At 41.1% G+C, this 69,843-nt stretch overlaps 1 pseudogene; it reads left to right on the top strand.

The window, feature by feature from the left end:
• Positions 1 to 30,044: 30,044 nt before the first annotated feature.
• On the top strand, positions 30,045 to 63,158 carry LOC139704116 (homeobox protein TGIF2-like; annotated as a pseudogene).
• Positions 63,159 to 69,843: the final 6,685 nt, after the last annotated feature.

Below are 69,843 nucleotides of genomic sequence, written 5' to 3'. Positions count from 1 at the left end.
AAAAGAGATTATAATAAGCTCAAGGGCAAGAAGTGAAATGTAAAGGCACGCTTGTTTTCCTTCTGTCTGTTTAAACACACAGTTTAAACACAAGGGATAAAGATAATAGCAATCTGATCAAAAAGCAAAAGCAGATTTCAGACTGAACATCAGAGAATGTCTCTCAAAATCACACAGCAACTGGCCCATAGAGAAAAACTTTCAGAAATTAGAAAAGACTGGAGCAGGCAGCCTTCAGCACCAGAGCAAACCTCTACAGAGCCACAAAGCCCCTGGCAAATGTCAGAATACTGGGGCATTCCAAGTGTTTGTGGGGAATGTATGCAGGTAGCACTGCAGGCCACTATTGTTGGAAAGTAAATGCTGGGTTCACCCTAAAGAACAATCTGCAATGCTCAGTCAAACTCAGGTTACACTCTTTTGAAGGAACAATTGTATTTATGTGCACCTGCCCTAGAGAAATTCTTCCACAGGTTTATAGGGACAATTATGTGTAGTGATGAGGGATACAGCAATATGAATGTCCACTGCAGGACAGTGGAGATGTAGGGTGTGCTAAGGCACATCAGAGGCTACCATGTCAGAGTTTGAAGAAGCAGATGAAATGTACATGGAAGAATCTTAGTAACTTGCGAATGGGGTCTTTGAGTGCAGGTTAGTGTTGAGCGCTTGTCTGGCATGCATAAGGCCCTGGGGTCCATCCCCCAATGCCTCTCTCAGACAAACAAATAAATAAATAAAATGAAACAACAATAACAAGAAAAAAAAAAAAAAAAAAAAAAACAGGAAAGGTTAAAATTTCTTCTAAATAAAATTAGGTATGTCCCCTGAAACTTTTTACATCAATTGAAAATATAATCACCTGAAGAATGAATCACTCCTCTACCTATACTTTGTCCATGGTGATCTGTGAAAATGATTCAGTATTGTCTTGATACACAAAACTCCACAAAATCTCACAAATCAAGAGGTTCAAATATTTGTGCTCACTTTTAAAACACAGAGAAACTGTCAAGGCCATCAAGGATATGCATATTCAAAGGGCCACCAAGTATCTAAAGGATGTCACTTTAGAGAAGCAATGTGGCTGGGCATAGTGATTCCTGCTTGTAATCCCAGAAGCTCCAGAGACTGAGACAGGAGGATCCCCAAATCTAGGTCACCCTCAGTAATTTGTGAGGCCTTATTCAACATTATGAGACCCTGTCTCGAAATAGAAAATTAAAAAGGACCTGGGGATGGACTCAGTAGTAAGTACTCCTGGATTCAGTCATCAATAATCAACCACTGTTAAAATGTGGGAGTTGATAGGTGTGTCTAGGCCAAACTGTGGGACCCGCATGGATTCATAGACCAAACAAAGTGCTGAATTTTGGCAGACATGCTTAAATATGACAAACATAAAGCTGAACTTGAGGGTTTAGATGTGGATTTTCTGTTCATTGAATGTTTCCAGGATGAACAAAGCACTCAAGATACACTGCCACACTTACAGAGCTCATGGCCAGAGTAACCCATACATGAACTCCCCCTGCCACATTCAGATATGAGCCTTAATTAATAAGAACTTTTTTTTTTTCCTAAACAAAAAGAAGAAAATGCACTCATGTATGCTTTGTGCTTGCCCTTGTAATGCCAGATTCCTGGGACCCCAATAGACCTCCAGGAGCCAAATCCGATGCATTCACACAAGAGTCTTTATTGCAAGATCGAGCCTGGATTCACAACCATTTCCTATGCAGTGGTCTCAGGGAGTGAGTCTTGGTCCTTTGTTCAGTGAGATTTTTTAGGTTTTGGGGGGATACTCTATGCATCACAACATCACACAGCAAATCATTCCCTACCTCAGGAAAACCAAACAACAACTCTTAACATTAATTAGCACATTCATTGGCAAAAACAAGTTGGGTAGGGGTGATTGGTTAGTACAAGAGGGGGATTCCTTTGAACTTATTGGTTTAAGCCACGAGGGGTGTACTTGCTAAACTACATGGTTTCCCAACATGTTATCAACCACCATAAACTACTGGGGGTTCAACTGGCATCCCAGGTATTCTCCCTGTCTCATGCTGATTGGTGCTTGCTAGGGGGTTGCTATGGGTCTTCACCTAGCCTAACTGAGTCAGGGACACCTAGCACCTGCCACAGATCTCTCCTGTTGTTTGCAAATAACTCAGCAGGGTGGGTTATGTGCCCAAAGGCTGTGTGGGTTTTACCAAGGACAAGGGTCACGCCCCCTTCCATAGGACAGGCCTTGAGGTAGAAGCTGCTGTTTATTTTCAAAAATGGAGTCACATCAGTTTCTCACCCTTGCTGAGCCTGGCTTGAGCTCAAGATCCTCCTGCTTCAGTCTCCCAAGCCACTGGGATTACAAAGGTGCACCACCAAGCCTGGCTATGGCTAACTTGTCTATGTTTATCTGAAATGGGGAAAGAATTTTTACAGTGAATTGAGACTATCAAGAACTAGAGCCTCTCTTCTATCCCATCCCATCCACCCACCCTTTCCTTAATTCATTCAAAACCAAGGAATTTCAATAATGCCTTCAGCATTGGTCCATTTGCATCTTAATCTTATCAGGGTCTTCAGTCAATTTGTGATACAAAGGAAGGTCCCTCCCACTTGATTGGTGAGGCTTCTGAGGTCAGTTACTAGAAGCCCCACTACTGCAATGGTGCAGTCCATACCAGACTAATTCATTTGCTTCTTTTCCTAGACCAGGTACACACCTTCACCTGGTAGGGAAACTGAAATTATGGCAGTCTGTCAACCTCAGGATCGCTGACTCCCAGGAGGGCATGTCCAGAGACCAACATGCCACCAGGCCTGAACCCAGGCCAGGGCACTGGATAATTTTCCTGCACTGAGCCACCACTCCTGCCAGTGTCCCCAGAGCTGCAGAGATGTCAATTTTCCAGTAAGCCAACTGCTTCACTGGGCTTACACAGAGCAGGGAGCTAGCTGTCTTTGGGGAACTAACAGAATGTGTTGTTACACAGGAGCAGGGAGTTGAGATGGACCAGCACCGAGTTCAAGACCATCCAGCAGCCAATGGCTGAAACCTCTCAGGAGCTCTAGTCACCTCAAGAAGAGGCAAGCACTATGGTCAGGGGGGCCCAATGGGCCCTGAACATCCCAGGAAGTGCCAGTGGCTGGGCAATTGGACAGACACACACTCAGGCTGTCTCCTAGAGCCCAGGTCACCCCCTAAGCTGCTGAAAACCCAAGCTTACATCACAGAGGAAACTAGAAGGAAAAAAACAAAAAAGAGCCTTGAGGATGCCTTGCAGTACAATGCCCTTCAGCCAATGCCCTACAAGGAGCCAGAAGGACTCCAGTGGGGACCCTCATACTGTCCCTGTAGACTCATGAGCTGGGACTGTGCCCTGAATGCCTAGGAGCCTTGAAGTCTTGGCTGTGGTGATCAGTCTTTATTTTGTTCCTTCACTCTTGAATGATTTACAGGTTCTTGAATAAGAAAAACTCTTTGTGTAATTAATTTGATAAGGAACTCTTCTTTTAGATGGACAGAGAATTCTCATAGTTTCTAATCTGATTGAATTTTTCATGATGATTAAAGGCATTTCTTTATTCACTGCTTGTCTATTGATTCTGAGGAGGTGAGTCAGAGTGGAAAGATGTATAGGTGGGTCTGGGGTAAGAAGAAGATAATTACCCAGGTCAGAGCTGTGGGCTGAGCCAGGGGCATCTCTGGAGATGTCAGGTTAGTGTGCTAACAGAATGTGTATTTGGGTGGCCACTTGCTGCTGTTTCTTCAAAACTGAATGTGACCTTCAGAGGAGGGGAGAGAATCAGCATTAAACAGTATCCTTTAAATGGTCTACAGTTACTTTCTTATTAAATAGGAAAGCACACCAAAATGAAATCTCTAGTTTGGGCCTTCTGAGTTGACAACCATGGGATCCAGGACATCAGCTCTAGGTCAGACATGTTCAGGTACTTACAAAATCCTGCACAAGTGGGCTGTGTCCAGCATAAGAGACTTCACAGATTGTAATTGAAGATCCCCCAAAAGTGAAGGCTTGTGGGTGGGGTCACATGGCAAATGTCAGTTTGCTCAGGTTGTTTTAGCAAACTATCATCAGCAGGGTGCCATGTTGTTTACTAGTAATCCAAGCTACACAGAAGGCTCAGACTGGACCATTGCTTGAGCTCAGGACTTTGAAGTCACCCTGGACAACAGAGCAATGTCCTGTCTCAAAAAAATAGAAAGATAAATTACTATACACTGGGCTGAGCTTCAAGGGATGTAAATACCTTCATTAACATGGTCATGGACTTTTAAACTTTTCTGTTCTTTGAAATCCAGTAGGTTTTAAATTGAAGGCATTTGGATTTAGAGGGGCTTAGGTGCTAGGTCCCACTGAATCAGACCGATTTGTCTTGTTTTTCTCATCAGTTTAATTGCATGTCAATGGTCCATGGCATGGAATTGGAGTAGAGGGTCAAAGAGGAGTTGGAGTGTTTTTGTGGTTCAGATATACAGACAGGATTCCAATGGGATCATCTTTTCTTCTAAAAACCTAAAGTCTAAATCAGCTTTTATTACTCAGCAATAAAAGAGAATAAAATCATGGCATTTGCAGGCATATGGATGGAATTAGAGAAGATAATGCTAAGTGAAGTTAGCCAATCCCAAAAAAACAAATGCCATATGTTTTCCTTGATATAGGAAGGCTGATTTATAGTGGGATAGGAGGAATAGAAGAACTCTACATAGGGCACAGGGGTTGGAGGGAAAGGGAGAGGGCATGGGGTTAGAAATTATGGTGGAACGTGATGATCATTATTATCCAAATTACACGTATGAAGTCATGAATTGGTGTGAATACACATTGTATACAAGCAGAGATATGAAAATTTGTGCTCTATGTATGTAATTTGTTTAATTTTGTTTAAAATTGAAAGAAAAAATTAGTTCTCATGGATAATATAACATCTGATATATAATATCAACATATTATGGTAAAACCATAGTGAGAGATTATAATTTTTAAATTTAATGTATTGATTGAGTTTTCAGTTCAGGAAAGTGTGCCAAGGGCCAAGGGTCAGGGTGGGTCTCTGCAAGGGGCAGAGGGCCACAGCTTATGTTTCATTTCGCCAGCCTCAGGAAGGCTCAGCCTTTGACAAGTAGCACAGGGAGAGGCTAAGAGCTTTGGTCCAAGCTGGTGAAAGCACCAGGAAGAGAGTTAGTTATCTCCTGATTTAACATCCACTTAACTTTACTATGACATCTTTACTTGCCTTAACTACTCTTTGTATTATTATTATTAATAATAATATCTTTATTTTTATTTATTTATTTTTATATGGTGCTGAGGCTCGAACCCAGGGCTTCATGCATGAGAGGTAAGTAATCTACCACTGAGCCTCAACCCCAGCCTATTCTTTGTATTATTTAAAAGTTTGTCATTTAATACTCTTTAATAACTTTTGCATCTATTCATCATTTAATAAAGTTCTTATGTAATTATCTTTGATATCATTTGTACCCATTGTGCAAACTCAAATCTCACTATATTCTTGTAGTTTTTGTGACTCTTATTAAATATCTAACTAAAAAAATTCATTACTTAAATTGCATTTCACTAGAATAATTTCCAGAAAGAAAGAAAAGAGAGTGAAAGTGAAAGATGTGAGACTAGAGAATTGGTGTTACCAAATATTTTTCTGATTAAAGGTCCTACAGAAAATCTACAAAATTGTGTAACATCATTATCTTTGTTTAGACATTTAAAATCTACATGATTCCAGTTCAACAGGGAGCCTTGTTTTCACTACTATTAAAACGTACATACATGTTAAATCATACTGCTCACTACCTCTTGGAATTATAAGGACATTTAATATGTCCTAGAAGCTCCATACAATTTATTGCCCTTCGGATTCTAAGGGTTACCTTAGTTCTATCCAAGTGGATGATTTTTATCTTGTACTATGAAAGAACACTATATTTTCCTTAATAGAGTTTCTTGTTTCTGCAAATGAATCTGTGGAATAAATTCATAAAAGTGAAATTCCTGTATCAAAATAGTATACTTAAAGTTGTTAAAACACGTGGATATGTTGCATGTTCCAGGAGCCTACCGAATTCATTCAAACAACAGTATTGAGAAAGGTCCTTCTGCCAACAATTTTTAAAATTCTTTTCTTAGTGATACACAATATCTTTATTTTGTTTATTTGTTTTTAGGTGGTGCTGAGGATCGAAGCCCATGCTTCACAGGTGCCAGGCAAGTGCTCTGACCCTGAGCCACAACCCCAGCCCTTCGACCTTTTAATAACATGGATTATAATGAAAATTCTTTCTTCTTTTTATATAGCAGGAATCAAATCCAGGGACTCACGCATGCTAGGCAAGTGCTCCACCACTGACCTTCATCCCTGGACCTTGTAATAAAAGTTTTGAATACTTTTTAATATGCCATTTAAATATGTACTTCTTTTAATTTGTGTCTAATATTAGTGAAGCCATGATTATGTTTCCTAGTACAGAAGTGTTTAGTATTGTGTATTTATCCGTGGGAATTTGAAAAGAGTTCCATTATTTTAATGACTTTTCTAATTGATTTTTGGTGAATGATATTGATAATATCTGTCAATAATTCGTACTTTCAAAAGTTTACAACATCCCGTCTTATGTACTTTGTTTCCTCTTTGCCTTTTTTACATACAATTGTTTTGCCCCTACTCTCACCCAATATGTTCTCTTGATGAATCTTCAATTATGATTCTAATCTTTGACCTCATAACATCTCTTTATGGCTCCACTTAGCACCATAACAGTCAAGAACTCTGGATACCAGTGTAATCTGAACTCTCCTTTCCAGATTCCAGATTCACACTGCCCCCAAGCATCATTACTTTTCTGCTTCAGAAGAAACACTCATGTAGTTTTAAGGCAAGAACATGTCAGCAGTCAGAATTAGATAAACTTTGGTAAGGAAAGGACATCACTGAGTATAGCTCTGGAGTGCCAGAAGAAAAGATTCAGGAAGAAGAAACTACCTAGAGGTCCAGGAAAAAGTAAGTGTCTGGAGCTGCATTGGCAATAGAAGTCACAGTAGTCATCCTGGAGCTTGTGATATATCAAAGTTGTGTGCAGTATCTGAAAAACAAACAGAGGGAGGGAGAGAGAGGGAGAGGGGGAGGGAGTGGGAGAGGGGGAGAGAGAGAGAGAGAGAGAGAGAGAGAGAGAGAAGAAAGAGAGGGAGAGAGGGATGGGGAAAGAAAGAGAAGTAGGGAGGAAGGAAGGAAAAGAAAATGAAAGAGAAGGAGGTAGAAAGGAAGCCATTTGGTCTGAAACAAGAATGCCAAACTAAGACTGCATGCAAAAAACTGCGGGTGAAATTTTAACCCAGGAGACCAATACCAAGAACAAATACAACCTTAAATGTCATTCCAAGGGATTAACCTTTTATACTTGGACTTAAAAACCTAGAGAACTATCATCTTATGTGTTGATTCAGAACCAAACTGCTTCATTCTCTCATGCACTATGAGGTGTAAAGTTTCTGATGCAATTTGAAGTCATCCCTCACTTTCCTTCTGAGGAAAGTGCTATAGAAGCTATAAATACACAACTTATTGAATCCACTTTCTTCCCAGAATTATATACTAGAAGACCTTGGGTCTTCAAAACAGATCTTTCTCCCAAGATAGATCTATAATAGTGATAAATTTCATTAAGCTTTAACTCTTGGTGTGTTCTCGAACACCCAAACACTCACACACATGACCACAAAAAGAAATGAAACCAACACCACATTCAACTTTATTCCTACTAACATATTGCACCTTTTTTTCTATTTTACAATCTTTGAAAAGTGAGTATAAATTGTTTAATAAAACATGTAGGTAATTACATGGTTTCTTTGTTTTCAGGATATATTCAAAATGTTTGTTTTATACTGGTCATTATATTTACATGAGGACAAAATTTAAAAATATATAATAATAATAATAATAATAATAATAATAATAATAATAATAATAATAATAATCCCTCTCATATTTCACCTTAGAAGTTTGTGGGTTTTCCTTTTTTTAAGTGCTCTTCCATCCAAAATGCTCTCATAAATATCCTTTGTTCTCTTTTGTATGTGTTTACTTCATTAACATGAATACAGGGAGACAAACCAGGATTTTTATCAATCCTTTCTGGGAAAAGGAGTAGAGTTGGGCTCCTGAGTAGACCTTGTGGGTAGGGCCTGAGAGTGGTGGTGCTTGAGGGGTAGGCAGAGAACAGGAAGAGTGGACCTTGAAACTGAAGACCAAAGAGCTGCTACACAGATCAATTCAGAAAGGAAGTTTTTCAAGTGAAAGGCTTCAATCTGAACCAGACCCTACTTCCACCCTAAACCCACTTCCACTGTTGCTCAAAATTTGAGGCTGACTTTAGGACCAACAATTGCACTTGCCTCTTTAGACACATGCACATGAGCTAAGTTCTGGACTAGTTTCCTGACCCACCAGAGGGAGAAGAGACCTTCTCTCACGGGTCAGAATCAGCGATGGATCTGTCCCTACCACGTGTCATTCTTCAGTCTAAAGTGGTAGAGGCTGCACAACTGGTAGATGCCAGAAACGCCACTCTGAAGGTGCAGGCCCCAAGTTCCAGTGTTTTCCCAGGCCAGGTTCACAGGGCTGCCATCTGCTGCATGTCTCTGAGGCTCAGAGCTGTTAAGTAAGTGCGACTTCTGATCCTGCTTGTCACCACCGCCTGCATGAACAGAATCCAGGACACTGGACAGACAGGGCTGTCCGATTCACAGTGCCCTCTCCCCAGTTCTACCCTGCATGGCCGCTCAGAGTGCCACCTGCTCCTTTGGCTCCCAGCCTACACTGGCTTCCTGCTCCCCTGACAGGGCTGCTTGCTCATGCTCCCGCCAGTCAAGAAAGGAGCTTTCCTGGTTCAGTCCTCTGGAGGACCCTCACTGGCGCTCTCCAACCTACTCATCCACAGGGATATTCCTTTCGCATCCACAAAGAAATTCTCAAACGCACACAACTGTAAACAAACATCATACATTTCGGAACATTCTCTTGGGAACGTGGCCAAAAAAAAAAAAATCAAATCAATGTTTAACGCAATGATTTGAAGTTGATTTTCTGGATTCTTTTCATGAGATGAATTAAAATGCGGGAGGCCCTTCCTGGAAGCTAAAGGCAGAGACACTGAAGGCGCAGGCGCAGGTGCAGGTACGGGCCCTCTTCTCTGCCCCTCTGCCTACTCCTGCTCCTGTGCGCCTGCATGCACACCCCTGACGCTGGGTGATGGTGCCCTCGCTCTGACTGGCAGGGTCGCATCCGTACGTACATGACCCTAGCCCCGCTTTTACCTTCATCAGTCCTTTCCTCCATAAGAGAAAAATCATATCTTATGGCTGTGTTGGCTTAAAGGCAATGTTAAAAATTTTACACCATATGAAACATTTTCTTTGAACTTGGAGTTTTTGTCCCCCCCCCTTTATTTTTACCCCTCTCCTCTTTGTGGCTTTTGAATGAAATTATATCTACTTGCATGTGGCTTCAAAAGTAATATGAGGCCCCATCCATCTGGTGGATGAGTCGGTTCTGGTTGGTCGCCTATTCATTCCAGGCTGAAGCAAGGTGAATTCTAAAGCCTCTCAAATGGGCTCTCCTCCGCATAGCTTAGACCCAGTTTCTGCCATGAGGGCGATGAGGCAAGGATTCCATAACTGCCAAGCAGTTCAGTGTGTACTCTCTTTTTTTGCTTTAAACCCTGAACTTTTGGCTCCTGACTTAAGCTCTTACTCTGAGTCCCTAGGACTCCCCAGTGCAGGCCTGCATCTTGAGCCTCCAGCATAAGGAGGAACACTTGTGGCAGGAGTTCACATTTGGTGGACCCTTTTATTGGGCAGGCCACAGAAAAAGGCAGGAAGCAAAGTGAAAAAGAAACTTGTCACATACTGTCTGAACAAACACAGAAGTGTTACTGGAACATCCTATCTCCCGCTGAGGTCTCTGGGGAAAATGGTGAAGATCTCAGAGACCAAAGGTGGGTGACTGAGGCAGGCGGGCTTGTGGCCTGGTCCCCAAAGTGCCTGAGTATCTATCTTGGGGGAGCTGGAGGGTGAACTAGTACTTCTCACATTCTGAGAAACTTCTGAGGAGCTGTTTATTTTCAAAATATTCATGCATATAAAACAAGTGGAACTCTGAGATACATTCCATTGTTTCACTACCTTTCCATCACTTAACAAGTTGTAACCATATCTTGAGATTTTGTTCACCAATTTCATATGTCCTGATTTGGATTCATAATATTTTATTTCTAATGCCTTATTGCCAGCTATTGCCCAATTTAAATGTTTGGATAGTGATCATTTTCAGCTTGTAGGTGTGTGGTGTATGTGTGTGTGTGTGTGTGTGTGTGTGTGTGTGTGTGTGAGAGAGAGAGAGAGAGAGAGAGAGAGAGAGAGAGAGAGAGAGAGAGAGAGAGAGAATGTACCGGCAGAAAAACACGAAAGATGTACACTGGCCAAAAAGTTAACATTTGGGTTTGAAGTATAGATATATTCTAAATTTAGGTTCATTCCTTACATTTCCCTTTAAAATACTACCCCCACTGCCATCCTACTTACGTTGTGAAAGTGTAGTTTGCCCTCCTAAGTGAGGATAAATCATTAAAACAAACTAGAATATATTCTAAAACATTTCTTTGTTTGTAATTTTTAAATAGATTTTATGCATATTGTTCAGTGTCTTTCAAACTGTAAAATTTTGTCTGAGGAAAGGCCTACTTAGTGATAGAAAAAGTAAAACAACTACAGTTTTTCCTCAATGTTCATCAATGTAGCCTCTGTCATGTGAGTTGTTCCTTGGTAAGTTTCCTTCCCTTCCCTTTGCCAAGTATTCTAAATTCTAAAGAAAGGTTGCACCCAACTTCCCACTATGTTCACTGCTACGTAGCCTTTCTTTAGATTGACGAAACCTAAATCATTTGGTGACCTTCAGATTACATCAGAATGTGGAATGCACCTCCTAAGTCTTCACTTCTGTGCATCAGTTAACACAAAGCATGAAAATTGCTGTGAGATTTAACTTGCAGAAAAATAATCATTGTGGCTAAAGAAATATAGAACTATTCCCAGGAGATTCATGTTGGTTGGAACGTTCTGAGGAGGAAAAACGGTGAAGCAGACAGATGCCCTGGATGAAGATCATCCCCATCACACCTTCTTCCTGCCCATTGCTTGCTACACCTCATTTCCCTCCCTTTACAACCCCATTCATGCACCTGAGTTCCCTGAGGTGGTCTTTCTGGGAATGATGTTCACACCCCACCTTCTCAGGGTGCCAACACTTAAGTAAACCTGATTGTTTCTGAACTGTTGATTTCCAAGTATTTGCTTACCAGGGGTGAGTACATGGACTTGGATGTGGTAACACACTCACCTTTTAACAGTTTGAGTTCACTGGGGACCTGTATCTGTATCCTTTTCATGCCATACATTCACTTGCGAAGGGCCCATCCAGTCCCTTGTCCTGAAATACCAAGCAGGATAGTAAATCTATCCCCCCCATGAATCTATTCCCCCAACTCAAGCTCTAATACTCCAATAGTGGATTCCTTTTTCTGTTCTGAACACATGCACTGGATGCACTCAGACAACTCAACACTAAGCCTACCCTCCTTGTGGATTCCCTGTGTTGAATAATGATACCCAGAAATGTTAACAGAAACTCAGAAATCTAGGATGAATGTTCCCTCCCTCCCTCTCTCATTCTTTTTTATTGGCATCCTTTTTCCTATTCTCCCTTTGAACTTCCCTACCGCCTTCACCATAATCCTAACTCTAATTCTATCCAGAGACTGAACCCTTCATGCCATATTACTTATCACTAGTTAAAAAAAAAAAAACTGAGATATTCCAAATTTCAAGACCAGGGCATGGAGAGAGAGAGAAAGAGAGAGATAGAGTGATAGAGAAAAGAGAGAGAGAGAGAGAGAGAGAGAGAGAGAGAGAGAGAGAGAGAGATTTTCAATGAGTTCAGTGCTTAGTGTCACAGTAACAGATATGACCCACATTCCTGAATATATTTTGAAATTTTCACTTATAACCCCATGTGGCAGTTTACCAGAGCTACCACATCTAGCTTTCTAGCTTATGTGTGAACTTTCTGGACTATGAACACTGACCAATCCAGAAACAACAAGTGAACTGTCCCACTAGTCCCCAAATTTCCCCATTTTGCATTGTAATGCCTCTCTTATCTATAGCCAATGTAAGCTAAATGTAAACTGATTTATGCTTTCCTTCCTCACATTTTCATGTTAAGAATACTTTTGGCTCTTAGGCCTGGTATACATATTTCCAGTCACACTCTACCCTTGCTGCTGGTAGTTGTGGAACTTACCTTAGGACCTGCCCCTTTTCTGGCTAGCATCTGGTATGGCCCAATGTGGACAGTGATTTCAGGGAACCTTCAGTTTAAAGGGGTTTTGTTTAATATCACCCTCTATGTACGCATTCCCCTTTCTAGGGGGAATGATGTCTGTATTCACTGTCCTCAGTACATGTTCCTCAGGCAAGTGCACTAAGACTCACATCAAAGTTTGGTGAAAGAAGAAATTCTCACTAGGTTCCTAGTGGTTCACATTAATGTCATAACATTCACAATCTCAAGTTGCCTTGTGTAATCTGAACTCAACTAGGCCCAGGTTCATGCTGTTCTCATGCACTGCTGCTTTCCTTTCACAGGAGAGACACACAGTTATAACCCAGAGCTGGGTGAGCTCCTGGAATCAGTAGCTGAATACAGCCCTAGATTATTAGAAACTACTATACCCAAAATAAATGTAGCACCAGGAAGCAGACACTATGTGGAAGGATCAGGAAGAAATCTTCCATAAGTGTATTGGGAGTGCTACTCAGGGAGCTCCCCTTCACCCTGCAGGGACTAGAGACTCAGGGTACTTAAAATCCCTCCATCTTTTCTAGAGAGCATCTCAAAGCAAACTCGTTTGAGATGCAACAAGGATGCAAAACTGACACTAAATGGCTGGGTGGAAGGGGGAATTTTCAATCCAGGAGACCAATGGAAGATGCTCTCTTTTTGGCTGGTGAATAAGGTGACACAGTGGAGTTCTCTGTTGAGACAAGAGACAATAGGAAGAATTGTGCACTTTGTATCTCAGTGTTACTGACCCTGGGGAATGTTCTCTTTTATTGCTGTTTATTAGTCACCATGGTCTTTGTCTTCACCTGAAATACCAGGCCCAGGGATGATCACTGTTACCTCAGTATTGAGCCTCAAATTGACATTTGAAAGAAGGGGGTGGAGATCCTTGCTATGGTTTGAATGTATCCCTGAAAGCTAATTCATAGGAACTGAATCTCCCATGGATCAGTATCTGGAAGGTGGGGCTTTAAAAATGTGATTAGGCCAGCAGGGCTCTGCCTCCATGAGTGGCTTCAGTGCCCTTTATGAAAGGGCTTTTAATAGTGGGTCTTCACACACATGTTCCTGTGCCTTTCCATCATAAGACAAGGTAGCACAAAGGTCCTTTTCAGTTGCCTGCTCCATGTTCTTTGACCTCCCTGACTCCAGAACCCATAGAAAATGTTTTTATTTTCTTAATAAGTTGCCTGGTTTCTGAGATTCTGTTATAGTGACAGGAACCAAATTAAAAACAATTGTTACAATTAGGAGTTTTCCTAATAAAGGGAATTATGAAAGAAAGTCACCCTCAATATATGCCACTTTGGCATAAGGATTATTTTGAACTGAAGGCATTTGAGTTTCTGAAATATCTCTTTATACCTAAAAATAGGGCTTTCCCAAATACCTTGATCATTATTAGTACTCACCGAGAAACAATTACATCTCCCTCTGATAAGAGAATTTGCCACCACACTCAAACAGACATTCTCTACAAACTATCTTAATTCCCTATTAAGGTAATTATAAGTTCTCCAATTTCACCACTCCTTTGGAGTAATTAGTTCTTTCTGTGATGCCTCCGTATACACAAAACTTAAAATTCATAAATCTGTTATGCCTTTGGTTCTGTTCAGCTGTTTCCATTTTATTTCACAGTCCCAACCAAGGCCATTGAACCTCCCAAGGCAGAGGAAAAGATTTTCTTTGTTTTCCTGGAAAGCATGGACATGTATTATTACTATCTTTCTAAGACATTATTGCATAGCTTCTGAACCATGTCCATACTTCCCACAAGGTTCACCTGTGCACATTGCTGTGGTTCCAAACTTCCTTTCTGCATTTTTGCCTCAAATGTTAGAGAAAGTTTGTTGTGTTTCACCTTTTTTCAGCCAATAATATCGTAACAAGTCTTGTTGTTGTGCTGCATATCTTGGTTTGGTGAAGGTTTCCTTAATGACATTTTACAGACATATCTCTCTCTGTTTACACTTTGTTTCCTCTTTCCAATGACAAAGGAGGACAGAGCCTGTGAAAGGCTCCACATCACATGTTTATCTGTGCCCCACAACTGGCCCTGGGGGGTTGAAACCATGGCCTGGCACCTATACACCTGATATTGCCAGCCTGCCCAGAATGTAGCCAATTTCAGACTGAAAAAGACTTAGGGTCTCCTCATGGGGAATATGCCATTCCCATGACCAGTCTCTGGCCATTCTCACACGCACACACCACACTGGAATTAGACTGAATTTGAAGACCTGAAGTAGCTCTGATGCACACTTCTTCAGGGGAGTAACTCCTATCAGACTCCTCTTTAGATTCCTAAACTGGAGTTGGTCACCCTTACCACTAGGGGTGCTAATTTCCAACATTTTTGCTAAGATACAAGGCTAGGGTGGAGGGGAAGTGTTGGGGGTTTAGCTCAGTGGTGTAGCACTTGCCCAGCATGCCTCAAGTACCTGGGTTCAATCTGCAGTACTGCAAAGTGTGAATGAATGAATGAATGAATGAATGAATGAAGTAGGCAAGGTGGGTGAGTGGGAGATAGGACTGATGGGTCGCCAGTTTTGCTTTAAACAGCTCTCTGCCCTGGCCTCTTGGTCCTAATAAGGTGGCTGTAACTTTTCCTGTGGGGACAAGGCACTTCTTCCTTCATTCTCCAGACCCACAGCAAAGGAGGCAATTGGAGATGCTTCAAGTACCAGAGAGGGTTTTGGCTAGGGGAGGAACTGGTAGGATAGTGGGGGAAGACTGTAGTAGCCAGCTTGAGAGTAGGTGAGATGAGGGTCCAAAAGGGGTCCCCTTACCTCTCTGGGGCACCTGTCCCCTCCTGCAAACAGCTGAGGTTCATCTGGGAAAATGATGGAATTGATTTGATGGAATCAGCCAGAGGAGTGTGGGAGATCCTAAGGGCTGCTGGAGATGCACATGGTGGAGTCTGCAATCTCCGTGGGCATCCCTTCCAGTAGGGCACCTGTTTGGGGGAAGCATAAAAAGTCATGGAACAGAGCAATTTCTTTCTGTGCAGTGGCACCTCCATACTTTGTAGAAAAAAAGTAATTCAGAGGCATCAGTCTTACTTGAAAAGTGAGTGGAAAGGGAGGGTTCAAGTGCTTGAAACTTTGCCACCACTGCAACACCTCAAAGACAGAGAAGCCATCAATGACTCATTTAAAATGTTAATTTGACAGAACCCCAGCTAAGTAATTAGGGAGCCCTCCTTTGAAGGTTTGGGGGCAGAGTTTCCTGTCCCAAAGGGATGCATTTCTCTGACTTGCCTTAAAAGCTCTGAGATGTATATAAAAGAAAAGGGAACCCAGACCAAGACAGAGGGGTGGCATGCAAGGAGGACCCAGCACTGCTTCCTGCTAGCACAGCTGTTGGTGACCTGGAGGCCCTACTTTTCCCTTAGACCAGCCTGATGTATGCCCGCCTTGGGTGATACTCATCCTGCTCTCATCACATGCAGCCCTCTGGGTCAGTAGCTGGAGACTTCAGTAATTGGGGACCCAGACTTGGCCAAGAAAAAGAAAGGTTTGGTTATGTTGGAAGTGCAGGTTTGGGGACAGCCAGCGGGAATGGAAATCTCACTAGCAGCATTGACTCACCAACATTCCTGCTACCTTCTCACATCTGGTGTAAATTTACCTGCTGCACCGCTGATGGAGCCAGAAGTAATGCCTTTGGCTTTGGTAAAGCCATAAACTGGGTTTGGATTTTGCAGGATTTTGGATTTTGACACCAGCAACTGGAATCGCAGATCACTAGCGCCTTACCCAAAAGGAAAGGAGCCTGCTTTTCACCTTAGCACTGCCTTTAGTTGCACGGAGAGAACGTTTCTCCGCACTCTGGGCGTTCCCTTTCTCAGTCCTAGGCCGGTTGGTGCAGCCTTTCCCAGGTTGTCGTTCTGGGCGTTCCCATTTGCTCTCTGACCAGCAGCGCGCCCCCGACAGTTTTCCCGTCACAGCACATATTCGCACCAAGCCTGGGTGGCACTAAGTCTCCTTTCTTTGCGTCGCCAGATTCTAGATAACAGCACCGTGGTTGGCGCCAAAGTGGAAGTTTGTCGCTGGCAGCAATAGCTAGTTGAGGTCCTTTGCGGAATCCCAGCACACCATTCTCTCCCGCCTACTTTCTCTTGGTCTCGGCTCAGCTAGTTGTTCCGTTGGCGCGTTTTCTCGATGGCACCGCCGAATACATAGCTCTGATGGGTCCTAAAGTGCAGTTTCCGCGGTTGCCCGGATCAGAGTTCCTTAGTGGTAGCCCGGCTGGCAGGGCCACCGCGCCTGTGTTCCCCAGCCCTTTGGCTATAGCGGCGCCTGCGCTTTTTCTTTCCCAGATCAGTCTTCCCAGCGCTGTCCTCTCTTTGGCCGCCAAAGAACCCAGTTTTGTTTGGGTGGGGCTTCATCTCTGTCGCAGGATCCCTGTCCTCCCTGCGTCCTGCGTTTATTGGCTTAGCAAGCTTCGATTTAGAGGCGCCTGTGATTTCCATTCCTTGTCCGCCCCAGTACCAGAAGTGTCCTGATTGGAGGCTAAGCTAGAAGCCAAAGCGCTTCCTGGGGTTCCTCCTTGGGTTTCCAGATCCTTGGAGTCCCCGCTTGTCCCTGGCGAGCTGAGACTTAACACCAGAGGGCGATCGCTTCGTCGGAGCAAGTCCGGGATTGGCCATTTCTTAGTGTTTATTCCAGCCTCCGATTTTTAGAACTCGGGTTTAGCAGCAGCACCTGTCATTTAAGTGGAAGCAAGTTCCGGATTGGTGAGAGCAAACTCCATTTCAGCTTTGTGGGTGATGGTTACGTCGGGTACAAACGTGGGTACTGGCGAATGCCATTTTTCTGAAAGGCCAGTTCAACAATTGTCACTTTAGCACTATCCGCAGTTTCTTTTTCCTAACAGGTTTGGTTTTGCAATGGAGGGCTCCGCTTTGACTACGTTCGGGTTTGTACCTCCCTGGGAAACGCGATGTGGCCACCAAAGCCATTTCTCTCGGTTGCACCAGTTCCTTATCTCAGCGGCATGCAGCTGCCTGTGACTTTTTTATTCACGTAGAACTCAGGGAACACCGGCTATTGGGACTTTTAGGCATCGCCAATATCTCTGTCTTTTTAATCTTAGAAAATATAGGTTTAGGCAGAAAAGGTCTCAGATACATCCCACGGGAATATCACAATCCAAGATGACACCATGCAACAAACCATGGTTTGCAGTTTCCTTGTAGGGCTCTCTGTTTTGTTCATTTTGAAGAAATTTTTCTTTTGGTAAATTTTGCCATGCGTTTTGTAGTGTTTTCGTGTTGGCTTTTAATAATTTTATTACTTTTTTGTACTTACGTAAATGTTATGCTTGTCCTAGGGATTCCCTCAGTGTCGCCCAGGAGCTTTGTGCCTCCTTGAAGGGCACCCCTTTCTGCACAGAAAAGCCCTCTTCACCATGGCTGATTTTGGGACTGTCAGCAAAAGAGTCTCTGCAAAAGAGTCCAATGTAGATAAAATTCCTATTTTCCTGTCATCCTGTTTACTTGGCCACTGGCTGAGAAGATACCAGCACTCCAAGTGCTGGACACCCCCTTACTAGTTTTCACAAACCTATACAGTATAGTACTTTGAAGAAATGTGCAAACAAGGCCTCTGGCCTTGAGCTGGGCTTCACAGAGATGTCTACATTTTTAAGATAAGTTACAAATGGGCTCCATGGTAACAGCTGGCAGGGGGAGGAAAGAAAGGGGAGAAGAAGCTCTCCCCTTCTCAGGTGTTGTCCTTGAAGAGTTAACTTGACCAGAACAGTGAAAGAAAAAGCTGCTTTTATGTGAACTTTTGCAGATTTTGAACTTCTGAGCCCCTCCCCTTACACACTGGGTATAAAACTCTGAAACTCCCTGAACTCGGGGTTCAGGGGATTGATTGATTACAGCAAAGGTTGTACCCTCTGAACCTGGCTGCAGCCAAATAAAACTATTTCCTGCTGTCTTCCGGTGCCTTGCCTCATTTGTCCCTACAGCATCCTGACTTGTTCCTCCAGGAGCCAGTGTGATGGTTTAGGTGTGCTGTGCCCCAAGAGCTCACATGTGAGACAATGCAAGGTTTGGAGGAGAAATGATTTGGCTTTATTAGCCTTAATTTAATCAATGAATGAATCCCTGACGGGATTGACTGGGTGGTAACTGGAAGCCGGTGAGGTGTGGCCAGAGGAAGCCATTTACTGGGGGTGTGGCTATGAGGTATAGGTCCCTATCTGGTGGGTGGAGTCCCCCCACTTCCTGCTGCGGACCACCATGTGAGCTGCTTCCCTGTTCTGCCTGCCCTAAGCCCAGAGGAATGAGGCCGGCCTTCCATGGACAAGACCTCTGAAACAGTGAGGCCTTAAATAAACTCTTCCTTCTATAATTGTGCTGGTTGACTCCTTTTAGTCACAGTAGCCAAGAAAGCTGACTAAAACAGCTGGGAAGCAGGGCTCCGCCTCCGCAAGGCTAGTGTGCCTGCCACCAAGTTCTGGTGCCAGCACTGCTCCTAGCCCTACAGGGAGCAGGGTTTCTCACCAGCCCTTGGGGCAGCAGTGCCCAGCGGATTTCCAGGTTGCCATTCTGAGCCAAGCGCCCCCAAACCGTTTCTCCCTCAGGAGACCTGGTGGTTTCCTGTGCAGCTGCTTTCTTGGTCCTAGCACCGCAATTTTCCCAGGGCTACTTTTCATTGAGGAGGTGTTAACTGAGAGGACTGGGCTCAGTTTTTCCATCACAGGTTGTATTTTCACCTCCTGTATGTTTTTGCGGGGGAAGGGTAACCGAACCCCAAGAGATCACCCCTTGGTGACTGCAAAGCCAATCAGCACAGGCAGAAGGCCTAGGAAAGGGCTACTACTTGTAGTAAGCAAGGGGCACGCTGGGGATGATCCCAAACCGGTGACTGGTGTCCCCCAAACAAGGAAGGCTGGGGAAACACTTACTTGGAAGACCTCAGGCCTATGCATGCAGGTATGACTTATGACAAGTAGAGGGTAGACAGTTTCCTGTGCATGCTCAGTTCAGAAGCTTAGGAAGGCTGGTTCCAAGATTTGGGCTGAAACGTACTGGGACCCCTCCTAGCCTGAAACTGTATGCAATTGAGTGAAACCTGTGGGTGCTAAAACAAGGTAGGTTTGGGGATCATCATGGACTGTAGCTATAACACCACAACTTGAGCTCCTTTTGCAACTCTTTTATTGCAGCAGTTTGAAATCCATTTCATTATGACATAAATCACAAATCAGATCAGTAAAATGGACATTCCTCAAAAAATTTAAGTAGCCCAGAAAATAAAGGTAATGCCCTAGTGAAGCCAGGAGAATAATCTGGTGAATCAGTCATTTATTCCTGGGTGCTCCTGTGGATATTTGTTAAAGCCTCCATGCCTGTTTTGAATCTTTTCAAGGTGCTTTTGGATTTCACAAGTGTTAATATTAATGCAGTGGGAAGTATATTGGCAATAGAAAACACATGCTTTTTGCTTGGTTGGAATATAACCTAAAAGAATTTTGTTATGGCACACTGATTTTCCTAAGAATTCTATAACCTTTTGCTGGGTGCTAGATGGCCCAGGAGGTTTCATTAGTTGTGCTTTTTTAGGGTGAAAGACTTGTCATCACATGTAAAAACACAGGCACAAGCTGTCACATTCCTGAGCATGTTTAGTTCCAGACCATGCTTCTTCAGACCTGTGTTCACTGGTGGCAGAGGGAAGCCCTCCTGGGTGGAAAATTTGGCATTATAATGAATTTGAAGCCAGTGGCCTCCAGATTCCTGGTGAAGGGGTGTTTCCAGGCAGCTTGGACAATGGTAGCTGCTAGATATAGCCAAGCCCTCCTCCTGCTGTTACCGCTGTTGACCGGTGACGAGTTCTTGCTTCCCCAATGTTGAAGAATAACACCAAAGAAGCACACCGAGGCAAGGTCAGAGTAGAAATTAGAAGATTATTAAAGGACAGCAGAAAAGACTTCTCCCGGAGGAAGAAGGGGACCCAAGAGGTGGAATCCGTGGAAGTGCGGTTGTTTCCCCTTTTTATAGTTTTGGTGATGGAATGTAGGTTGGAAGGCCCGAGGGGTGGGACACAGGTGGGCCAAAGAAGTAATCTGGTCAGGAAGGACTTCTGAATCAGCACCTTTTTGCTGGGGGCTGTTCATTAACATTTCTTTGAGGTGGACTATTCCATGAGTTGTCCTGTGTTTTCCCTGAGTCATTCTCCGCATGGCCTCCATTTTAGATTTCACTCGATATTAGACCCAATTTACCTAACTACACTGACTACCTAATTTTAAATCTGGCTTCACTGCCTTGCTTGGAACTGCCAGTTCTAGTCTCAGGAGTCCCACTCATTCATTCTTGAGGACCAAAGCACCTGAGGTGCCACCGCAGGCTCCTGGGTCTTGTGTGAACTAGGGTCAAATCATGTGATGATATGGGTCTTCCCCCACTTTGGACAGTCTCTTTTGCTTCCTTAAAAACCAGAGAGGAGCCAGCCAACAAGGATTTGTAGCAGACCAGTGGTATCCCAAGTTTCTGGCTCAGGGACTCCAGGCTGAGTGAGTACAAAGCACACCTGCCCAGGGTCCATCCCACACAGTCCTCATCACCACTAAGCATCCACCTCTCATGTGCAGACTTCCAGCTTAACCAGGTCCTCCACCAGAACTATAGCAAAGCTTCTTCAAAGTCCCTGTGTTGAGAGTGATGGAGCAATAATGGATACTTGCCCAGCTTTAAGTGGCCGATCCACTGCAGCTCCATGGGATGCGAATCAAGACAGTTCTCTACGTGTATATGTGTACTTCTGCTGAATAAAACAGAACAGTGTCCAGTAACCAATCATTCCTATGCATGTACATGTAAGCTGGGATTTTAAAAACAATAGCCTCAACTTATCCCCATGAGATTTGGCTACCAAATGAGCTTCACAGTCAAATATATACTCCAAACATTAGGTAAAAATGTTTTTGGATTATTGTATTGCTAATAAAGAGTCATTGAACTGTACTCCAAATTGTTCCTTGCAAGAAAGCCACAACCCAACCCACTATCAGGAGTTGGGCGCAGTGGTGCTTGCCTCTAATCCCAGCGGCTCAGGAGGCTGAAACAGGAGGATCAAGTGTTCAAAGCCAGCCTCAGCAACTTAGCCAGGCTCTAAGCAACTCAGTGAGACCCTGTCTCTAAGTAAAATAGAAAAAGGTGTGTGTGGGGGCTGCTGGAGATGTGGCTAAGTGCCCCTGCCCTGGTACCAAACAAAAAGAGAATGCCTACGGGGCCTCCATTCTCTTGGCGAAAGCAAAGAATATTACATAAATCCTTCTCTTCCCAGTGAGAGGTCTTATTGATGTCAATACCAGAAATAGTTGAGGAGGAAAGCGAGAAAAAATTGGGGAAAATAATTCCTTTCCATTGCTTACTGATAGTTTTTCTTATCTGTACCTCCTGAGAAATAAAGTGCAATAAAGTAAATTAAAGACTTTAAATAATGGCATTTCAGTGTCCCTAAAATACATCTGTGTCACACTTCCTAGCCTAGGTCTTCTTTGGAGAAACTCACTAAAATATTCCCTGAAATACTGAAAATGCAAAGTTACCCTTCAATGGAGTGCAACACATGGGAAAAAAAGTAGTACTTTGCAATTCACAACAGGGATGTGTATGGTTCTTCAATATTAGAATCCACATCAACAGAGGCCACACAGAGAAGTGTGACTGCAAATGGAGAAGAGGATGTGCTGGAAACTGGGGTCTATCTAAATGCCCTGACATTTTGCAGCAGTCCCAAAGGACGAATCATTATCTCTAATTTTCACTTCCTGATATCTTTGATATTGTGCTGATCATCTATTTTATGTCAGTGTTCTCCTTGCTTCTCAGAATGCAATGGGTGCTCTCAATTCCATTCCCTGTTGACCCTATTGACCCTATTAAGGTTCTGGCACCTTAGCCAATTAATGGATGTAGGGATTCCAAGCAAGACCCTGTCTCAAAAAATAAAAAGGGGTGGGGACTGGTAGTAGCTCAGTGTCATAGCGCCCCTGATTTCAATCCCCACTATCAGGAAGAGGTAGGGGAAATTGCACTCTTATGACTTGATGGCAGATTGTCCTGCTTTCAGGCTTGTTATAGTTTAGGTATTAGTTGCCCCCCACCAAAAAAAAAAAAAAAAACCTCATGTGTGAAACAAAGCAAGAAATTTTGGAGGGGAAATAACTGGGTCATGCAGATTTTAACTTAATCAATGCATCAGTCCTCTGATAGATATTAACTGGGAGGTAACTATAGGCAGGTAGGGGGTAGATGGATGTTAGAGTCTGTAAACGAGTCAAGATGGCGCTTGGCATTTTGCCAGAGCCATTAAGTGTGGAGATTCCTTATTGGTTGACTGCTGTATCTAGTTTATGTTAATTAAGATAAGCTGTGTATTCAATAATGTATATATACCCCTCCTGTCCTACAATAAACGGCTCCCACTCCTGCTGTATCAATCTACACAAGTTGCTCGTCACCTCCCGGTTATTTTGCTGCAGCCAGACTGCAGCAGATGGAGGAGGTGGGTCCTTGGTAGCTGCCTTTGGTTTATATTTTGTCCTCCTTAAGTGGAGCTATTTTGTGCTCTCCCTCCCCTACTCCACCTCTGCTCTCTTTTCTGGTTCAATGACCTGAGCTGCTTTTCTCCACCACACAGGATGTTCTGCCCCACCTTGGGCACAGAGCAAGAGAACAATGGAGTTGGTTACCTGTGGACTGACATCTCTGAAACCGAGAGCCCCCAAATAAACATTTTCTCTTCTAATTGTTCTTCTCATATCTTTTTATCACAGCAGTGGAAAAGCTGATAAAACAAACCCAGGGCCTGGCACAGTGCTGGCACATGCTCAGTTCAGCTCAGGAGGCTGAGGCAAGAGGATCAAGAGTTCAAAGCCAATCTCAGCAAATTAGCCAGGCACTAAGCAACGCAGTGAGACTCTGTCTCTAAATATAATACAAAATAGGGCTGGGGATGTGGCTCAGTGGTCGAGTGCCCCTGAGTAAATTTCTGGAACAAAAAAAAAAAAAAAAAAAAAAGGGCCAGACGGCCACAACTGTCCACCTCAGTCCTGTTTCCTCTGGTGAGCTAGATTGGTAGAGCAGGATTCCCAGAATGGGAACTCAGAATGGAAAGGACATTTGTGTAGAAATTTGTCTGCACCCAAGGGAGCCAGAGACTATGCATCTCCAGAACCCAATGTTTGGAGGTGTGTTTGGAGAGGAGAGATGCTGGAGGCCTCAGGGCAACTTGAGGCTCACATGTGGCCCCCTGAGACAGACTCAGGGAAGAAGTGCCGGGAGATCCAGCAGGATTATTCCCAGACTAATTTCTCTGGGTAGCTGCCTGTCTGCTAGCTAGACCAAATGTGTGTAAATAACAGGATATCTATGGCCCCTGGCCACCCCCTTCTAAGAAGGAACAAGCCACCACCAGCCCCATGCCTAGTAGAGCAGAGCTAGAGAGGGTCCTGCACCCATTACATCACAGTATAAGACACCAATTTTTAAGTACCATCAAATAGCATAAAACTAAATAAATACAAAGATCTAAGTACTGTGATCAGTCAGGCTTTATTAAATCAACAGTGATCTATATGTAAATCCATTGATTACTTTACAGTAGTAGGTTTGTCTCAGATGAAGCTGTATTATACTTCCAACATGGAAATGATATGAGGGAAAAGAAAGAAAGGAAAGAAGGAAGACAGAACCTGCAAAAGATATGTCCATTTTACTTTTGTTCCCATTAAGTTCTTCTTTCAATTCATGATACTCATCATTCACTTTTACCACCAAAGAGTATTCAAGAAACCTCCTTGAAAAAGTGAGAGCTGACTTGGCCTCCATTTCAGAGAAGCTTAAAATAAAGGCTGCAGCAGTTTGAGAACTTGCTGAGGGTCACTCATCTAGAAAGCCATGCAACTGCTCTGTGACTCAGTTTGAGACTTTAGCTTCTTGCAGTTGCACACATGTACACAAATTCTGAAATCCTTTTAATTTAGCACTCTGGAACCAGAACACTAAACTGGGGAAGTGAAAGACCACAGCAAAACTGACCTGCCCTGCTCCTCAGCATCCTAAGTCACCATTCACACATTTCCCTTCCAGACTTTCTCTGTTCAAAGAACAGGGTTCTAGACTGTGCTCCAAAACTAGCAATGTGATTTGGTGCAATAGTGAACCAGCTGCCCCCAAACAGCTTTCCTCTCACAAATCTGGTGGGAATTTTTCTTTCAAAATCTTATGCCAGTCTCCTCTCAACCTCCATAATTTCATCCAGGAGGATAAGATTCTGTGTGAATATCATTAATTCTGTTTTAGGAAGTAATTTGCTCCAAAGACTGCACTCCCCAACCAGCTTTCCGGAATCTAGATAGGACTGCCCAGGGGATCAGAAGGGAATACTCAGACAAGTGCTCATGATTTCTCACACCAATCCCCTGCCATAATCTGTGTAACCTGTCAGAGAGCAGTATGTGGCTGCAGGCAGTGGTCCTGGGAGTTCAACAGACCAGGTGGCAGAACTTCTGGGTTCAATATACTGTGGAACATGGCCACCCGATTTCTCTCTGGACCTGGATGATCTGCCCTGGGTTGACCAGGAGTTTCACTGGAACCTGATTTCCAACACCACTGTCCCTCACCCTCCCCTAAGCTCCACACCCCCAGCCCATTGCCTAGAGCTTCTTCCCTGGGACATCTGTGGAAACTGCTACTTTCCTCCCAACTACTTCCTGGCTTGGTTGTTGAGGGAATGTTACTAAGGAAACGTGAAGCCCTGTGCCTGGCACTCAAACCAGCAGAAGAAATACACGGGGTTTAAATTAAAAAAATAAATAAATAAATAAGTCATGAAAAACATTTCTTCATTGCAATTAGGAAACAATACAAACCAAACACATCCATTCAAGGCCAAACTCTCCAAAAGAAAATTTAAAAAGCAAAACATCTGGGCAACCATTTCCATAAAGTGAAGCTGCACACCTGGGGCAAGGGCTGTGGGTGGAACTCAGTGTAGCATGCCCCAAGCCCTGGATTCAATACCCATGCACGGAAAACAAAAAACAACACCCAGTGCAGTCTGGCAATATCAATTTTCCATGTAGCATACTAAGCCAACGTTGTTGCTAACTGGGGTTGCTGGATAGGCTAAATTAAAAGGATTTCAGAATTTGTGTACACTTGTGCAATTGTGACTGTTGCAAACTGTCATGCAACCAAGAAATCCTTGGCGAGGGTAAGAGAAAGCTGGTAATGCCTAAGTCATCCACCAATTGGGTATTCTGTGCAACTAAGAAGTCTGAGGCACTGCTTGGCTAGTACTGGTTTCCTTCCACTAAGTTCTGACCTGAAAATGCAACCTTGGGAGGTGCTTCAAATCTCAAGCATAGCTAGCTGGATTTGAAAGAAAAAAAGGAAGGAAGGAAGGAAGGGAGGGAGGGAGGGAGGAAGAAAGAGAGAGAGAGAGAAAGAAAGAGAGAGAAAGAAAGAAAGAAAAGAAAAGAAAAGAAAAAATCTTTCACCGGAACTTGCTCAGAAAAAGAACATTTCACAGCACAACTAAGAAATCACAGGCAAGGAATAAAACAGAAACGTGTTGAACTTAATTCGTTCACATTCAGAGGTGGAAAATTCTGAGACTAGGCTAAGTTGGATCTCCTGGGCCTAGCTGCACTTGCCTGGACAAAGAAATCTCAGATATGGCCAAAGGGAGTCCTGCTACACTTAAGTAATGGTAGCACTCACCTTCAGTGCTAAACCTTGCCTTCCACAGCAAACCTAAGTGGAAAGACTGCTAGACATGCAAATCAGCAAGGAATCTTTCCAAACTGGTGATCTGTGCACTTGTCCCATGTGCTCAATCACCTGGTCCTACCAAGAGAAATCATAAGATTGATAACCACCCCCGCAGGACTTTTGACAGAATCAAAATTACTGAGCGTGAAACGCAATGGACCGCATTCCTTAAAAAAACAAAGACATGACAATAGAAATAAAACGAACTGGGTGGGACTGAAAAAAAGACAAAAATATACAAAATGCATAAATACTTAAACCAAATCAGTATGTAAAATCAGCATGGTGGCTCATGCCTACTGTAATCCCAGCAACTTGAAAGGCTGGGGATCATAAGTTTGAGGCCAGCCTCAGCAATTTAGTGAGCCCAGTCTCCCAAGCAACTGAGCGAGAGGATGTCTTCATAAATAAATAAATATTTTAAAACCACGTTGTAATAACGAAAGGGATATGAAATGAGCAAAGCCACGGCATATGTATATTTATATTTATATTGCAAATCGTGCTAAGTAACAAAACTTAATGAGTATTAAGGATTAAAAAATAAAATCGAGAAACCAATTCATTCTTTGAAGCTACAAAATTCTGAGAGTGATTCTAAAATCGTACATGTCATATCTAAAAGTTGAAATGGATAAAAGTTTAAAGTTATGGAAGGGAATGTGTAATAGGACGAATACAAACGTTTGAAACAGAAGAAAACGGCAAGCAATAGGCGACCTGAAACGTTACAGAGAATCTTCAGGAGAAAGAATTTTTAAAAATTGACAAAGAATAACTAAAGGCAAATCTCAGTGCGCTTTGATTTCCTAGTGAAGTCGTTTTGTAACCCAGAATCTTTTCAGAGTAAGATCCGAGCAGCTCCTTCTCCGACCTAAGGCTGCCTCGCTGCCAGAGAAGGATGGGCAGCACCCCCAGGCATTGAGAACTCGGGCGAATCCACCAGGAGGGCTGAGGAAAGCAGGTGCGGGTTCCACCAGTTGGAGGAGACAGGTCGGGAACTGAACCAGAGCCGGCTCAAGGGCACTCGGAGAGACACTGGTCCGCAGAGGTCTGGGTGTTTGGCGGCTTGTCGCCGGGGTAGGGGCTGGGGGGCTGCGTCCTTGGCAGTGAAATCCGCTACAGCTTCACTACCTTGGGCTCTTCCCCAGGCTCCTCCCCATCTGCCTCCAGTTTCTGGCGTCGCAGCTTCCCGGCCTCGGTTGGTTCCCAGGAGCTCTGTACTCCCGCGGAATCCGTTTTGCAGGTGGCCCCAGCGCCCCCGCCAACAGGACTGGAGAGCCGCTCCCAGTCGAAGTCACAGTTGTCACCGGGAGAACTCTGCTAGGACAGGGTTGCAAGGGAGAGGACAAGGCCACCGGCTTCTGAACACAGGAGGAGGCCGCGCCTCTGGCGCCACCTCCACGGAATCCCAAGCTGCTTCACAGGGCCCAGAAAATGCTGCTCCATCGCGTGAGCCTCAGAGAAGCAGGACAGAAGCCTCTGCGCTGATGGAGAGAGGAGGCAGAGCCTCCCACCATCCCGAGTATTTATGTCCTCCAGCGGAGGGCGGAGACAAGCCTGAGAGGCTAAAACGCAGTGACAGCAAACTCCAGGAGCTCAGTAGACGAAAACAATACGATAGAAATTTAGATCGCACATAAAACGGAAACGATTAAACGCTACGGGAAAACGTAGCCCAATAACAAACGAAATAAACGGAGCTGAAGGGAACTGAACTAAGAAATCCAGAGCCGGCTCTGCGGCCGGCATCACTGTGGTGGGTGCACAAATCGCCTCCTGCCCATTTATGCAGTATCCTGCCAGCATTGCACCTGGCCGCTGTGCCGACTCAGGCTCTCTTAGAACCACAAGAGTGTCCTGTTTCTGGCACCAGTTTCCTACCGAGCCGTGGCATTTCTCCCAGCTGGGCCTGTGGATGGAACTGCTGCACCCTCTCCCAAAGCTCTTGCTTCTCCGTGACCAACCGACTAAAGGACTAAACGCAGCCCAAAGCAGTGTTCTTTTGACAACAGCAACGCCCTTCGCTGGAGCCTGGTGTCTCCTGCGCCACTGCGTCTGGGTTCCCAAGCCGCTAGGCACAGGTCTCATTGCCAGGAGACCTAGGGGCCAGGCAGTGATTGCCTTAGGTTCAGTTCCAATTCAGCTCCGTTTATTTGGGTTTGTTATTCGGCTACGTTTTCCTGTCGCGTTTAATCATTTCGGTTTTCTGTAGGAGACTCCACCCGCCAGAGAGCAGTGTATACCCAATAGCCACGCCCCCGGGGAATCCCTTCCTCAGGCCACACCCCACCGGCCTCCTGAGTCAATCTCATCAGGGATTCATTCACCCAATAAATCAAGGCTAATTAAGCCCAATCATTTCTCCTCTAAACTTTGCATTGTCTCACACGTGAACTTTCGGGGCACGTCACATAAACACAGGCTCCTGGAGGAACAAGTCAGGAGGCACAAAGATTTCCAGACTGCAGATGGCCATTGTTGATTGCCCAGTTTCTGGTCAAGTAAACCAATCTAATCAATTCTCCTTTGATAATCATACTTCCTGTTGATTCTGTTCCTCTGGAGACCCCTGACTAATACAAAATTTCCTTCCCCAAATTTTGGTACTGAGTGATTTTCATGGTTATTCACATCTATGTATTTTCTACTTTACCTTGTGCTTTTTTCTTTGATCAGAAAATTATTTGAAATGCTTTTTGCTTTCTACAAATGTGTGGATTTTTACTTCCCCTTCTTTATTATTGATTTCTAGCTTCATCCCATTGGGTGTTTAGAAGACACTGACAGCTATCTTTAAAATGTTTTTAAAACTCTCCATTATGAGCCATGAATACCTTTCATGAGGGATTATAACCTAACCTACACCAAAGAGCCCCAAGTCTTCCTCTTATATTGGTGACTCATTTTTCAAGGTATGAATTGTACAGTCAGATATGAGTAGATCAATCAGACTAAAGCACCAGATCTGAAAACAAAAACTCATTTTCCATTTTTAAATTGGTTTTTGGAAGTATTTCTACTCACAAGTACCCTGCAGGCAGAGTTCAGGAAGAAAAAGGGTTACAACCAAACCATGTTGTGAGAATCTGGGTATTGTGCTGACAACCCTGCTAAAGCCAGAAGAAAAAATATCTATTTTTCAGTAACTTGAATGGAGCAAGACAGCCTCCCAACTACACAAACTAACAGATTTTTGGTGTTGTTGTTAATCTCATTAACTGAACTTTGTGATGGGATTTCCTTTTAGGATTAAAGCCAACACCACCCAGGTTCCCAGTCTGTGGTTAGAAAGTCCCTGGAGGCCAGAGGGGTTTAAGAGCACCCAAACTGCTGCCTGCTAAGTTCCACATACTTGGTGGTGCCTGGTGTGAGGCCCACAAAGCCATGGAGCCATGTTTTCCCTGCTCTGTGCCACAGGCTTGGAATTCTGCAGAGCAGGCACCAAGACTCCAGAGGCCTCCAACCCTGAGCTCAATATGTCCTGAGCCCTTGCCACTGCCTTCTACAACCACCCACCAGATATCTCCTATGACTGCAAAGACTTCCATGGTGACCTGCATTCTACACCCTGAGGGCTTCTTTCCTAGCATAGGTCAAAAAAAGATGACTTTCCCAGAGAACACAGCACCTTGTGCCAGGACACAGAGCCTCCTGTCCTGGACCAGGAGTCTGTGAACAAGAAGAAGCCCCAGGCGCCCCCAGAAAAGTCGGGGGTCTCGCAGGAACCCCTCTATTGGTTGCCCGCTGGAGCTCCCTTTTTGTGTTCTAGGTGCACAGGTGAGGGATGTCTGGAGCCCCAGACCTCTTGGTGGTGGTGACCCTTGTAAGAGGCCTCTTCCTCCTGCCCCTGCCAGCAGCCAGGGGACTAGCCAAGGCTGTTGGGAGGGGATTCCAGGCCTTCTGCGCAGGACTCCCTGAGGCTGCTTGAGTCTGCCACCTTAGAAACCCAGGAGCATTGAGAATTCCCCTGCAACTCTTGTTTAGAAAAGCATTTTGGAAGGAATCATGTTTTCTCAATCAAATTGTGCCAAAATGTGAAATTCTTTGTTGTATAGTCCTCCTGTTGGGAATGTTGGGGAAAGTGGAGGCTCAGACTGCTGGGTGGTAAGAGACCATGTCCAGATTTAAGAGGGTCAAGTCTGTATTTAAGGGGGCCCTCCCTCGTTGTTCTTGTTTTGCTTATTGGCAGGGTGGGTTAGTGGCTTTTGCTAGGTATAGGTGGGTTAGACAGGTAACTAGTGTACCAGGGGTTTCACATGCTGTGTCTCCAAGCAGATACACAGCAGCCTTGAGCACCCAGCTTGAGAAAAGATCTTTCTGTACCACCCTGTCCTCTGTTACCTCTAAGTCTATCATAGAGGTGCTACTGCCATATTGCAGGATTTAATCTCAGTCACAGTTTTAGATTTGTTCTAGTTTTCTTCTTGTTTCAGCCTTGGTAGGCATTGTTAATGTTAGCATTCATCCAACTTGATAGGCTTAAGAGTTGCCAATGATTAAGAGGCTTCTGGGTATGTCAATGAGGGTGTGTCTAGAAATGATTGGCATGTGGGATAGCCAACTGAAGTGGAGTCCCTCCCTAATGTAGTCAGCACCATCCAATAGGATGGTGGCTTGGATGGAATAAAAGGGGGAAGAACAAGGCAGCTGCACCAGATACAACTGCAATTCTTCTAGAAGGGGTTCTTGATTGCTGCTGCCATCACTTGAGGATATCCTACTCTTGCTTCTTCACTCCTCCAAAGTAGGCTCTGCCATTGATTGTTCAGGGAGTTTCTGGAAGCCTTCTGTTTCAGTACCTGAGAGCACTACTGATTTCTCTTGTTTCCTAGGGCTTCAGCCACTTGTGCAGCTACAGGTTCCTCCAGCTCTACAGCCTGCAGATGGCCATTGGGGACTACCCAGCTCCTGGTCAAGTAAGCCAATCTAACAAATCCCCTTTTTATAATCATACTTCCTGTTGATTCTGTTCCTCTTGAGAAACCTGACTAATACACCTTCCTGGTCACTGTTCCTGCTTCATCCCATAAATTCCTGTACAGTGTTTGTCATTGTTATTTATATTAATGTATCTTCTACTCTCCTTTGTGCTTTTCTTTTTGATCAGAAAATTGTTTGTTGGGCTGGGGATGTGGCTCAAGCGGTAGTGCGCTCGCCTGGCATGCGTGCGGCCCGGGTTCGATCCTCAGCACCACATACAAACAAAGATGTTGTGTCCGCCGATAACTAAAAAATAAATATTAAAATTAAAAAAAAAATGTTAAAAAAAAAGAAAATTGTTTGAACTGTTTTTTGCTTTCTACAAATTTGTGAATTTTCACTTCCCTTTTTTATTACTGATGTCTAGCTTCCTCCTATTGGTTGTTACAAAGACACTGACAACTATCTTTAAAATATTTTTTTTTAAAAATCTCCACTATAGGTCATGAATATCTTTCATAAGAAACTTGACATAATGTGCTCCAAAGAGCTCCAAGTCTTTTTATTATATTAGAGATTTGTTTTTCAAGATATGAATTGGATGGAGTCGGGTATGAGGTCATAGATCAATGAGATTGGGTATAAGGTCATAGATCAATGAGATTTTAGCATGAGATCTGAAACTCAAAACTCATTTTCCCATTTTTTAATTGCTTTTTGGAAGTATTCTTAGTCAGAAGTATTCTATCACTCAGGAAGAGTTCAGGCAGGAAAAGGGTTAAACCAAACCATGTTGAGAGAATCTGGGTATTGTGCTGACAACCCCGAGAAAGCCAGAAGAAAAATGTGACTTACATGCAACAAAATGGCCTCCCAGTTACAGAGACTAACAGATGATACGTTTTTATTGTTGTTGTTGTTGATCTCATTAATTGAGCTTTGTGATGTGATTTTTTTTAGGATTAAAGTGAGGTTCCCAGTCTGTGGTTTGGAACTCCCAAGAGGCCAGTGGAGTATACAAATGCAAAAGGTGCTCCCTGCTAAGTCCCACATACTTGGTGGTACCTGGTGTGAGGCCCACAGTGCCAAGGATCAGCACTTTCCCATCTACGTGCCACCAGATTGGAATTCTGCAGACCAGATGCCTGGGCCCTGGCCACTTCCCTTCTATATCCACCAAGAGGATAGCTCCTATGACAGCCAAGACTTTGACTGCAACCTGCTTTCCACACTGCAAGGACGTCTTTGCTGGGAACAGTCTGAACAAAGTGACTTTCCCAGAGCACAAGGTACCTTGTTCCAGGACACAGAGCCTCCTGTCCTGCACAAGGCATCCACAACACAGAACAAGCCCCCAGTGCCCCGCCATCGACCACCAGCTGGGGCTCCCTTTTTGTGTTCCCAGTGCACCTGTGAGGAAAGTCTGGAGCCCAAGACCTCTGCTGGTAGTGATCCTTGTAAGAGACCTCTTCCTCCTGCCCTTGCAAGCCACCATGGGACCAGCCAAGGCTGCTGGGAATGGATCTGGGCCCTTCTGCGCAAGATTCTCTGAAGCTGCTTGAGTCTGCAACCTTTGAGGTCCAGCAGCGCTGGGATTTCCCTTGTTTGGAGGAGCATTTTGGAACAGATCCTGTAACAGTAATGCTTGTGAGTCTGCACCCATTGGCATAGATCTTCCAGAAGACTTCACCCAGAATATTTTGCTGCCAGGGGACTTCCAAGGAACTCTACTAAAGCTGGCCTTCTTGGGTTTTAAAAGTTTCAACTTGAAATCATACTCTGGTTTTTACAACCTTATCAGATACATCCTCAATACTTTTAGATAACAAATACATCCTCAGTAGATTTTTGTTCTTATTTTGACACATGATCTAGTGCAGTTGCAGAAGCTTCTCTTGAATTTGTAATTCTTTTGCCTCAGCCTCCTAGGTCACTGAGATTACAAGCCTGTACTACCCTGACACATATTGCAAGATTTATCTTTACAATTAATTTAATATTCAGGGAGCTGGAGTACTGTTTCTCAGTGATATTTTACAAAATATCTAAATGGAGCTAAATTTTTGCTCCAGTGAAATAACTGAAAAAGGACAATTATGTAAAGTAATTCTAATGAATATATTGCAAGTGATTCTGCTCTGCTAAATGTGCTAATATCTTTAGTATATAACTCCGGGAAGAAAGTGGATTCAATAAGTTGTATGAGTATAGCATCTATTTGATAAGACTCAAAGCAAGGGATACCTTCGATTTGCATCAGAAACATTACACTCTGTAGTGCATAAGACAATGGAGCAGCTTGGGTTTGAATCAACACATGAAATGATATTTCATAGGTTTTTAGGTCCAGATATACAAGTCTAATCCCTTGGATTGAAATTTATGTTTGTATTTGCACTTGGAATTGGTCTCCTGGGTTGAAATTTCACCCTGAGCTCTTTCCATATAGTCATAGTTTGGCATTCTTATTTCATCGATAAGGGCTCCCTCTCCCTACCTTTCTCCTTTCCTTCTTTCCTTTCACCTTTCTTTCATTCTTTTTCAGATACTGCACACAACTTTGATGGATCCCAAGCTCCAGGATGACTACTGTGACTTCTACGGCCAACTCAGCTCCAGACACTGGCTTATTCCTGGACCTCTATGTAGTTTCTTCTTCCTGAATCTTGCCCTCTGCTACATTATCTTCTAGCAATCTAGAGCTCTATTCAGTGATGTCCTCGCCCCACCAAGGTTTCACCTAATTCTGACTGCTGATATGTTCTTGCTTTAAAATTACATGAGTGTTTCTCCTAGAGCAGAAAAGTAATGAGGCTTGGAGGTGGTATGAACCTGGAATCTGGAAAGGAGAGTTCAGATTACACTGGGTATCCAGAGTTCCTTACTGTTATGGTGCTAAGTGCTAACCATAAAGAGATGTTATGAGGTCAAAGATTTGAAATCATAATTGAAGATTCAGCAAGACAACAGATTGGGATGAATAATAGGGAAGAAAAAAATGGATATGAATGAGGTAAAGAGGAAACAATGTACATGAGAACTGGACACTTAATGCTTTTCAACATACTAATTATTGATAATTAGATAGAATCAATGACATTCACCCAAAATTAATTACAAAAATGCTCAAAATTACAGAACTCTTTTCATATTCCCTCAGACAAATATATAATACTACAAGCTTCTTCAGTAGGAAAGATAAGGCTAGCCTCACTAATGTTAGACATAAGAAAAGTAAAAGAAACACACATTTATATGGCATATTAAAAAGTGCTAAGGGGCTGGGGATGTGGCTCAAGCAGTAGTGCGCTTGCCTGGCATGTGCGGGGCGCTGGGTTCCATCCTCAGCACCACATAAAATAAAAGATGTTGTGTCCACCGAAAACTAAAAAAATAAATATTAGAAAAACAATTCTCTCTCTCTCTCTCTCTCTCTCTCTCTCTCTCTCTCTCTCTCTGTCTCTCTCTCTTTAAAAAAAAGTGCTAAGGATTTTTATTACAGGTCTAGGGATGTAGGTCAGTGTTGGAGCTCTTGCCTAGCATGCATAAGTCCCTGGATTTGATTCCTACTTTATAAAACAGAAGAAGAAATTTTCATTATAACCCATGTTGTTAAAAAGTTAGCAAAAATATGCTCTTCAAAACTGGTTGTTTAGTAGGATACTTGAATATGCAACATAGCCATGTGTACTAACAATTTTAAACACTGTTTGACACAGGAATTCCATTTTTTAAAATTTATTCCACAGATTCACTCCCGAAACAAGAAACTCTATGAAATAAAAGTGGCTTTTTTTCATAGTACAAGATAAAAATGATCCACTTAGTTAGAAAGAAGGCAACACTTAGAAATCAAAAGGGAATAGATGGTATAGAGGTTCTAGGACATATTAAATGTCTTTATAAGTCCAAGAGGTAGAGAATACTATGGATTTTGCATCTATGTACATGTTTATAGTGATGAAAACATGGCTTCCCATTGACATGGAATCATGAAGATTTTAAATCTCTAAACCAACATAATGATGCTACACAATTTTACAGATTTTATGTAGAACCTTCAATCTTTCACTTTCATTTCTTTCGGTGTCTTCCTGGAAATTATTCTAATGAAATGAAATTTAAGTAATGACTTTTTTAGCAAAATATTTGTAGAGTCACAAAAACTACAAAAATGTACTGAGACTTTAGTCTGCAAAATGGATGCAAATGATATCAAAAGTAATTCAATTAAGAAGCTTATTAAATTATGAAATGGATACAAAAAATACTGAAGATTATTAAAAGACAAACTTTTAAATCATACAAAGATTAATTAAGGTTAGTTAAAGATTAGTTACATAAAGGTGTCATAGTACAATTAAGTGGGGGTCTAGTCAGGAGATACCTTCTTCTCTTCCTGGTACAATTTCTAAATCAGACCAAAGCACTTGGCCTCTCCCTGTGCTAATTATCAAAGGCTAAGCCTTCCTCAGGCTGTGGAATAGAAACAGAACCTGTGGCCCTCTGCCTGTTGCAAGAAACCACCCTGACTTTTGGCCCTAGGCACACTTGTAGCTTCAGGGACTCATTCCTGCACTGAAAATCCAATGAATATAGTAAATTAAAAATCATATCCCTTTACTATGGTTTTAAGACAATATGTTAATATTATGTATCAGATGTTATATTAGGTATGAAATTTAATTGTTTTCTTTCAGTTTTACAAAAAATGAAAACAATTTTGTAGGCCCCTAAAGTATTGTAAGGCCTTAGATTACTTTGTCTAGTGGGTGGGTAAGACCTGTCTGGTATCCTAGGGATTTGTGTTAGCAGCAGCTGGGCTCTGGCTCTACAGGGGCCAAATTATAAACCCACTTTAAAGCAGAATTCACTTGGTCCTGCATGTTTAAGATGAAACTTTGTGAGGGACTCTTTGCTTTTGTGTGTTTTCATAGACTCCCAATGATAAAAACTCCTCCTCCTCAGATCTTTGTGACAAAAATTTGACAGTAAAACCCACACTGTGGCTTCTTTCCCTCAAACAGAGATTTCTTTATGAATCATTTTCAATTCAAGATCATGAGACTCTTGATTGTATTTCAGGAAAACAATACCATATAGAAAATAAACATAATCTCCTAGGAAAGTCTTAAATTTTTTAAAAAAGGGCTGGGTTGTGACTCAGTGATAGAGCACTGCCCTAGCATATGCGAGCCCTGGGTTAGATCCTCAGCAGCACATAACATAAATAAATAAAAATATAGTTATCAGGTCCAACTATAACTAAAAAATAAATATTATTTTTTTAAAACATAATTCCTTTCAATGTAAGATTTTGAAATAGAGTTAGTGATTGTGAAAGTCAGCCAGCTTTGTGTACTACCTCTATGCAATTGACCATTATCAATCCCTAAAATGTCTGTAAGTCTACTACTCCATCATTTATACTACTCAGAAGGTTGAGGCAAGAGGATCACAAGTTCCAGTCTAGACTCAGTAATTTAATGAGGCCACAAGCAACTTAGTGTGACTCTCTCTTAAAAGATTAAAACAGCAGAGGATGAAACCCAGTGTTAAGGTATCCCAGGTACATTCCCAAGTACCAAGAAGAAAAAAAACAAAATTAATGTCAGTTTTTCTTTTCTATTAATTTATTCTGCTAGCATTATTTTTTATCATGTCCTATGCTATGTATTTCTTCCCATGATTATCAATACTGATAGCATAAGTTGTATAAAGACTTTTAGAGAGTTCTAATTTTGTTTTATGCAAATTTAACCAAAGGAAAGTACAGCTAATTATTTGGCTAGGCTGTGTATGTGTGTGTGTGTGTATGTGTGTGTGTGTGTGTGTGTGTGTGTGTGTGTGTGAGAGAGAGAGAGAGAGAGAGAGAGAGAGTAAAAACAATGAAACTTCCTCAAAAATGAAAAAATGTCCTTTTTTGTACATCTACTTTTGTAACGTATAAAGTCTCTCAAGGTCTGGAAACTTTGGGCAGTGGCATATGTAGTCATATCTCATTGTGCTTTTTTTTTTTTTTTTTCTTTATTTCTTCCCTGTGGTGGTGCTGGTGATTGAAACAAGGGCTTCACACATGGTCAACAAGGCCTCTACCCCTCACCTCCATCTCAAATTTTTTTTTGAGACAGGAACTTGCTTATTTACTGTGGCTGACCTTGAACTTGTTTCCCCCCTCCCTCAGACTCTAAGTCCTTGGGACTACAGGACTGAGCCATTACACCTAGCTTCCTGCCTTTCTTTATCATGGAGCCTAATCCTCCAGTTCTCAAGTTTCAAAAAAATCAACAAGGAGAGGGAGAGGATGAAAAGCTGATTTAGACTTAAGTCTTTAAAGTGAGGGTGATCACATGGCATGTTTCTCTATATCTGAACCACAAAAACACTCTAACTCCTCTTTGATCCTCTACTCCTATTCCATGCCATGGACAATTAATCTGATGAGAAACACAAAGCAAACAGGTCTAATCCCACTGTTCAGGAAGACCTAGCACCTAAACCCCTCTAAATCCAAATCCCCTTAATCTAAAGCCTACTGCATTTCAGGGAACAGGAAAATTTAAAAGTTCATGTCCATCCTAATGAAGACATTTACTTCCCTTAAAGCTCAGCCCAGTGTATAGTAATTTATTTTCATTTTTTGCTACAGGATATTGCTCTGTTGTTCAGGGTGGCTTCAAAGTCCTGGGCTCAAGCAAGGCTCCTGGGTCTGTGCCTCCTATGTAGCTTGGACTACTGGTACACATCATGGCACCCTGCTGATGATAGTTGGCTAAAGCAACCTGAGCAAACTGATATTTGCCATGTGACCCCACTGTCGTGAAGGGCAAAAGGTGCAGCTTATGCAGTCCTGGTGGAGAAACAAATAATGTCCATGTGCTTCTGCCATTTTCAATGCTTTGTTCACTCATATCACTCAATGTCATTTTACTCTATAGGTTCTTAATCAAGGAACTGACAATCCTTAATGTTAGGCACTGCAATAAACATAATCAATTCACAGTAAACAATTTTAGATTAATTCTAAGCACTGAAAACACATTTAATCATGACAGGCTCATGAAAGACACTCCCTCTGCATGCTAAGCTGAAGTGTCAAATCAAACATCTCAAGCCTTGGGCTCTAAGTCCAGCAGATGCACACTTACTCTGACTGTGGAGGTCAGATCAGGAACCAAGGCAGGCTTCTCCTAGGGTGGAGCTGATGTCTGGCTGAGGAGGCAGTCATAGGGAAAAGTTCTTTCTCACCAGAGTTAAGAGGCTGCTGTAGAGTCAAGAGCTGTGAGAACAATGCTGTGAGGATCAGGCAGATGAGAAGAGTTGGGATGTCAGTCTAGGTCCTCATCAAGCTCTCAGGCTTGTGTGCATCTGTGTCAGCTGGCAGAATATCTGTTTATTTGACCCATCATTTATACTAAATTTGGGGGCTTCTTACCATCCTTTCAATCCCTATCAACTGCCACCAGGTTTCTCAGTGACATCAGTTGCTCTGGGGTTAAACATCTGGTCTGGTTATTGCCATGCTGATTTTCTTGCTTTTTGCTCTCATCAGGGTGAGGGCAACATGGGAGAGACTCGACTCTGAGCTTGTCAGAGTAGGGAGAAGTGAATAGTTTGTGTTTGAGGGCCATACTAGAGGGCTCTGTAGGTAGGCATGCCTGGTGAGACTGCAGGTTTCAAACTGGAGGGTTAAAATGGAGTTGCTTAGGCTAAGGCCTAAGGCCATCCTTACACCCACCACTGGACAGAGCCTACCAGGGCAGGAATCTGTAACTGCCTGGACATGTCTGACCTAGAGCTGATGTCTTGGATTCCCTGGTTGTCAACTCAGAAGGCCCAAAACTAGAGATTTAAATTGGTCTCCTTTCCTAGTTAATGTAACTGGAGACCATTTAAAAGACACTTATTGATGCTGGTTCTCTCCAGAGCTCAAGAAGGTCACATTCAGTTATGAAGAAACACCAGCAATCGGCCACCCAACTACACATTCTGTTAGCACACTACCCTCATATCTCCAGAGATGCCCTTGGGTTCAGCCTATAGCTCTGAGCTGGGTAATTATCTCCTTCTTGCCCCAGACCCACCTAAACATCTTCCCACCCTGACTCACCCTCTTAAAATCAATAGACAGACAGTGAATAAAGGAATGGCTTTAATCATCACAAAAAATTCAATCAGATTAGAAACTATGAGAATTCTCAGTCCATCTAAAAGAAGAGTTTCTTATCAAATTAATTACACAAAGAAGGAAGATTTAAGGTTCAAGACCAGTCTCAGCAATTTAGAGACATCTTTCTTTTTTTGTTTGTTTGTTTGTTGTTGTTTTGTTTTTCTTTTTTTGTGCATGTGTTTGTGTTCATGTGTGTGCATTTTCTTCTTCTGGTTTAGGAAAAAAATCTTTTTCAGTAAGGATCATCTCAGTGGGATAGGGGGAGTTCATGTACAGGTTAATCTGGCCGTGAGCTCTGTAATTGTGGCACTATATCTTGGTTCTTTGCTCATTTGGACACATTAAATGACCAAAAACCCACATCTAAAACCTCAAGTTCAACATTACTCTCTCCATATTTAAGAATGTCTGCCAAAATTGAGCACTTTTTTTTTTTTAAATCTATAGACCCTCATTCAGCCCCACTCTTTGGTCTAGACACACCAATCAACTCTACCATTTTAACAGTGGAATGGCAAACATTTTTTGTTTGTTTTTGTTTTTTTGGTTACTGATGACTGAACCCAGGGGTACTTAATACTGAGTTAATCCCCAGGTCTTTTTGAATTTTCTATTTTGAGTCAGGTCTCACTAAGTTGCATAAAGCCTCACAAAGTTGCTGAGGATGATCTTGAACTTGGGAATCTCCTGTTTCAGTCTCTAGAGCTGCTGGTATTGCAGGCATGAACCACTATGCCAAACCACATTGTTTCTTTAAAGGGACATTTTTCAGACACTTGGTGGCCCTTTGGATATGCATACCCTTGATGGCTTTGGCAGTTTCTTTGTGTCTTAAAAGTGAACACAAAGATTTGAACCTCTTGATTTGTAAGATTTTGTGGGGTTATGTGCATCAAGACAATAGTGAGCTTTTTCACAGATCACCTTGGACAAGTTATAGGAAGAGGACTGATTCATTTTTCAGGTGATTATATTTTCACTTGATATAAAAAGCTTCAGGGGATATATCTAATTTTATTAAGAAGGAATTTCAACATTTTAAAAATTTTATTTATTAATTTATTTTTGTGTTAGCATTGGGAAGTGAACCCAGAGCCTCATACAGGCCAGGCAAGAACTCTACTATTAATCTGCAATCAAAGCCCTTCTTTGAGAGTTCCTAAGATCTTTTTATGTACATTTCATCTGCAGCTTTGAACTCTAACATAGTAGTCTCTGATGTGCCTCAGCACACCCTACCTCTTCATTCTCCTGCAGTGGACATTCATGTTGCTGCTATCCCCTGTCACCACACATAATTGTCCCTATGCACCTGTGGGAGAATTTATCTAGGGCAGGTGCCCATAAACATAACTGTTCCCTCAAAAGCGTCTTACCAGAATTTTGCTGAGCATTGCCAGATTGTTTTTTAGGGTGAACACTGCATTGACTTTCCAACAATAGTGTTGTGCTTTACTGCATGCACACATTCCCCCCAAACACTTGGAGTGACCCAGTATTCTGACATTTGCTGGGGCTTTGTGGTTTGCTTTGGGATTGATGGCCTCCTGATCCAGTTTTTTCTAATTTTTTAAATTTTCTCTTTGTGAGTCTGTTGCTGTGTGTTTTTGAGAGATATTCTCTGATGTTCAGTCTTAAATATGTCTTTGCTTTTTGAACAGATTATGAGTTATCTTCATCCCTCATGCTTAAACTGAGTGTGGTCAGTTTCTATTCCTAAAGGCAAAAGGAACACAAGTGTGCCTACCTTTCAGCCTGTTACAATTTCTTTTATTTTTATCAACTGCAAAAGAATAGACATAGGTTTCATTCATAAAATATACATTTTCTCCATAAAAAGTATTAAAATATTTCTGCTTTCAGGATGTTCTTATCAGGTTAGTTTTACATTTTGATTTGAGCAAAAATATGAGTAAAGAAATTGCCTTTTAAATTTTTATTTTGATATTTTACAGTTTTCCTTTCATATAAGCTTTTCAATCAAAAGATAAATTGCCTAAACAGACATTTTTTTACATTTTCTATATATATTAATTGCATTAATACAGGGATCCAGAAACCGGAGGCAGAAGTTCTGCCTTCTAAGACCTCCTGTTTCTGGTGGGTATTAAATCATATCTGAGTGACATTAGTCTGAAAGGGACCAGTTTCTGGGAGAGGCTGTGCTGGGCAGGGGTAGTTGTGTGAATGCATTAGAAACTGGAGATTTCCAGGCCCTTCCTTAAGTAGATGCAGAATAAAAGTACTATTCAAGGAGACACACATCCCACCTAAGAAACTCCCACCACACATTCTTTTCTATACTTGGATTGATTTGTTTGAGGCCAACAGCTGGGGCTCCTTTGCATTGCTCCCCCTGGATACCTTCCATACCTCTGCCCACCAAAGCAAGAGGAACCCTTCTCTAAGGCTCTGATATCAAGTCCACAGCACAGCTCAGAATCAGAGCTTTGTCCCCCACCCCTTGCAGCACCCCTCCATCCTCTCGTCTCTCTTCATTCTGTCTACTGTGGAGCAAGTGAACCAAATATTTATGAGGACCTGTAAAAACAACATCAATTGCTTATTAGAAAGTAAAAAAAGAGACACGTGTAAGAGAGAAATCTTATATTTGTCTGAAAGAGGAGAATAAATAGAATCTCTCAGATTGAACACTCAGTACTCCTAGGGCTCAGTGGTCATGGGCCAGGGTTAAAGATCAGTATGTTTCTGGGCAGCCTGTCTCCAGGACTACATGAATGTGACCAAGAGAAGCTGCCAGGGTAGGCGACTTCATGGTTGCTTTGCAGCATGGCACTCTCCTGAGGCTGAATTTGAGTTCTTCTGTGTCATGGGCATAGGGTTCCAGCGAGGCAGGCAGGAGGAACTAGGCATGTTTCTTAGTATCTGGGCTGCAGGCAACTGACTACGTCAAGGGCAGGCCCAATATAGCAGCCCCCATGGCCTAGATATCAGTTCCCAGTAGAAATGTAGGCTGTGCCAACAGGGTTCTTCCTAGCTTAGGATAGAAGGGGAGTAGCCATGGCCTAGAATCTTCTGAGCTCAGTGTCAAAAGCAACTGGGATCTCAGTGTCATCTCTGCAGGATCCAGAGCCTGCTTCACACAGGAGTAAATGGTCCATGATGATTTTGGCCTCTAGATCAGGAAAAACAGTGTTAGGGCTGAGAGAAGTGGCAAAGGATTGACTGGCTGCTAAGCATTCAGATGCTTATATATGGCTCTCTTGCACAGTCTTAACGTAGAGTTCATTATGTTGGGTGATGATGGTACTCTTGGAGGCAAGTTGCTTCAGAAGGCTGGGTCTGATGAACTTCAGTAGAAAAGCAGTCATCTTCACTTGACTATCCTGTATATCTAAGAAGAACAAATCAAAAAAGCAAAACAAAAAAAGGAAAGCAATCATCTTGAATGCACTTATAATCAATCAAAATGGTATCAGTTATTCATTAGGTTAAGGTTAAAATATTTTACAAAGGCTTGCTTCTTATGAAATGCCAGTCTCTCTGTTTCCTTTACATATGTGATATCCTATGTCACATAGCATTTCTTCAGGGCATGTACCTTCTTCTTCTACAAAGGCTTAATTCACTATTCCAAATCAAACCACAGGCTATGCTGTAGCTGAGAATGAAATTTAGGACCTCTTGGGGAGGACTGTTGGAGAGAAGATGGAGATCAATTCTCCAGTCTTCACTGGAATTCTCAGCTGCCTGTGTTGTTTCTGTACTGCTGAATTTCTACATCAAAAGGACTAAGCGGAAGAGAGAGGTGGTGGGAGGGAAGGAAAGGGAGGGAGGGCAAGCTATAGCTTAAATATCAAATAACTAAATACAGTTCAGATTCAAATTCTTGTCTCAACTTATAACAGATTTAAGTGTCATTTAAATTTTATAAGCCACAGGTGGTGGTGATTGATTAACCTCTGAGTGAGAACCAAATTGTTAATTTCAAAAAGCAGATTATAGATATTAAGAAATCATAGAGGTCAGTCAGGCACAGTTGTCTCATACACCTGTAATCCTAGCTACTAGAGAAGCTAACACAGAAAGAGTGAAAGTTTGAGGCCTGGATGAGTAACTGAAGGAGATCCTGTCTCAGAATGATAACAAAGGTTGGGGATATATCTCTGTTCTAAAGCGATTCAGCTTCAATTCCCAGTACAGAAGAAGATAAAAGAAAATGTAAACAAAGTGACAGTTCCTGAGACATAATACGACTAATAACCCTTTTAAAGTTATATTTATTCTTATGTGATTGGTACTATTATGCTAAAAACATAACCCCAATGAAGGACAAATGCATGACTGTGGCCCTTTAAACATCTCCCTAATGTAAGAGGATTTTTCACATTCTTGTACCAGATCCACTTTATATTTATTTTCTTTTTGAGAAAGGGTCTTACTAAATTTCTCAGGTTGTCCTAGAACTTGAAATTCTTCCATCTCAGTCTCCTGAGTGGATGGGATTACATGCATGGCGCACTGTTGCCTGGCTATCGGATTCACTTTAAAATTGTCAGAAGTACATATATTTAGCATCTTACAGGACTACAGTCTACTGTGATTAATTATCCTTTTACTTTCAATGTCATAAACTCTGCATTAGTATTACCTTAAGCATATGCAGAGTGCTTACTTTTTGCCAGGTGTTATGAAAATAGCTATAAGTATGTCATATTCCTTCTCAAATGTGGAATTTAAAAAAATAAACATTACTTTAATGTAGAATAGGAATTATTAGAGACTGGGAAGGCGTCAAGAGAAGTAGAAGAAGAGTGGATGGATGTGAGCATTACACTCCATATGTATATATGGAAATATAACATTAATCCCTCCCCAATAGGTACTGTTTAATATGTGCCAATAAGTAAATCAATTTTAAAGGCATTACATATGCAAAGATGAATAAAATCCATTATTCCCTCTCCTTTAGGAGCAGGCACAGAAGTCTACAACCCTAGAGCACCACCTAGAAAGAGAACAGGGTTAGGGAATAATTCCCCAGCTTGAAAAGCCTTCAGGAGACCAGAACCCAATCTAGTTTACTGGGGCTGATGAGCAGAATTCGTAAAAGCACAGAAATGACTTCCACATGGATAGGATTGGAGACTTCTGTCTAAGTACCTGTCTGGTCTTGGCAGCCCCAAGCTGCTGCAGATGAGGTTCTTGTCCCAGTAGATTAGGAGATACAAAAGAACAGAAGGGAAGAAGAACCTGATGGAGGCCATATGTGCCCCCAGAGGCTTTCCCACAGCCTGCTCCTGCTTTCTTGGTCTCTGAAACCCATTTCTGTTTCTTATCCACTGTCCTGTGCTGCTGTCCCCACTCAGGAGCCCTGCAGATTCACACCTTCCTGGGTTGGGTTGGAAAGGCACAGGGTGGAGTGGTGCCCAGATCTTGAGCCTGGAATATGCCTTGGCACAGGGACAGTTTCCTTTCTGTGCCTTTCCTTTCTAGACATTTAAGAAGTTTTGCAAATTCAATCAACATTATTTGGTCTATAATAATAGATATAATAATATTTGTCTTAATTGGTTTTATGGATTGTGAGGGAATATTTCTCAATGACATTCTATCCCCTCTTCAAATAAAGAAAAAAATAAGTCATCATTTCATGAATTTATTCAGTTAGTTGTTAAGTAGGAGAGCAAAACCCTCAGTGATTGGGGCAACAGAAGACCCTTTTTTGTCCATTTGCCTCTAGGTTCAGAACTGACTTTTGCCTTCCTATTCCCTTTTACCAGCACTAGCTTCTTCCTTGGGCCCTGGCTACAATCCTATCCCTATCTTTCAGAATCCCTTAAGTGAGTTCACACCACACCTATCATTGAAAGTACATAATTTGTTATGGAAAATTGAGATTTTCCTCATTCATCTTGTTTTATTTTTTAGAGTGAAAAACTAGAGGGCCATTATGAAAGGCAGAGGTTGGAACATGACAAAAGAGCCCCTCTCAAGAATGAAGAAACTGACTTCCATGCTGAGGATCCAAGGTGGCTGCATCCCTGCTCTATGTATGCCCTGTCCAGTCACCTGCCATTTGCCACTGTGGAGCTCTGGACTGTTCTGATGCTGAATGCCCTTAACTGCCCATGCCCCGCCAAATAGAGAACAAGGACTTTGCCCCTTTCAGCAGAAAATAGCTTGGAGATGTCGTTGCCCACTTTCCATAGAAATGGAGGCTAGAAATTGACAATGGGGAAATGTAACAGGGGTTCATTTGATGCTTTCACTATATCCCTTGGGGCTTTGAAACTTACATTTTTTTTTCTTTTGTCCAACCTTCTTCTTCCTGATCTTCTTCCTAATCTTTTTCCTATCCTTTTTTCCCCTGATCTTCACCTTCCTGATCTCTTCTCCCTAATCTCATTTTCTCTGAATCACCTCTATAAAAGCCCCCTGTTCCTGCTGATGGGCAGACTCACAGCCTTTGGGACAGGAGTCCCCTGTGTTTCTCCTTTGTTAGCAAAGCAATAAACCTTCTTTTCCCCTTTTATCAATAAAAAAGGGGCTTAATTTTGATTTTTCAACTGTATGCATTTGGATAAATGGACTCTACTCTTTTCCTGCCATTAGATGTGAAAAGAGAAAGACTCTTGATCTCCCATTCCTATTTACTGTTCTAGTTTTATTAAAAGGTGTTTTAGAAAATAGAGAAAGATATCTAAAGCCATAGATAAAGTAGGAGATAGTGATAAATCATAAAGGGTATCTTTTAATCACTAAAGGCAACTGAAATTAAAATGATGTTGCTGAGACATAAGTTTTCATTGCCTAAAATAAAACTTTATTTCACAATGCCATCAAAACCCCCAAGTATATCCAAACATTTGAAAGGGCAGATGTTGGAGCACCAGGGTACCAATGACAAGTGTTTCTAACTGATCCAAAGCAGAAATCAAGAGCTCAGAGTTTTGTTTATACTTCCCTGCCTAATGGCACATAGAAATCACAGCTCATCATACCCCATGAAGCAAAGATCTTCTCTTCCCTTTTCTATAATGGTGGGTAGTGTGCTGCAGCGGCAAAGACCAGGATCTGGTTTGTGAAAAGAAAATAGAAAAGGCTTTGCCCTGTAGGCCCAGGTCATGTTGGCTATGGTTTTTAATCTATTAGTACTGTGTGATGTGGTTCCTTTCTGTGGGCTTCACCTGAGGGCTGGTTAGAACTGCACTTCCACCTACTGAATCAGAATCTCTTTTTAAAGTATGGGCTGGTGATTCCTTTTTGCATTAGAGTTTGAGGTGCACTTTGCCAATTGGGTCCTGGGAGTTTGGAAACTGGCTGAGGAAAAATAAATATATGGAGAGTTCAACAGCTCAGATTGCTGCATCCAAATGGATGACAATAGACAAACAGTTACACTTGTATGTGCCCCTCCTTCCCTGAGCACCTCTGGGCAGGGAGAGGGGCGGCAGCGGAGGTGGCCTGGACATTTAGCTCTGAGTCAGTTGGGCACATCTCTTTTGATTATTGCTGCCAGTTTCATAGGGCAGAGGGGCCTTAGGCAGATGTGGGGCCCAGAGAAACGTTCAGGGCTATGGAGGGTGTGAGAGGGAGATGCTGGAGCAGCGGGAGGCTTAGCTCAGCTCTGTTTGTCTGCAGATGTGCTGGGCTTTGGCTAGGACTCAGGGCTGGCTCTGATTCCTTCTAACTCTTGGGCACAGACAGTGTGTTTTGTTCTCTTTTTTTCTATTTTTTTAGACTTTCTCTGAGGGTCTCTTGACATCTCTTTATATTTAGACCTTCTTCTTTGTTGGGTCCCCATCCTAGGTCTGGACAATGGGCTGGAAACTGGAATTGTAACATATCTTGGAGTAGCACAGCCTGGCAAAATCTGCATATGTATATTCCTGCCTTTTGTTCCTATAAATTGCAACACTAGTGTAGGATGAGAGAAGGAAGACTAGCTGCCTTCTCAGTTTGGGTCAAACTCCAATTAAATTCATTTTTCCTTTGTATATTGTTTTTTTTTTTTTTTTTCTTATTTCAGATGCAAAAGCCAAATCCACTCCATCTGAACACCAGCAAGGCCTCTGCCCTGGGGTGCCATGAACTGGGAGGTTGAGACAGGAGAATCATAAATTCAGGACCAATCTGAAGTGAGATTCCATCTCAAAAGCAAAAACAAAATGATGATGACTGAAGACAAAACCACAAAAGTTTAGAAAAATAAACTCTACTCAGTTATAATTTAGCAACTTGCCATCCAAGACAATACGAACTCCCGGTGTAATAATTGTTCTGGAAAATCCACATTTACAAGACCAGGATTCTCATCCTGGCTGGACACTAGAAACATTCAAAAGAACTGATGGTATCTGAGTCCTGACCCACCAAAAATTGGTCTGAGGAGGCCAATACACAACTAGGGTTGAAAACACCTGCCGTATACTCTGTCTGTTGATTGCAGTAGAATTTCTAGGGGCAAAAATTTGTCCTGGACAGTTTTGCAAGGCACTGCATGTGCAACTTGTCCACCCAGGGCTGCTTTTCTTCCTCCCTTCCTTTCTTCTTTCTTCTTTTTTGTTTTGCTGTACTGGTGTTCAAACTCAGGGCCTCGTGAATGCTAGGATCCCTCTCCACTGAGCCACATCCCCTGGCCCAAGGCTGCTTCTGACCAGCTTCTCACTGAGAGATGACAGGAAGTTCATTTGCTCACCTTCATCTCTCCTTCCACTTCTACTTCCAACACCACCTGCTGAAACTCCCCATTGTATTGTCAGCTCTTTTTTCTTTTCTTTTTTTTTAAAGAGAGAGAGAGAGAGAGAGAGAGAGAGAGAGAGAGAGAGAGAAGTTTTTAAATATTTATTTTTCAGTTTTTGATGGACACAATATCTTTAATTTATTTTTTATGTGCTGCTGAGGATCTAACCCAGTGCCCTGTGCATGCCAGGTGAGCATGCTACCGCTTGAGCCACATCCTCAGCCCCCCTTTTTTTAAATTAATATTTTTTAGTTGTACATGGGCGCAGTACCTTTATTTTGTTTATTTACTTTTATGTGGTGCTGAGGATCAAACCCAGTGTTTTTAAAATTTTCTTCCTTTTATGGCTCTATATCCTTGTGAGTTGGGGAAAAACAGCACATTCTATTTTGTGGAACTGTCTTTTTATTTTTGCATAAAAAACAACCTTCCTTTCTTTTGTTGACAATCAGAATTATCTTTGATCATATATAATCAATTTCTCAGTTTACCAGGGATACATGTAGTGAAATAAACCTCAGAGATGGATGTTTAGGATTATGTTATGACGCTAGAAGCAGCTGATAAGAGACATTTGGAAGAAATTCACAACAATGTGATCATCTTGTATAAATGATTCTTTCCTCCCCTATTTCATGTAAGAATGTCATTAGATGTATTTAGCAATCTGTTAAATAGACTTCCTTGTCAAACCCAAGACTGAGAACTGTTTCTTAGTCATTTTTACAGAACTTTTTACATTAACTGCCTTGCATTTGAGATGGGTTCATCAAATATTTAACTGAATTACTCATATTAATCAAATTGTAGATGAAGAGACACCCAAACCCTAAATTAACTATAAACCCTAAATAGCATCCAGATTCTTAAAGCTATCCAAAAGTAGAGTAACATGAGTGTATTATCAAAAGGTAAATTTAACTTCCACAAAGTCTGCCCTTAGGGTGAGCACCATACATGACATCCTAGGGGACTTTCTCCAGGAGACTTCCCCATTCCTGCACTATTGGTCAAAGTAGAAGGACAGCAAGTTTGGATAAGTTTAGTATGTTATGTACCACAGAACTGAATGAGAGACCAATCTAAGAGAACTTTACTTAAATAGACCTGGGGAAGAAAAACAATGGCTTTCCTAAATTGAGAACTTCTTAGGAAACAGGTGCTATATTGAGTTCTATATAAATAGCAAGCCTCACTATTACCCACCACTTGGAGATGAAGACAGTTGAGAAAACTGAGGGGTAGAACAATTAAGTAACTTCCCCAAGGTGTCCCAGCTCAGGAATGGAGTGCTGGGATTTGAACTCTGGTTGTCTGGCTCCAGACTCATTACTCTCTCCACTATGCTACCTCTCCAAATGTATTATTAAACTTTCTTTCTCTTATGTAATAAATTAAGACTTTTCCTATTTTTTTCCACTGCCACCTAGAACTCATTTGTCTTGTATTCCATTCCTAGCTCATTGGATAAACTTATTCATAAAACTCATTCTTAAAAACTACACTCTGTTGACAAGACTCCTAAAGCCCAAGAAATAAATCAAGAATCAATAAATAGATGGATTCAAACTGAAAAACTTCTTCTCAGAAACAGAAACAATGAGGTGAAGAAAGAGCCTACAGAATGGAAGCAAATTTTTACTATATGCACATCAGAGAAAGCACTAATGTCCAGGATATGTAAAGAACCCCCAAAAATTAACACCGAAAAAACAAATAACCCAATCAATAAATGGGCTAAGGAACTGAACAGACACTTCTCAGAAGATATACAATTGACCAACAAATATATGAAAGAATGTTTAACTTTTTAGTAATGAGAGAAATGAGAATCAAAACTAATCTAAGATTTCATCTCACTTCAGTCAGTAATATTAAGTGTTGTCAAGGATGTGGGGGGAAAGGCATACTCGTACATTGCTGTTGAGACTGCAAATTGGTGGAGATTCCTTAGAAAACTTGGAATGGAACCACCATTTGACCCAGCTATCCCACTCCTCAGTTTATACCTAAAGGATTTAAAAACAGCATACTACAGGAACACAGCCACATCAAAGTTTATAGCCACACAATTCATAATAGCTAAACTGTGGAACCAATCTAGATGCCCTCTGTAGATGAATGGATAAAGAAAATGTGGTATATATACACAATGGAATATTATTCAGCAATAAAAGATAATAAAATCATGGCATTTTCAGATAAATGGATGGAGTTGAAGAATTGTGTTAAATGAAGTAAGTCAATCTCAAAAAACTAAAGGCCAAGGTTTTCTCTGATAAGTGAATGCTGATCCATAATGGGTACATCATGGGAGGAATGCATGAACTTTGGATAGGGCAAAAGGTTGTGTGAGGAAGGGAGGGGTCATGGAGATAAGAAAGATGGTAGAATGAGATGGACATCATTACCCAGGTACACATATGATGACATCAATAGTGTGACTTTACTTTGTGCACAACCAGAGAAATGAAAAATTGTTCTCCATTTGTGTACTGTGAATCAAAATGCATTCTGCTCTCACGTATAAATAATTAGAACAAACAAATTAATTATTTAAAAAACTACACTCTGAAACGAACTTGGGAAGCCAACAATATAGACAAACAAACTGTGAGTTCTTTGATTACTGTTGCATTAGGATTTCTATAATGTTGCCCAGTGCCAAATAGGTTTTTGTTTTATTTTGTTTTGTTTTGTTTTATATTGGAGATTGAAATCAGGGGCACTGTGCTCCTGAGCCACATCCCCTGACCTATTTTTTTTTTTTTTTTTTTTTTTAGTTTCTGAGGGCCTTGTTAATTTGTTGAGGCTGGCATAGAACTTGCCATCCTCTTTCCTCAGCCTCCTGAGTCACTGGAATTACAGGTGTGTGCCACCACTTCACCTTATTTGTTTATTTTTATGTGGTGCAGAGGATCAAACCCAGTGCCTCACACATGCTAGACAAGCGCTCTGCCATTGAGCTACAGCCCCAGAACCTCTTTTCATGTTTTGTTTTGCTAAGTTTCTTACTGTCTCATTTAAGTTTCTGAGGCTGGTTTTGAAATTGTGATTCTCCTGCCTCAGCCTCCTGAATTGTGGAGATTATAGGCATATACCACCATACTTGGCTAACATTAGTAATTCTGAGGATGAGAAAATTTAAAGGAATGTGTGAGCTACCCCATAATATCTGTTTTTAAGACTTAAGATTGAAGGGCTGGGATTGTGGCTCAGTGGTAGAGTGCTTGCCTGGCACATGTGAGGCACTGTGTTTGATCCTCAGCACCACATAAAAATAAATAAAATAAAAGTATCATGTCCATCTACAACTAAACAACAACAATAACAATAACAAAACCTTAAGATTGAGATCATAGTTTGGAAACAAGGGAAGCAACTTGACTTTTTCCTTCCCCCAGAGGAGTCACAAGTCTGGGTATAGCAAGAGATGACCTGAGTGGGAATCAGAATGTTCCAGAACTACCTGTGAATATGAAAAGTCAGGAAAGAAGAGAGACATTTGTCCACCAGTCTAAGTCACTAAAATGCCTCCCTAAACCCTTTGGGAAAAAAGTTAGGATTCACTACTTTAGGACCAAATAGCTTCACTCATTTAAATAGAATTTTTTAAACCAATTTTCTGTTTATCTCTGATAACTCTCCACTGAGAGGAAATTACAGAAATCTTAAAATTTAGGTCTTTGTTATATGGCTGCTTCAAAAGTCATGAAATTTTAAAACAAACCTCTGTTTTCTACAAAACTGGGTGTATCCCATGCATTGGCTCTAACACATGATCGGAGATTTCCGAAGTCAGGAGGGATTGTTAGTACTTTGTAACACCATCATGACTACATGACCAAGACCAGAGTAAAGAAAGGGCTGTTGACATGGTTGGCTGGGTTTTGTTGTTACTAGAACTACTACTTCTTCTGGTCTGTGCTCCCTCTAATTATTTGTGGTTGTTATTATTTTCTGTGGATTGTAGGGGAGAAGATGCACTAGAGAACAAATGTTCTCTCTCTATATATAGTCAGTGAGTAAAATTATAGTTGTGGATTGGATATTAAATGTCCCCCAAAAGCCCATTTTTGAAGGCTTGGTCTCCAGCTGATGTTGAAAATCAATTTACCTGCAGTCCTTCTTGGCTTAAGTGGTTTAATGTTATATTTCATTCATTTATTTGGAGATGGAGGTCTCACTGTGTTGCTAAGGCTGGCCCTGAACTCCTGGGCTCAAGCAATTCTCCTGCTTCAGCCTCCCAAGAAACTAGGACTATGGGCCCTCACCACTGCAAAAGAATGATTTCAAATGTCCCAAGGAACTTTATTGATGCAGAAAGCTGAGAAACATTAGGTAGTAGGAATGAAAAAATTCTTTTAATCTTCAACATTTTGACCATAGGATTATAGTCTTTTGAGATTAGGTAACGCTTTGTCAATCTTTCAAGGTATTGTAAATGATGTTCTCAATTGCTCTGTTGGCCTCCATTTAGAAAATTGTTTCAAACTTTTTACAGCACGATCAAGTTCTCATAAGTCACACCTGTGAATATTATCTGTGGAAAATATGCTTTGAACGAAGTGTGGTTGAATACAGGAAAACCCCTGGACAATGGTTCTTTCCAAGAGTGCATGGGGCTCAATGTTCATAGCAGCTCAATTCACGATAGCTAAGACATGGAACCAACCTAGATGCCCTTCCACAGAAAAATGAGTTGAGCTTTGTACCGGGTGAGACATAAGGATTTAATTTCATTTTGCTACATATGGATTTCCAGTTTTCCCAGAAGCATTTGTTGAAGAGACTATCTTTCCTCCACAAATGTTTTTGGTGACTGTGTCTAGTATGAAATAACTGTGCTCATGTGGGTTTGTTTCTGTGTCTCCTATTCTGTACCATTGGCCTACATGTCTGTTATGGTGCCAATACCATGCTGTTTTTGTTATTATGGATTTGTAGTATAGTTTAAGGTCTAATATTGTGATGCCTCCTGCTTCACTCTTCTTGCTAAGAATTGCTTTGGCTCTTCTGGGTCCCTTATTTTTCCAAATGGATTTCACGATTGCTTTTTCTACTTCTATGAAGAATTTCATTGGGATTTTAATAGGAATTGCATTAAATCTGTATAACACTTTTGGTAGTATGGTCATTTTGACTATACTAATTCTGCCTATCCAAGAATGGGAGATCTTTCCTTCATCTAAGGTCTTCTTCAATTTCTTTCTTTAGAGTTATATAGTTTTCACTGTAGAGGTCTTTCACCTATTTTGTTAGATTGATTCCCAATTATTTTATTTTTTTTTTTGTGAGTCTATTGCAAATGGGGTAGTTTTCCTAATTTCTCCTTGAGTGGATTCATCACTGATGTATTATGGGTGTTAATTTTATATCCTCTTACTTTGCTGAATTCATTTATGAATTCTACAGATTTTCTGATGGAATTTTTTGTGTCTTCTAAATATAGAATCATGTCATTGGCAAATAGGGATAGTGAGTTCTTCTTTTCCTATTCATATCTCTTTAATTTCTTTCCTCTAATTGCTCTGGCTAGTTTCCAGGACTATGTTGAAGAGAAGTGATAAAAAAAAAAGGCATTCTCGTATTGTTCTAGTTTGATTTTTAAATATTTTTTAAAAGTTGTAGTTGGACACAATATCTTTATTTTATTTATTTATTTTTATGTGGTGTTGAGGATTGAACCCAGTGCTTCACATGTGCAAGATGAGTGCTCTACCACTGAGCCACAATCCCAGCCCTTTGTTCTGGTTTTTTAGAGGAAATGTTCTCAATTTTTCTCCATTTAGAATGATGCAGGTCTTGGGTTTAACATATATAGCTTTTACAAAGTTGAAGTATGTTCCTACTATCCCTAGTTTTTCTAGTGTTTTGAACATGAAGAGGTGCTGTATTTTGTCAAATGCTTTGTCTGCATCTATTGAAATGATCATATTATTCTTGTCTTTAAGTCTGTTGATGTGATGAATTACATTTATTGATTTCTGTATGTTGAATCAACCTTGAATCCCTGAAGTGAACCCCACTTGATTGTGATGCACTATCTTTTTAATGTTTTTGTATGCAATTTGCCAGAATTTTACTGAGAATTTTTGCATCTATATCCATCAGGGATATTGGACAGAAGTTTTCTTTCCTTGATGTACCTTTGTCTGGTTTTGGTATAGGGTGATATTAGCCTCATAAAATGAGTTTGGAGGGGTTCTTCTTTTTCTATTTCATGGAATAACTTGAGGAGTATTGGTATTAATTCTTTTTTGAAGATCTTGTAGAACTCAGTTGAGAATCCATCTGGTCCTTGGATTTTCTTGGTTGGTAGGCTTTTGATGGCATATTCTATTTCATTGCTTGAAACTGATCTGTTTAAATTGGGTATGTCCTCCTGATTCAATTTGAATAGGTCATATGTCTCTAGAAATTTGTTGATGTCTTCAAATTTCCTATTTATTTTCTATTTCTATTAGAACCTACTAGAAGAAAAAGTAGGTCCAAATCTTCACCTTGTTGGCTTAGAAACTGACTTCCTTAACAAGACACCTAAAGTGTTAAGAAGTAAAATCAAGAATTAATAAATGTGATGGATTCAAACTAAAAAGCTTCTTCTCGGCAAAGGAAACAATCAATAACATGAAGAGAAAGCCCACAAAATTAAAGAAAATCTTTACCACATGCACCTCAGATAGAACATAAATCACCAGGATATATAAAGAATTCAAAAAACTTAACATAAAAAAAAACACACAAATAACCCAATCAACAAATGGGCTAAGGAATGGAACCAGATGATTCACAGAAGAAAAAATACAATCGATCAAAAAATTAAGAAAAAGTGTTCACCATCTCTAGCAGTTAGAGAAATGCAAATCAAAACTAAGATTTCATCTCACTCCAGTCAGAATGACAATTATTAAGAATAAAAGCAATAATAAATAATGGTGAGGATGTAGGGGAAAATGTACACTCATACATTGCTGGTGGGAATGCAAATTGGTGGAACCATAAAGCAAAGCAGTATGGAGATTTCTCAGAAAACTTGAAATGGAACCACCATTTAACCCATCTATCTTATTCCTCATTATATATCCAAAGTACTTAAAATCAGTATGCTACAGTAATACAGCCACATCAATGTTTATAACAGCTCAATTCACAATAGCCAAACTGAGGAACCAACCTAGATGTCCTTCAACAGATGCATGGATAAAGAAAATGTGGTATATATACACAGTAGAATATTACTGAGACTTAAAGAAGAATGAAATTATGGCATTTGCCAGTAAATGGATGGCTCTGTAGACTATCATGGTAAGGGAAATAAGCCAGTTTTTAAAAAAAAAAAAAAAAAGGCCAAATGTTTTCTCTGATATGTGGATGCTAATTCACAATAAGTGTGTGGGGACTAGGGAAGAACAGATGTAATTGAGGTTAGACAGAGGAGAGTGAAGGGAAAAGAGGAAATATGGGAGTAGAAATGGTAGTAGAATGAATTAGACATTATTGCCCTGTGTGCATATACAATTATACAACCAGTATGATTCTATATTGTGTACAAACAGAAGAGGGAGGAGTTCTCCCTTAATGTATGATGTGTCAAAATGTGTTCTACTGTCAAGTATAGCTAATTAGAACAAATAAAGTAAAAACAGATGAATGAATAAAGAAAATGTGGTATATATACACAATGTAATATTACTCAGCCACAAAGAAGAATGAAATTATGGCATTTGACAGTAAATGGTTGGCTCTGTAGAATGCTAAAGGAAATTTACCAATTCCAAAAACCAAAGGCCAAATGTTGTCTCTGATATGTGGATGCTGACTCACAATAATTGGGAGAATGAGGGAAGGGCTGGAGGTTTATTGCATTGGACAGGGAAGAATGGGGGAAAAAGAGGAGGGATGGGAATGGGAAAGACAGTAGAATGAATTAGACATAACTTTCATATGTTTATATATGAACACATGACCAGTGTAACTCTACATTATGTACAATCATCGAATGAGATGTTATACTCTCCACATATGTATAATATGTCAAAATACATTCTACTGTCATGTATAACTAAAAAGAACAAATAAAAAATAAAGAGATCAAAAAATTTTTTAAAAGTGCATGTGGCAACACACATGACTGACTTAATTCCAATGCAAATTCCTTGAGGCAGAGACCATGTCTACTTTGTACTTTTGTATCTGCAGTTGGCAAGTGGATGGCACACAGTAGTATCAATATTTTTTGAAGAATAAACAAGATGCCATGAATATCCAGATGCCATGGCACATGCCTGTAATCTCAATGGCTCAGGAGGCTGAGGCAGGAGGAATGTGAGTTCAAAGCCAGCCTCAGCAATTTAGCGGGGCTCTAAGTAACTCAGTGAGTCCCTGTCTCTAGATAAATATTAAGAAAGGGCTGGGGAGGTGATTCAATTGTTAAGCACCCCTGAGTTCAATTCCTGGTACCAAAAAAAGAATTAAACAAATGAATAAATTAGGAAGTGGTTATATCAGCCATTTCTCATGTTTGCCAACTTTAATGAAGAGTGATTTTTCTTCACCAAATGGTTATTCCAAATGTAAACTTATAGAATAAAAATTTCCCTCATTTCAAAGGATGGTGGTTACTCTAACAGCCCTTAATCAGAAGCCTGTCTTAGTGATTGCAACTGAACTTATTCACACATTTTTCAACCTTATTGGAACATAGAGTGTTCATAGAATGACAGGAGGCACTGTTTAATCTGAAGATTATGTTGAGTCACCTGAGTTATGCTGCGGGGAGATTGATGGTACCGGAAAATTAAATACAGCACATTTAAAAGTTAGTGTAGGAATTGTGATAGGTTGGTATCAATAAATAATTAGAAGATGACATTTCATTTTATGGGTTTGTGTCAGCAACAAATTATAAAATGTCAACACTTTCTTATTTGGTATTGTAAAACACCAGATGTCAGATTAATAGTTACATAAAGATTTTATTCATTTTCCAAAAAAAATCTTAGACCTGAGTCATAAATAATAGACAATACACTTATTTTGTACAACTCAGTCCTTTTTAATAACAAAGAAATTGATGATTTCTTTGATAATTCCAGAATTCAAATTCCACTGTAAGTAGCTGAATCAGTTACATTCCGTGATACATTTGTTAGAAATATTTTCATTTCACATACGGCAATGCACAGCGCCAGATCATTTGAGCACTCATATCTGGCCTCAAGATCTAGATAATGTTAGAAACACATGGTAATCAGAGACCCAATACTTCTTATTTAATATATTATATGACTATAGAATTCAATTCAAATATGACTGAATGATCTCTACCCTTTTATTAACTTTTTTGGTGTAATTTTCCAAATGTTCTCAATTTTTTTTCACCCTTGGTTTATTTTATTTGGTTTAGCCTGACACGGTTTTATGGGACTCTTGATAATTGGGTATCATAGGTAAAAATAATCCAGGGGGTCTGGGACACATTTTAGAGTTACCTGTGCTCTAAATGGACAGGTGAATGGACAGAAGGGGTCCTTCTCAGCATGAGCTGTCACATCCCTTCTTTCTTTCCTCTTCCTAACACCTTTCTTTTTTTTTTTCCAACAGAGGGATATGGTGACCCAGTGGAGTAAGGGCTTACTGATATGAACAATCAAAGCTAGCAGAGTTTGAGGGCTGCGGTTATGCTCAGTGGCAGAGCGCTTCCCTCGCACATGTGAAACACAGGGTTCAATCCTCAGCATCACACAGGAAATAAATAAATACAATAAATATACTATGTCCATGTATAACTAAAAATATATTTTTAAAAGCTATCAGAGTTTGATTTCAGTAGTTAATGAATAAAGGTATAGCTTTTACAATGTGCTTTTAGTTTATCTATGTAAAAGGCTATATAGATTAACTGAACATCATTTTCAAAAATAGAAAAAAGGAAAAAAGGGCTAGTTTGAAACCATCCTAATGACTCCATGTGACAAACTTACCTTCATTTTTGTCTTACTGTGATTTTGTCTTACTGTGATTGATTTAGACTTCATCAGTATTTCTTTTCAATGAAATTGGAAGCTCCAAGACTTCTACAGACAATAAATTCTATTCAAATAATAAGTATCTTGGGAGGTGCTTGGTCATTTTAAAAATTCTAAAATATCCTTATATACATGTCCTTTGTCCAAAGAATGAAGTAGGGCTGAAGATGCAACTCAGTGGAAGAGTGTTTCCTAGCATGTGCCAAACCATAGTTCAATCCTCAGTATGGCAACAAATAAAATAAGGTAGATTTGATGGATAAATACAGCTTTTTAAAAATCATTCTATGGGCCTGGGGATATAGGTAAGTTGGTAGACTGCCTGCTTCACTCACACGAGGCCCTGCTGTTCAATCCCCAGCACCACCAAAAGAAAAAAAAAGTAAAACTTGCTATGAATGTAAACATCATCAATTAAAACAAAAAGCAGTGCTGGGCTGGGGTTGTGTCTCAGCTGTAGAGCACTTGCTTAGAAGGTGTGAGGCACTGGGTTTGATTCTTAGCACCACATATAAGATAAAATAAAGTTTCATCAGCAACTACAAAATACATTAAGTTTTTTTAAAAAAGGAATTTGCTTACAAAATTATATTCTACATAATTTTTAAAAGGATACAGTAAAGATCCTTGGTAAGCATCTACCAGGTAACTCTTCCAGGCCATTGCAGACCTGGCCCTGTAAGAATCTGTAAGTTAATAATTCAATCAGTTGCCATTATTCAGTCAATAAATACTCAGCAAATGTGTATGTGCACAGAGCTTTGATATGTTGTAAGAGAGACAAATATGAGTGATAATTTAAAAATTTTTATAGTTATAGATGGACAGCATGACTTTATTTTATTTATTTATTTTTATGTTGTGCTGAGTTGATCGAACCCAGTGCCTCACACAGGTTAGGCAAGTTCTCTGCCACTGAGCTCCAGCCCCAGCCTGAGTAATAAATTTTTGACTGTCAAGGAACTTAATCTTAATAGTAGCTGAGACCCAACATAAACAACCAAAATTACCCTAAAGGCAAAATGACACAGGAAAAGCACAAAACAGATGCAATGGGAGACAGAGGAAGAAGAAAATGACAGTTGACAAGACACAATCACAAAATAAGAGGACCAGAATGAGAAGACAACCCATTCACCCTTGGCACTGGGATATCAGCACCACACTCAAACCAAGGTGAGGAGCTCAGAGCACCTCAGCTAAGAGCTAAGTTCTGTCTTCCACTTAAATCACCTGCCACCTTCATCCTCAGGCTCTTGAAGAGTTTTAGGGGTAAATTAATTGAGATAAGCCATACACTTGCTAATTTCAGGTATCGTGAGTTTATAAGGAAATATTTTTATGTATTTTAATTTGATTGATGCATTTTATTTCTCATCATTTCAGCCAATATGCCTAATAGCATGCCCAGTGTACTTTAAGGAGCTGGCCAAGGACAAGCAGACAGTTGTGATGTATGGAAGACTAGCATTGGAGCAATACAGCCTGGCCACCAATTTGGGGGAAACAGAAAAATAAACGTTTTCCTTCTAGGGACTCTATCTCAATTAAGTTGTTTAAGTGCCCAGGGGACCAAGAGAAAAAAGCAGCAACAATGACAGACAGTAGCTATGGCTATTGATAAGCCATGAATCTCATCCAGAGTATATGCAGACATGCAGCAGGGACCAGTGTTACTAGCACACTCTTTGTTCTCTACCCTGTTTACCCAAGTGTTTTAAATGAGATAAATCTTTTTCTGCTCAATTTCAGACACTGCTGCAAAATTCCTCTATCCTTGGAGCGCAATTGCATGTTCAAAAGGAAGATGCAGCTGGGTGTGGTGTAATCCCAGCGGCTCAGGGGTCTGAGGCAGTAGGATTGCAAGTTCAAAGCCAACCTCAGCAAAAGTGAGGTGCTAAGCAATTCAGTGAGATCTTGTTTCAAAATAAAATACACTAGGACTGGAAATAGGCCGAGTGCCCCTGAGTTCAGTCTCTGGTCCCCCCTCCAAAAGGAAAATGCAAATGGAATTGACAATCACCAAAATCATTAAAGCCAATGGGTCAAGATGACTAATGTTCTCTTACATAGAAGCAGCAGCAGGGATTAGCAAATCAGTATATCAAGAAATCAACTGTGTAAAAAGAACAGAGAATCTCCTTTTGTCTCATTTCATGCTTGCATTATTGCTCATTCTATTTTCTTTAAGAGACTCAAGAACTCTCTTATCATTTTTCCAATGGTGTGTGCATTCTGTGGCAGAATATCAGGACTAAAATCATTTTCTTTCTTTTTTTAATTTATTTTTAGTTGTTGATAGACCTTTGTTTTATTTATTTATATGCGGTGCTGAAAACTGAACTCAGTGCCTCACACATGCCAGACAAGTTGACTACCACTGATCCCCAGCCCCAGCCCCTGAGATCATTTTATTATATGTGTAATACTAAATGGAATGTCAACTGTATCAATTTATTAAATGGGAAGTTTTCTGTTTTAATGTACAAAATTAAATTCAACAAAACATTCACAAAGCACCAGATAAGCATTGGGAATTCAGGACCCTTGACAGTTTTCCCCACTTCTCAAGCACTAACAATTTATTCTCCTTAGCAAGCAGGCTGATCTCTTCCCCAAGCTAGTAAGAAAGTGGTATATTTCATCTGTAGGTAACTCATTTGCAACAAAGATAGCCCACTCATTTCTATTGCAGCTTAACTTGCCACTAAAATAGACACAGACGTACCATTGTTTACAAGTGCTGCTTCCTTGGAAGGCTGTTAGACAATTGAATTGTTTCCTCCCTGAATTACATTATAATTTCATCAATGAGTTCAATGATCATTTTTGAAATGACAACAATTGGGGGTTTTAATTTTTAAATTTTATGTATGTATTTGTTTATTTGCAATACTGGGAATTGAACCTAGGGCCTTGTGCTTGCTTGCTAGGCAAGCACTGTATCACTGAGCTATACTCACAGCCCTATTTTCAAAATTTTTGACTTTTAAAATGCTCTTGCATTCCTCAGAAAAATTGGAATGGAACTAGCATTTGGCCTTGTTATCCCACTCCACGCTATATACCCAAAGGACTAAAAATCAGCATTATACAATGACACAGCCACATCAATGTTTATAGCAGCTCAATTTACAACAGTTAGGTTATGGAACCAACCTATCCTTCAACAGATGAATGGATAAAGGAAATGTAGTATACATACACAATGGAATATTCTCAGAAGAATGAAATTATGGTAAATGGATGACTCTGTAGACTATCATGCTAAGTAAAATAAAGCCAGTTCTAAAAAACCAAAAGTCAAATGTTCTCTCTGATATGCAGATCTAACAATGGGAGCAGCTATGGAAGTTCAGTGGATTATACAAAGGAGAATGAAAGGAAGGGGGGATGAGAATAGAAAAGTCAACAGAATGAATTGGACATGACTTTCCTAGGTGCATAAATGAATACATGACCAGTGAAACTCCATATCATGTATAACCCACAAAAATGGGATTCTGATTAGTATAAGATGTACTCCATGTAAGTAAAATATGTCAAAATGCATCTACCATTATGTATATCTAAAAGAACAAATTTTAAAAAGAGGAGAAAAAATAAAAATGTAAAATGCTGTTGCATTAATTTGCATACTTATTTAGAGGTGATTATATATGTGTATGCAATTTTCTGATTACTAAGAAGTACATAAAATAAGTATGGACATGCTAGGTGGGCACCAAGGCATAAGCCTGTAATCTCAGCAAGTTGAGAGGCTGAGGCAAGAGGATTGTAAGTTTGAGGCCAGCCTTAGCACCTTGATGAGCTCCTGTTTCAAAACAAAACATTTTTAAAAAGGGGCTAAGAATGAAGCTTAGTGGTCAAGCACCCCTGGGTTCAATTCCCAATACTGGGTTGGGGTCACAGAAATAAAAGAAATACTCAAAACAAAAAAAAAAAAAATGTAAATAATAATATTTTTTTTCCCTTCAACAGCCCAAAATCTAATTATAGAAAGCCAGACATTCAGACTTTAAGCAGTTGATAAACAAGGCAGAAGAAATGATTGAGTGCAGACAATTTACCACACTCACTTAATGGCTTAAAACAGCATGGATGTATTCTCTTAAAGCTCAGGAGGTTAGGGCTGGGGTTGTGACTCAACAGTAGAGCACTCACCTAGCATGTCCAAGGCCCTGGGTTCAATCCTCAGCATCACATAAAAACAAATAAATAAAATAAAAAGGTATTGTGTCCAACTATAACTAAAAAATAAATATTAAAAAAAAAAAAGTTAAGGATATTAGACCTGTGAGCTGTCAGGCCTGGTCGATATGTGTGCAACCCTGGTTCCCCTGTCCCACCCAGAATGCCCAGATGAGGCCAAATGGGTCTAAAAGCCACCAGGAAAACCTCATCTAAGACCCTGTCTAGCTCCTAGGCACCATGTCGGACATGATCTGGGTGGGGACCAAGGCCTTCTCTCCCTGGCTGGCAAGAGGAAGTGCACAGGGAACATGCCCAATGGCTCTTTGAAGATCCTCTGGGACTGGCTGTACTTGCACTACTACAAGCCCTGCCCCTCAATTCAGAAGCTGAGCCTTTCTGGTTAGACCAACTTTTTTTTTTTTGCTGCACATATGTGATTGGTTCATCAACCTCTGGCGGTGTCTTCCCCAGACACGCTTTGGCAGGATGGCAAAGTCCCTAATCAGTTTAGCATTTCCTGTCATGGTGCTAAACCCTGGAAAGTGGCCCTGCCAGGTGGTAATAGCTGCTTACTGTAACAGTGCTGACTGTATCAGTACCAGGTCCATCAGTGTGCTCATTGTCTGTGTGCTCCACACTTGCCCTCCTGACCAGGGCTGAGGCTGGGAACTCCACAGGTGGACTCATCAACACACCACAGTTGATAAACTAGGCAGAAGAAATGATTGAGTGCAGACAGTACCCTCACAGGTAGGAATTAGAGTCAATTGAAAGAACTAGGTCTTCATCAGGAGCAGCAGGACCTGGCACCCTAGATCCTACACATTCCAATCACTTTAGTTTTTGAGAACCCCAAGAAGGCATCAGCCAACAAGGGTGCTCAAGGCTCAAGCCAGCTGTTCTGGGTTCCTGGTTCACTTCCCTTTTATACAGAGGGTCTTCTATAGATCACTGCCAAGCATCAGGACCATCTTCTCTGTCCAGAGGTCTTCCGCAGGATGGTGTAAGCTGGCATCACTGCATTGTGACAGGGACTGCTCTGCTAACTCTGCCAAGTCTCCAGGCCTCCTCAGTGATGAGACAAAAGATCCATAGAAAGGAACAGCCTCAGGCTGGGGTTGTGGCTCAGAGTAGAACACTTGCCTAGCATGTGTGAGGCACTGGGTTCGATTCTCGACACCACATATAAATAAACAAAATAAAGGTCCAAAAAAAAAAAAAAAAAAAAAAAACAAAAAACACCAATCTTGTAAAAAAGAAAAGAAAAGAATTGCTAACTCTAATCAGAGGCAAACAGAAAAGGGAATACAGAGAAATTTGGGGAGGACACTATTCAATCCCCTGTATTCATCAATACCTTTCTAATCAATGAGGTGGTATCATGGAGGGAAGGGAGGTCCAGCCACAAGCCTTCAGGCCACAACAGGAAGCCCAGGTCAAAATGCCTCAAAGAGGGCTCACAAGAACCCCCTCCCTTCCCTCAAACAGAGGCCTGCCTCAGGGGCATAACACAAGGGCTACAAGGGGAGATGCCTGCCTCTGTAATCCATAGCCCAAAGTCCCTGACACACAGCAAGTGATGAGGAGTTTCCAACCACTCAGAATAGCTCCACACAGAAACTTCTGTGGGTCCTGAGGGATGTGGGCTGCTGATAAGTAGAGATGGCTGAGAAGCTGGTTCTCTTTCTCAGGACAAGTACAACAAAGGTTCGGTTATAAATGGCCAGAAAGCATATTTGACAAGACAGGGCTATTGATCAGGAAATAATGCTCTGGTGGAAGCAGCACTCTTTTCAATGAGTAATTAAGATGGTATCACTTGATAACTACTCCAGGGATCATCCCTCTTTCTGCTCAGTGTCATTAATCTGGTGTCATGGCAACAGGCTGGCCTTGAGTTCTCCCTCTGGACCTTTCTTGTGCTAATGTGGCGATCTCCTGCCTCTGCACTGGTGTGTACATCCTTGCAGTTCTTGTTCCCTTAGCAGCAGCAGCAGCAGCAGCAGCAGCAGCAGCAGCAGCAGCACTGGGGTGCTGCAGTCTGGCTGGGCACAATCAGGAGCCACTTGTCAAAAGAAACTAACTTTATTTTTAGAACCAAACACGCCAAACAAACAGCATCTCAGGAAAAACCCCTCAGAGCCTCAACTGCCACCACCGGCTTTCCACACGCCTGTCTCTCCCCCCACAAGCTTCTCTCCACCTTCCACAATCCTCCTGCTCTTGAGGCCGATTGGCTGGGTCACGTGGGCAGAGCCAAAAAGTCCCCCAATGAGCAGCTCCGTGGTCTGAAAGGGCAGGGAAACAGTCCAATGAGCATCACCGCAGAGGAGCCAATCAGCTAGATGTTGCTGGGGCCGAGGAGCCAATCAGCTAGATGTTGCTGGGGCCGCTGTGAGCCAATCATCAGCCGGCAGCTGGATTGCTGGCAGCTGGAAGTTTGCTGGGGCCCCTTCGGCTGTGGCTCTCAACATCTCCCCCTCTCTGTTTAAACAACAAGCATGTGGCTTAGGGACCGTGCCTGTTAGGCAGTCCAATTCAACATATGGTCCTTACCCGTCATCGGATGAACTGACCTCTAGGCGTCAGCCTCCTGTCTTAGGTTGGTACCACTGCAATTGGATCATACCCGTCACTGACTACCGGTCCAGCATACAGCTATACTTGTGGATAGGCCTTTGCACCAGTGGGGGGGTGAGGTTCTTTGCCTCACCTCTGTTGGCCCCCAAATTTTAGACCATCACTAGTAGAGGAGGATGCAAAATGCCATGACATTAAGCCAATTGAGGGCTCCTTTGAAAAATTGTACCACCGGTGACATCATCAGCAAAAATACCCCTACACTACCACAAGTCGCTGCACCAACAGATAGTTCAAAATGCATACAGGTGAGCTCACAATGTGTCCAGGCAAGTTCTGCAAGCAGTTCAGTGATGGCTATTGTAGAAGGTGTAGATTGGTTTTATCTTTGACTTCACCAGCACTGGGATGAAGATAGGAATTCTGGCAATAATGGCTAAAGAAAAAATTATGTAACATTACAGAAGGCACTAAAAGAAAACAATTTTCTTAACAATTTACATTGTCTTTAAGAGAATTATTAAATATAATGAAAAGGAAAGGTGAAAGTAAACAAACAGATCTGTTAACCTTCTTTTTTGTTTACATATTAAAACAATCCTCAACAGTTGTTTACCCAATTTAAATTAAACCATATAAATCACGTGAAAAAAAAAAAAAATTTGGATCCATTTTATCATGAGCGCTCATCATATATGATATATGGACATTCAAACATATAACACAAAACACAAGTGTGCACACATAACATAATACATACAACACATAACATTATAGTAAAGGCCTTATAACTTTTTACAGGTGAAATCTCCATTGCAATGTTTAAAAACTCTATAGTCAAAAAATAGAACTGATCAGCAAAACATTAACCTAGGTCTGTATGAGCTCAAAAAACAAAATAGAACTTCATGATATGGCAAAGGGCAATAATAAAATAGATATTGAAAAAAGCATCCTGGTTCTGTTGCAGATGTAAGAATAGCCAAACTGGAGTTTTGGATATCAGTTGTTATGGATTTGAGCCAAATCATCTTCTTTTTGGTCTGTAGAAATCGCTTTAGTTAATCTTTCTGGAATCCAAATCGGCTGCTGTTCTCCCTGTGGAAACACACAAACAGACCCCCGACTCCAGACAATTACTGGGTCAGGACCTTTCCATTGTCCTGTTAGAATATCCTTCCAAAGTACCTTGGGCTTATGTACATTTTTTGGACACATATGTCTTTCCGCAGCACTAAGTCCTGATGAATCCAAATTTAAAAAGTTTAGAGTAAAAAGGGTTATTTTAAGTTTATCTTTGGGGAATATATACCCCTTCCCAATTCCTTCTTTTTGCTTTAATAAGTACATTTTAATAGTTTGATGAGCTCTTTCAACTATGCCTTGTCCCTGTGGATTGTATGGGATTCCTGTTATATGAGTAATGCCAAATGTTGAGCAAAATTGTTTAAAAGAGGTAGAAGTATAACCAGGGGCATTATCTGTTTTTAACTGTTTTGGAACACCCACAGTGGCAAAATTTTGTAAGCAATGAGCTATAACATCTTTAGTTTTTTCTCCGGCATGAAGGGAGCCCATCAAAAATCCAGAAGAAGTATCAACTGTAACATGCAAATATTTTAATTTTCCAAATTCTGGCAAGTGTGTGACGTCCATCTGCCAAATATGGTTAGGTATCAATCCTCTAGGATTGACTCCAAGATTAACTTGTGGTAAAAAGGTCACACAATTTTGACATTGTTTTATTATTTGTCTAGCTTGTTCCTTAGTTATTTTAAAATGCTTTTGTAAAGTATTAGCATTGACATGGAACTTTTTATGAAAATTTATAGCTTCTTCTAGTGTAGAGAAAATATGTATGTCATGTGTAGTTTTATCTGCTAAATCATTGCCCAAACTAAGGGCTCCAGGCAATCCTGTATGTGCCCTGATATGTCCTATAAAGAATGGATCTTTTCTGTCCCAGATTAGACTTTGTATAGTGGAAAGCAAAGAGAAAACAGTAGAAGAAGGGGAAATCCTACCAGCATCTTCAAGAGATACTATAGCATTAACTACATACTGACTATCAGAAAATAAATTAAATACAGAATCTTTAAACATCACAAAAGCTTGTAAAACTGCATTAAGCTCTACCTTTTGAGCTGATTGTTTGGGTACTAAAAATGTAAAAGTTTGATCAGGGGTAACTACTGCTGCTGTACCATTATTTGACCCATCAGTGAATATATTTGGAGCATTCATGATAGGTGTTTTTCTTGTCATTTTTGGAAAAATTACAGGATGCAATGCCCAAAAAGACAATAAAGGATTAGATGGTAAGTGGTTATCAAATGAAACATTAGATTTGCACATGATTATTGCCCAAGTATTTAACTCATTAGCTAACTCATCAATTTGATTCATAGTATATGGAGTAATAATTTTATTGGGAGAAATTCCAAACACTCCCTTTGCTGCTTTTATTCCTTTGAGTATTAATTGTCCTACAGCCTCAGGATACCTAGTAAGAATAGTGTTGGGAGAATAAGATAAATGTATCCATAATAATGGACCTTCTTGCCAAAATACTCCTGTAGGAATATTTTTTGTTGGTAGTACAATAAATAATAAAGGCAAACTTATATCAATTCTATCCAAATGCATATTTTCCATATATGTTTCAATGATTTTTAATGCCTTTCTTGCTTCAGGCGTTAACATTCGGGGTGAATTTGGATCTGATGGACCTTTTAGGATATCAAATAAAGGTCCCAACTCTCCTGTTGGTATACCTAAATAAGGCCTTATCCAATTTATGTCTCCTAATAACTTTTGAAAGTCATTAAGTGATTTGAGTTGATCTACTCGTATTTGAATTTTTGGTGGACGGACCATGGTTGAGGATAATAGAACTCCTAAATAATTAATTGGAAAATTTAATTGTACTTTATCTATTGCTATCTCTAGATTATAATTTTTTAATAAGTTTGTAAGTGTGGCATAACATTCTAGCAATGTGTTTTTATCTTTGTGTGCTAATAATACATCATCCATATAGTGAAATATTTGTAGTTCAGAATTTTGATTTCTAAGTGGCTGGATTGCTTTGTTAACATAAATTTGACACATAGTTGGGCTGTTAGCCATCCCTTGAGGGAGTACTTTCCATTCATATCTCTGATCAGGACCTTCATGATTCAGTGCAGGGATAGTAAATGCAAAACGTGGACTATCCTCAGGATGAATTGGAATTGAAAAAAAAACAATCTTTAATATCTATAACTAAAACATACCAGGTTTTTGGCAAAGCAGACAACTGAGGAATCCCTGATTGAGCAGGTCCCATAATAACCATCTCATTATTAATGGCTCTTAAATCTTGCAATAATCTCCATTTACCAGATTTCTTTTTGATGACAAAAATGGGAGTATTATGGGGAGATACAGAAGGTTGTATATGTCCTTCTGCTAATTGTTGTTTGACCAGGTCATGGGCTGCTTGTATCTTTTCTTTAGTCAGGGGCCACTGAGGAACCCACACTGGTCTTTCTGATTTCCAAGTAATTTTTATTGTCTCAGTGGCCCTTTCTGAAAATCCAACCCAGGTCTGTCTGTTCCTTGATCTATTTGTATTGGTGCTGCTATACCTTGTTCTTGTTTTTCTAATCTTTTTCCTTTCCTAAAACCTTGTCTAGTCATAATAGTGGGTGCATTTTGGTTGATGTTATTTGTTAATGTCAAACCTAATTGATCTAGGACATCTCGTCCCCATAAATTTACGGGAAGATGATCCAATACATATGGCTGTATAGTTCCTTCACATCCTTCAGGATCCTTCCAATCTAATACCATTGCACTTCTATGGGGATTAGTCGCCACTCCTAGGCCTCGAAGCGTTTGAGTGGCTTGTTGTAATGGCCAATGTTTTGGCCATTCTTGACGAGAGATGATGCTAAGGTCTGCACCTGTATCCAGTAGCCCATTAAATTCATGTCCTTGAATATTTAGTTTTAGCATGGGGCGAGAATCTAAATTTAAAGAAAGCATAGCCCAATCTACACCTGTGGAACCTAATCCCTTGGAACCTCTTTCTACAGTACGACTGGAAAATTTATCATGTAGGCTGGGTATTATTAGTAACTGTGCTATTCTATCTCCTGGTGAAATTACTGATATACCCTTTGGAGAACTGGCTATAATTTTTATTTCACCTTCATAATCGGGATCAATTACCCCAGGACTTATCATAAGTCCTTTTAGAGTAGAAGAGCTGCGTCCCAATAATAAGCCTACTGTTCCTTTGGGAAGAGGTCCTTTCACCCCTGTGGGAATGATTTGAACTCCCATCTCTGGAGTTAGTACTGCTCTGGCGGAAGCGCAGATGTCCAACGCTGCGCTCCCTCTGGTTTGTCTGATGAGGGATCTGATGGACAATGTGTCCTGGGCACTACCCTGATGGGGTTGCTGGGTTCCTCCAGTGCTCCGTATATTTGTGGTTTTGGGCCCCGGAGCATTGGGCCCCCTTGTCTATTTTTTGGCAATGGAGCCTGATGCCTTTCTCCACGATATCGTGGATAAACACCTGGTCCTTGTTCGTTTTTTGATAATGGAGTACCCTCTATGGTGGTTTGAGAACGGCATTCATTAGCCCAATGTCTCCCTCTACGGCATCGTGGGCAAATACCTGGTATTCTACTCCTTGGATACCTAGTTTTGTTAAACCCTCCTCCAATGGGGCACTAGTAGAACTTGTGGGGAACTTGCTAGAATCTCAGAAGCTCAGAAGCTCAGACCCCACCCCAGCATCAGAATCTGACCTTAGCAGCATCCCCAGATGATTCAGAGTCACAGTCAAGTTCAGAAAGCACTGCCAGATAGAGACTTCCCTTGAAGAACACCAGCAACAGCTTCATGCAGAGGTTTCTCTTCTGAAGAGCCACCTTTTTTTCTTTTAGTGAGCCTTGCAGGCCTGTCAAGATTTCAACAAAGAGTATGAGAG

The sequence above is a fragment of the Marmota flaviventris genome, unplaced genomic scaffold (assembly GCF_047511675.1).
Source record: "Marmota flaviventris isolate mMarFla1 unplaced genomic scaffold, mMarFla1.hap1 Scaffold_296, whole genome shotgun sequence".
Lineage (NCBI taxonomy): Eukaryota > Metazoa > Chordata > Mammalia > Rodentia > Sciuridae > Marmota > Marmota flaviventris.
Note: the sequence above shows the minus strand (reverse complement) of the source record. Positions and strands in the feature narration are given on the sequence as shown.